This window comes from Sebastes umbrosus, chromosome 23 (genome assembly GCF_015220745.1).
Source record: "Sebastes umbrosus isolate fSebUmb1 chromosome 23, fSebUmb1.pri, whole genome shotgun sequence".
NCBI classification, from domain to species: domain Eukaryota; kingdom Metazoa; phylum Chordata; class Actinopteri; order Perciformes; family Sebastidae; genus Sebastes; species Sebastes umbrosus.
The window spans coordinates 5,138,559-5,210,647 of NC_051291.1; the positions used below are offsets into that span (position 1 = coordinate 5,138,559).

The following is a 72,089-nucleotide window of genomic DNA, read 5'->3' on the forward strand; positions in this document are numbered from 1 at the left end:
GCTGTTTTCCCACACAGATAGTAAGTTATTAACGGTGACCGTATTCCTGGAATTCAACCCCACTGTACAGAACGGTACAGCTAATCCTCATAAAATGAAGATGGAGGGGGCAAAAAACTCAGGGAAAGGAGTGGGTGGGTTGCACATTTGCAGAGGCAAAGAGGGAAGAGGAGTGAGAAGTTTAGTGAAGGGAGAAAGTGGAGAGCATAAAATAGAGAAACGAGGAATCGTGAAACACAGGAAGAAGAAGATGATGGGTGTCTTCATTTAAAACAAAAACTCACAAGCAGGTTGGTTTGGATCATTTTCATGGGATGGTGAGGTCAAGGAGTCATGCATCTGACATTCTGCATCTGAATGTCTTTAACTTTTAATAGCTGCACCCACAATGCTCCAGATTAAGCGTCTGGTTTGTGTACAATGAGTCACGCTTGGGTTGAACACTTTCTGCATTTATGTGTGCTTCTCTGTAACATGTACTACGTGGCAGATGACTGTACTTCTCAAATTAATTAAACAATCGTGTATCAAAACCTTCCCATCTGCCACGTAAATCAATTACTAACAACACAGTGGACTCCTGGGTATGGAGGACGAAACCTGCCAAAATAAATAAATAAATAAAAGACTTGATAGATAAATAAACATGTCATTAAATGTAGCAAAAAATAATATTCAAAATAAATGTAGCCATTAATTGATAAAATGTGGCATAAACTGATATTTCTGTTTTAATTTGTTTCTTTAATTATTTTTCTTTTTACTAATTCCCTTATTTATTTACTCTTCTGATTAATTTTCCCTTTTATTTATTCATGTATTTATTTTATTATTGTGTTATTTTTGCATTTTTTTTTCATTAATTTTATATTCATTGTGAAATGTATTTATTTATGCATTTGTTTATTTATTAATTTCTGCACAATTTTCCCTTTGCATTTCACCCCTTATTTATTCCCCCAAACTTATTTATTTCTGTATTCTTTTCTTTATACATTTTTTTTTTATATTTCTTCCATTTCTACCTTTATTTTTGCAAATGATGGGGCTTTCACTCAACATGTGTCGTCATGGGGTCAAGTAGCGTAGATCAACTATATGCTAGCTACATTTAATGACTTATTTATTTAACGCGTCATTTATTAATTTATTCATTATTTTTTTATTTTGGCAGGCTCTGTCCTCCATACCTGTGAAGTGAAAGCATTTAATTTAACTTCACAGCACGCCAGCTATAGCCATGCATACTGGAGATCTACTTTGTATCGTCAATTGGATCATAGATTAATTGTACAATTCTATGTGGGGATAGAGTGAGGGTTGAATGTACAGATGTGCTGACAGCACAGAGGTTAAGGGAGGATACCGCAGGTTATCATCCTGAGGTCAAAGCCTACGGGTGTTGTGTAACCAGATTTACAACAACACCGTGTGGTGGAATGTGACTCGCATCCTGATCCGGTGATGCTGCGAAGTCTCTCTGTGTCTTTCTGTCTTGCAAACGCATCAATAACACGCTCATCCATACAAACAAGTCTATGTAACCTTTGTTACACAACATACATTCTCATCTATCTTAATGAAAGTTGCTGGTGTCCAGAACATGAGACCCAGATGAGCAGCATGTCCTCAAAAATTCTCGAGTTCAAGGTTAATGACCTTGATGACCATTACCCTGAGCAGTTTGCACACCACGTCTTTCATTTATGAACAGAATAATAAAGGTGTTGGCATTGTTGATGTGCTTAACTGCATATATTACATTTTACAATCACATTTTAAACTGTAAATCTCAGTCAAAATGACAATAAAACTATTTATAAATGTAGTAAAATGCTGAATTTAGGGCTGTCAATCGATTTAAAATATGATATATCTGTTCAAAATGTACATTAATTGGATATTTGTCAAGTATTTAATACTCTTATCAACATGGGAGTGGACAAATATGTTTGCTTTATGCAAATGTATGTATATATTTATTATTGGAAATCAATTAACAACACAAAACAATGACAGATATTGTCCAGAAACCCTCACAGGTACTGCATTTAGCATGAAAAAATATGCTCAAATCATAACATGGCAAACTGCAGCCCAACAGACAACAACAGCTGTCAGTGTGCTGACTTAACTATGACTCGTAGGTACCCATAGAACCCATTTTCATTCACATATCTTGAGGTCAGAGGTCAAGGGACCCCCTTTGAAAATGGCCATGCCAGTTTTGCCTCGCCAAAATTTAGCGTAAGTTTGGAGCGTTATTTAGCCTCCTTCTCGACAAGCTAGTATGACATGGTTGGTACTGATGGATTCTTTAGGTTTAGTTTCATATGATGCCAGTATCTAGCTTTAAAACCGAGCCCGCTACAACCTAAAATTCGCAAATTGCGTCGATGTGTTAAAGAAATTAGTGGCGAATTTGCGTTATTACGCATTACCTTTGACAGCCCTAGCTGAATTTGCTTCTGGAAAAACACAAAGTCTACATAAAGAAATTTTCAAGTAAAGTACTAATACTTCTGCTTATACATTACCGGACATAATCATCTCTAGAAACAAACCAAAATCCCCAGAAAGAAGAGTTGTAGTGAGAATAAAAAGATCCAGTGACCACATGTTGGTAGCAGAAATGTACAAATATTCTTAATATCAATTTTGGGTAAATTATTGCCTGAAATCTAAACAAAAACAACAGGATATTAAAACACCTTAGCTTCACTGCACACTTGCACTACTCTTCTCAGTTGGTTTCTTATCACCATTCTTATAATTCATTCGCCATAATCGAGTTGTTTCAGTGCCAATACCTAACCATGATCTAACCTGTTAATAACTTGAAAATCCAGTTGATTTAAACCCATTTTCAAGGCTCTCTTGGTCCTCCATACATTACAGTGTTTTGACCAGCTTGAGTTCGGAGCCCAGGTTATCTATCTGGATAGAAAAAGGTTACCTAACTCATTTCCCCCACCTCTTGTTTTGATCGTCTGGGAACATTGCAAGCTGGTGTTATATGTCAGAAGTAGATGCTACTGAGACAGGAACAAGAGACTTCTATTTTATTTCTATTGGCCCAATATCATCTTATCATTATGCCAGAAATATGGCTTTGGTTGTTACATCCCGAGACGCCAGTGTGGACAGAGACAACATACTGTACACCCTGGTTGGTTTGAATAGTGTATGAATATAGAACGTACATTCAAAATGGGACTTATATAATAGTACGCCAATACCATCGGTGCATTTCTTCTGTTTGATATCTTGCTTTGAATCAATCCTGGGTTTCTTGTAAAGTGCAACCTCTTCAAAATAAAAGCAACAAACTTTTTTCATTTCACATTTTTATTGTTCATCATAATGAAACAGCATCACTGATACAAAAAAAACAAAAACATCCCCTTTGTTTGGGTAAAATTACAAATCTGAATGTTCGGCCTGATCCACAGGAAGCAAGAGACACTGCGAACAGCAGACACCTTGAGCCAGTGCTTCTAGGTCCATAGAAAAATAGGGCAGGTGGTTCTGTACAACTCCTTAAAACACTGTCAAAATAAAGCTGGGGACTTGTTTGCTTTTACAGATCCATGAGATCTCATCTATAGGCCCAGCACAATATACAACAGCATTGTACAGCTTGGCTCAATCATGCAAAAGAGGTGAGATTTGTTCAAAAGTGAGAAGAAATATCCATCAGACCGAATACCTGAGATACTAAAGGGGATAGAGGTGTGGTGTTGGGAGCATGAATCTGTTCACAACCGATGATTAGAATAAGCCACTGACGGTAATAAAGTTACAGCTAAACATTCGTGAAGAAGTTAACAGCGGGTGAGCCAGATTTTCAAACTGAAAAACAATCCATTATTGAACATTCATAGCGGTTACTGAAGGCGTGGACCCTTCGGTCACGAAGCTTGCCGTGGAAAGCTTCAGTTCAAGTAACGTCATGGATATAAAACCTCAACCAAAGGTAAGGGTTGAAAAGGTTTTTTTCTATGACAGCAGTGATATACATCATTAGACACAGTAAGGTATGAACTATACTGTGTACGATTGTCCAGAGAGAGCTTCAGAAATGGCAAACAAGCAAGTGTTTTGTTATCCTGCGGAAGAGGTATACAGCTACGTGTTAGCATAGGTGTACAGTTACACGTTCGCATAGGTATACAGTTTTACGTTAGCATAGGTATACGGCTACACCAAGCCCCCAGGAAGAGCGCCGGGCTTTGAAGCAAACTTTCGTTGTGGCCAAACGGTGGTACTACAACTTCTGTGTCCGTCACGTGATGCCATTGGGCCCAGAAAGACTTTTTCCGATTGACTTGGATTGGGAAAGAGACGTCCGTAAATAATTTGTTTGAGGTAAATCAACTTCCCAGTACGAACATTTGAAAAGCCCATATTTAAACCATTGGGTCCAGAATTGGATGGACCGTGGACTGGGAGGCGGGGGTTAAAGGAAACGCTACTGCACCAATATGGGCCCAATGGATGCGGAAGATTGCCGGATGATCCGATACTTTATCACCCGGGACGCTCCACTGAGCAACTCTCATAGGAATGAACGTGAAGCCCGTCTCCAACGCTGTATCCAGTTCTCTTTATACACCCATGGACTACACGGATATGGCTACATGTCAGCATACATGCTATGCCATGTGATAAATAGCAGAAAAGCCACGAGCTCTTTTAACAAATTATTATGGCGTTCTTGTCCCGTAAGAACCTTCCTGTAGTGTCATGAAATATTTCAGATAATCTTTATCTTGCTTCTGTTACAGCAGCTGTTTTTCGAAACACATTCAACGGCAATACTGCTTATTTGTGGCTATAATTTCAAACCCAGTGTTGGTCAGCAGGAGCTGATATACAGAAACTTATTGCCTTGTTTCTGAGGCTTCTTGGAAGACCATGTTATGAAGCAGGCAATTGATTAATGATATATGACGAGTTAACATTTAAACATGAAAATGGATATATAGTGACCAAATTTTCTACAAATATACAAGCTTCAAATAAAGGAAAAAAAAACTACTGTCATACAGCAAGAAAAAAAAAAAGATCTAATACACGTTATATATATTTATATATATACTAAAACACTGGATTGCAGAGGACTTGTAAGGCCGAATCCCCCAACAACCCACTCACAGACAACGAGTGTCAGTGTACCATAAAATAAAGATTATTTACAGAGCATATACAATTGTCCAAAAAGACCATGTTTGTAATCCAAAAACATGCACATAATACACTATTTCATTTGAAATATCAATTTGTTTCTTGTACTTAGATCCGCAAAGGATCTATAAATGTTGTCCACTTTGGCTGGTGACACACGTAACGGCTTCGGAGAAGAGGCGACATGAGGTTTTGGTGTTGTGGTAAATGATTCTACCAAAGGCACCAGTAAAAGCCAATTTCAGAACAATCAAAAAGGCACACTTTTTTTTTAAAAGACTAATCCTGTTAAGTGTATGTAGGCTACAATGACACTTACATTTTGTAACTACCTGAAAAACAATCCTCTAAGATTAATAATTTATTTAACATTGGTGTTGCCAACAAAACAGATGAGGGGACCCATGTACTTAGCTACAAAACTCGCTATATGAATTTTCTGGGACAGTAAAACTAAACGTTAATGTTGTTTTTGTATCAACTGTTATCTACAAGACAGACAATTTTACGATTTTAGTGTGAAATTGAATACATTTTGAGCTTGGTTTCCGTCCTTGCACTTTAAAAATGGGTCACGTCCTCTGCATGTTAATGTGTCAATATTTAAGTTAGCTCCTCTGTCTCAACATGCGTCATGATGTGCGTACTATTGCGCATTATTTAAAGGGACTGTTTGTAACTTTTTAAGCGTATAAATGTAGCGGGTCGGCACACATGCGCGTTCGCATATGCGCGCTCGCGTGTGGCCGGAGCCTCGTCTCCGCTGCCTGCTCTCCTTCACTCAGACAGCGCGCGCGTCCTCGCTGTCTCGCTCCACCTCTAGACGTGAACGCGCGCTTACTTCACACTGCAGAAGAGTTAGTTTAGCTTTGAGAATATCTAGTGAATGTAGAGTGGACGTTTGTGCAGAAATAAATGCTGCAGCTCCTCCAGACCAACAGAGGTTTTCCGTGTCTTGTGAAGTGACGGGGCTCCTCAACGAGTTACGTTATCGTCTCGTTACCGACCGGGTGCCGGTGTCTTCGGCTGCGGTCGGGAGGCGATAACGTAACTCGTTGAGGAGCCCCGCTGCTGAAGCCTGCGCTGAGCAGGAAAAGCCAACACTAGGATCAGCATTGAATCATGGAGACCTTCGTCTGGTCAGCTAACATTACTGCCAAGCAGCTGAAATATAGAGTGATATTGTGCTTTTAGCTGACGTGTGTCGCCTCACTGTTTTGAGCGATGCTCGTTCATGTCTATGTAGAGCGAGCAAGCGCGAGCTGGACGCTGACTTTCGTTGATTTCAAGGCCACAGGTGTCGCTGTTAAGCAGCATTTCTGAATCTTACAAATAGTCCCTTTAAACATTTCTGTGAAAAAAAAAAAGCTTATTCAATTTGTTGCAGAGATTGATACCAATCTCATTCTGTATGTTAAAGACAAAGCTAGCACCTGAAGACTGTAAGCAAGTGGTATCAAGTAACATTAGCTTGCGTGGTATCAATCTTATCATCTAAGTCACAGCAGGAAATCGAATTTTCCAAAAATGTCAAATAGCACATAATCACGTTAAAAATAAAAAATAAGGCCGTTCCGTACATTACAAATTGGAGAGAATATGGATTTTCTGTCAGCATGATGTGATAGTAGCCTATGGCACGAGATGAAAATATTTAACTAAAATCTTGGCATGTTGAATTTTACAAATGTTTGGCTCTTTTGGTTGAATTTAATTCACTTTTTAATTGTCCAATAGCATTTTTTGTAAGCTGCATATTATAAATAGTTGTTCATACATACTTTTTTTGCCGATTATTTATAAAAAATAACAACCTATGGTTTTATTTACACCTATATGACGTGCCAAATAAATTATTTAGCAGGTGTATATTATATACTGCATGTCGGAAATGATCGCTTAGCAGAATTGAAAAGAGCCGTATGAGTGAGTAAAGTTTTTTTTCAGTAGACACACTTAAATATGTACATTAATACCTTGCATGTTCAGATCCCTCTGTGACAGTAATACTGAAAGCATCTCCTCGCTTCCAGGATGAAAACAGCCGGCAAGGAAGATCCTTGAGAGAGTGCATGAACCCGATCGACTTAAAACTGTATGTGCATGTAGACTTTGGCAAAGCTTCTGATTGTTAACATGTAGCAGAGCAGCAAAAATAAAAACAAACTTTTAACAATTATTGATTAACCTTTTTGTTTTGGGCCGAAAAATACAGGTGTAGATGTGTTTCACTATGTCTAGTCAAAGTGATACGTAATGCTAGAAGTGCTCCTTGTTCCACGGAGGACGACGACACACCTCCGCCTCCAAATGTCTCCTTCAAGTGCACAGAGGACTGAGGGGACATGCATTGTCTTTTTCCAACCCTGCAAATCTCAGTTCACAGATCTGCTTCAGGTGAGGGCTGCACAGTAGCCTTTGTGTTTGTTCCGTCTCTTCATGAGCTGGAAATAATAAGGAAGATGACAAGGATTTTCAGGCTGTCTTGGTGGCACATTAAACCAGAGTGTTTCCCCCTCTCCCGGTTTGTGTTTGTGCCACATCCAGAACTTTTACAGCAACGACAAAAAAAATAGAAACCGAGCAAAAAAAGTCTCCCTCCAGTGATATTCTCTGAGGGGAAAAAAACTGAAGATGTCTTAACTCGGTGCAGCACATTATGTCCATATGATTATGATTGATGTTTGTGATTTGATGAAAGGAACCACTGATGAACCCTGTTCCCAGATGTTTGACCAGCTGAGATGGTCGGGGTGGGGGTGGTGGAGGAGGGGGTTTGCTGCACTTGTTAAATGTGAATCTAAGAGGGATCTTAGTGACCATCGCTGGAGCCTGGGGGGTTGTGCACCCAGTCGAGGACGATGAGTGACAAGCTGCCAATCATGAAGACGACTCCCACGACCATGAAGATGAACGCCTGAAGAGAGAGCAAAGAGAGACAGAGGAGGGATTAAATGTGGTCAAATGTGTGATGATGCACAGCGTGCGAGTCACGTTTTTCAAAATGTTATCCTCCCCTCAGGGGATAGAGGGAGAAAAATGATACGGTGAGAAAGACGTTGATGGAGTGTGTGTGTGTTTCTGCACTTACCCCGATTTTCTGCGGGGAGCGGAACGGCACTGATTTTACCAGGCGGATGTAAAAGGCAGCTGGGAGGATAAAGATGAGCATCGTGGCTGCAGAGGAACCTGCAATGAAAGAGATGGATTCAGCGAATTGTAGTTTTAAGACAGTTGCTATTTGAAATATTAGATATAGATGATAATAATAAGCGATTTTCGGAGCGATTAATTCGCATGTCAATACATTTTTACGAACTGTTCGAACACGGGACGCAAATATTACGTGGTGAAAAAGTGGCATACTTTTTTCAGATCAAGGTCAATTTGCTGAGCTTTCGCACCGTGATTTAAGGCATCAACCAATCACGTAGTGCGAAACGCGCTGAATTGCACGGAGGCTCCGTAGTAGAACCAAGACGGCATAATAAAGTTTGCCCTCTCGGTTGACAAAGGTAGCGCAGACCAAATCCATTCCTTTTTTCTTTCACCTTTCACAATAAAAGCCCGAGACATATCATATTCGCAGGCAAATATTATTTGTCCCGCGCCCCTGGTGTGTAAAGGCCTTAAAGAGGAACCTATTATGCTTGTTTCCAGCTGATTGGTCACTAAACTCTTTGGACTCCTCTCCAACTTCGCTCTAACTAACTTTATTTGAGGGCCAAACTAGCCGTTATGCAAATGTGTTACTTGTTGACATCACCGTGTTACGGCAGATGCGTTCAGGCAGTTCAGGAGCAGTTGGAACTTTTACAGACCTTTTACATGCACTAAAAACTGTATAACCCAACTGAAGGAAAAGGGAAAAGCACAAAAGCATAATTGGTACTCTTTAAGAGCAAACAAAGTTTAACTAAATCATCCCTTTTGTCATTAGCAATTTCCCTTTTACATTTTCTGATTTGAATTTGAATATTTAGCTTTGAGATGTTTGTTCAACTTGACGCCAGGGGGACATGTCTACATATCTGTACTTTTCAGTGTTTGAAAATGTGAGATCCAGTGGTCATAAACGGCTCACGTGACCGCACAGCTGACTCGACCCGACACTTTAAGCTTCTCTACTTCCAACGTCTTTACTTAATAAAAACGACCTCTGAACTGAAGGTGCTAATCGGGCCCCGACTGCCTAACTCCCTGTTTCATTAACTCCTATTTGTCCATGTTGTGGGTTCTTCATGTTCCTCGTTCTTATTGTCTGTGAACCAAATCTCCCTCACCATTATTGCAACAGTTTAATTTGAGAAACGGAACTCACCGATGAAGCCGAAGATGTCCCTGATGGTGGGGACGAAGATGACCAGCATGTTGTTGAAGGCCAGGACGGCGGCGGCAATCAGCATGTGGCGAGTCCAGCTGAACTCTCGACCGCTGAACAGCAGTGTGTTGATGGAGGAGCGTATCTGGGAAAAAACACAAAGAATTGATATTTAAGTCTTTGGCTTGATCATTAAAGGGGAACTACGCCCATTTTCAAAATTCATACATCGTTATTCCTATCGTCTAAGACAGTCCAAAAATATTAGCAAACATGAACAACTCTCTCCCGAATTCAAAAACTAGAGTGCTAAAACTCAAACTTGTGATGTCATCGGGTATAAAGTTTGGAACCGCTCCATAGACAATGAATGGGGAACGTTCTGAGTATATGTGTACATTTTCTGAAAAGAAAACAAAGCTTGAGACTGGTTTCTGGCTTTGAGAGAGAGAGTAGCTCATGTTCACAAATATTGATTGAACTTTACGAGGCCATGGAAATAACATATTGGAATTCCTAATTTAGGTGGTTTCCCCTTTAATATCATGACAAAGTTGTATAAACAACTGACTGAGAATGCAGGAATGTGTAACAATCACAGCATTAACTTGTAATTTAATTTAATTTAGTATTAAAGTCCAGCAAATCCAGCATTGTTACTCTTCTACGTCTCCAGCAAAGAAACAAATCATTAACAACAACAACAGTCTGGATGTCTGCTGGCCTGTGCTCGAGGCTGATTCCCAAACTTGGCCACTGACTGAAGTGTGTCAAGTGCTACGAGGCGAAGTGTGTGTGCACTTGAGAGACTGAGTGTGTGTGTGTGTGAGGGAAACAAGAGAGAGCCGGGAGATCCCAGCTAAGACGCCCGGTGCTGCTGAGCCACAGGCAGCCTGTTCAAGCCTCCAGTGGGTGAGAGGTCGCGGGTGTCAGGTGAAACCTGAGGCACCGTGAGCTCGAAGGCCGCAGAGGGGAAGGTTGCAAAGGGGCGGGGCTTAGCAGCGCCCATTCAAAAAGGCAAGGGATTATCTCCCGCAGTGTAATGGAGGCACGGGATTGCATCAGCCGGGAGTGAAAGGAGGGCGGGTTTGCCTGCAGGGTGGGGAAGGGGAGGTGTGTCTTTACCAGAAGCAGCTATTGTCACTCTTAGTTGACTTTTTTTTTCCTTTCTGCCAGCTTGTCTTCCTTCCTCTTTTACTCACTAGTCCCCACATCAAGGCAGATGAGGGCCACCAGTCGCCATGACAACACGTTTAATTACAGCTCTGGTCAGACGTGGTGAATGAAATATGAGATGCAAAATGGGGGAAAGTAACTTCTTTACTTAGTTTACCTGAAAAGGACGAAAGCATGTGCATTCTTTTTCCTTTTTTAAAGAGCACACCACATGCCTTCTTTGTATCCGGACTTAAGTACAAGATTTATATCCAGTTAGCATGGCACAGTGGAAAAAAAAAAAATCACATTAAGTGGATTTTCTGCACTGTCAGATTGAACCAAACGACCTCAATCATGACTGTCAGGAGGCACTGAGATGGCGCCTGCGCTTCGCGGTTCCACTGCCAAACAAATGTCCCCACTTCCAAGCCAAAACTCATTTTCTTGTGGGAGATATTGACAATAATTTAACTGCATCCCACCTAAAATTCAAGCAATGCTCCTTCCTCCCACCAGCTGTTGCGTAATCAGCGCCGGCTCGGAAAACTAGAGCCTGGACGCGGCATTTCTCTCCGAGGCTCCAAACTATTCAGCACCCGACTGTTACCTGGGGGCAAAGCCTTTGGAGCGCACCGTGTGATATTTGCTTCTTTTGCTCGTTTGTAGGAAGCCGGATTTACCCGGTCACAACTGGGTTCAGCCAGTTAGCAACAAAACTGGGACTTAGTTATAAGCTAGTTCTGCAAAAGAAGTATATAAAAAACAAAAGTTTTCTCTGTTTAAGTCAAGATTTCCTATGTGGAAGTGCAAGTATATTCAAAGCAGACACTGTATGAAAGCGGTTAAACACAACAGATGCTGGGTGTGAACTGAAACTACATGGGAAAGCACCATGTCAAGTAAAAATATCAACAAGGAAAACAACATCTAAGTGTTTTAACCATATTGAAACTGAAGAATTACTTGAAACTAGACAACTAAAGCCTGAAAAATTGAGATACTGTACTTTACTGCAACCAAAACACACTCCAGAGCAAGGCCAAACATGATGCCGTGAATGTAGACATGAGCTCTCTAGTGGCGACACTGACTCTCTGCAGCAGTCCAGTTCAACTCATGGCCAAAATAACCACACCTAGGATAGTAAGAACCACACAGACATAGTCACTTTTCCACTTCCCCTTTGTACATTAATAATCACAACTTTTTGGGTTGCCAGGTTGTGAAATACCTCGGACTTCTCCTTTTATTTTCCTCTTTTAGCTCTTTGATTCATCAGAGGACCACGTCAATGACTGTTTGACCTGTTTGACCTCGTGGTAAAAAGCTGCAGTGCATCCGGACCACAACAATTTATTAACTGCATACTTAGAAAGTGTTATTAATGACTTTGTTAACATTTTTAACTGCAGAATTAAATCTTTATTGATGAGGACAACAACAGAAAAAACTGGATTTTTCACAATCTGGCAACCCCCAAAAATTGTTCCTATCAATGGCTATAAACTGGCATTTTTGTTCTCATTGTGCCGTTATGAATGGCTTTATTAAGCGTTAATAAAGCCGAGTTACCACCTACGCACCGTTTATTAAGGGCGATTAACTAGAAAGAGGGACCGAAATGTCAAAAGGAGCGTTTAACTGTGTCCTTGGAAGACAAAAGAAAACAGTTACAGTTTTTTTTGGGCTCGGCACAGGAAGATGTGCGTGTGTTTTGCACGCTGATAAAATGTTGCATTGTCCAAATGTCAGTCACGAATTTAAGCTAACTACGGGCGTTTAATAGGGGTGTAAGAAAATATCGAAAATATTGAATATCGCAATTTTATGTTTTGTGATACTGTATCGATTTTTTATTAATAGTTTACATGCAAAGATTAACTTTGGCAACTGAAATGATGCTGGATGTTACAGGGATTGTGATAAATGCAAATGCAGATCCCACAGTGCAGTTCTGATTGTATTAAAAAAGTAAAATGTTATGCATATGGCGGTGTGTTCTTGACACTATGACCGTTTTCTTGAAATTAAATTTAAAAATCTCAATACATCGCCTTGCTTACAGTATCGTAACCCCTGTATCATGATACTTGTAATTATTACTAGCTAACGAACGAGCTAAACCTTTACTGCAGTATTTGAAATGGTGATGTTATTACTGCACTATTGTTCTATGAAAGAAAAGAATGCATTTTTTAAATTTAAGACACATAAAAATCAGTGTAGACAAGTCAAAGTGTCCACTGACCAGACAGAAAATCGTTGGCTAACTGCTAATATTCAAGACTAAAACAAACAAATGAACCATTATAGGAGAAACCAACTGCTTACATATGAGACTTTAAAGGCAAGTACTCTGGATGGAAATTTTACTACGTGATGTTTTAGACGTAAAGGTGACGGCGGTGGTGCTGTTAATCAGCTCGTGTGCAGCCGTCTCCCATGGTTTCAATCTCCAGCTGGAGCCTGAGAACTGGGGCATGTTTGACTCCAACATAAAGCCCTTTCATTATGTACTGGATCCTAGCAAAGCCCTGTGTGATCTGGCCTCTGTTAGCATCTATCCTTCACGTGACTGCACACACACACACACACATTCTGTCCTCTCTCATATAGAAACTTCGCCACCGGAGCCAAGGACAGTGGCAGACAAAGCTATAACGTTAATCTCTAAGCTGAAGGTCGGCGGCGTTTCCCCGCAAAATGAAGGTCAGGAGGATTCGGAGGCGAGATTCTCAAATGTCAAATGGAAACTTGGCAGAGTGGGCGACGCGACCGAGTAGTTCTTTTGATCTGATGTCGCACACCAAGTTTCTGCAATCTTTCGACCATGTTACAGCAACACAGTTTAATTTACTGCAAGAATAATGATCAAACTCTCTACAAACTCTGTACAAATGCACATTTCTAATCAGACATTCGTGCATGAATCAACTTTTTTCCACTTCACAGCATTAGCTAAGGTTTAGTCACATTACTGTTTCTCAGCAACTGGTGTTAAAATAAAAACTGACTTATCTAAACAAGGATATGACTCACACCTTTTCTTGGGAATCCACGCAGTTAAACTAAAATTGAACCCAGTTTTTAACACAACAAATTTGACATTTTTAAAAGCTTCATAGCAGATTTAAGGCCAAAGAGCACAAGTGTTTCTGTTGTAAGTGTCTGCAGTGGGATATGAACCCCTAACCCCCGGCTGCGTTTCTGCCTTTCTCTTTTTCACTAAGCTACAAGTCACCACAGCTGCTTTGTGGCATCCTGTTTCAGTCTTGTGTTTCTCCGTCCTTCAAAACAAACGTTTATCTCCTCTGTTATCTCAGTCCTCCTCCCCTTCCTCTCACTTTCCCAGCATCGCTCTTCTCTATTTCAATTACATTTATTCATTGTGTGATTGCCGTTCCACGTCAGAGAGTTGGAGTCGGATAAAACACTGTCGAAGCTTTCCACGTTCTCACACATGAATAATATGTTTGCGCTAAAAAAAGGATCAAAGGGACATATATAATTGTACGTTTGCAGTTAACCAGACTAACTATAAGTTTGTCTTTTTATTTCTGAGAAAGTATTGTCTTGAAAGAAATTGCTTTCCTTAGACTAGGAAGATACAGATATTAGTAATCTGTTTTGAAATTGATATTATGATGTTATCCTTTTTTTTTTTAAATATTTCATACCATATTACTTTTAAATTCTGAAAGGTGTGGCCTATTTCAAACTGTCAAAGACACCCCACATTCACCCTGGCGCTGTTGGTGCCCCGTGTGAAACCAGAAGGCAACATTGACTTATTTGTAACTTCCGTACTTAAGTTACGCCATTTCTGGGGTTATTTTAACCCTAACCACGATCTATTCTTAAACCTAACTACGTAGTTCTGTTGCCTGAACCTAACCAAGTTGATCTTTTCTTAAACCTAACCAAGTAGTTCTGTTGCCTAAACCTAACCAAGTCAATCTTTTCCTAAACCTAACCAAGTAGTTCCGTTGCCTAAACATAACCAAGTTGATCTTTTCTTAAACCTAACCAAGTAGTTCTGTTGCCTTAACCTAACCAAGTTGATCTTTTCCTAAGCATAACTACATAGTTTTGTTACCTAAACCTAACCAAGTCAATCTTTACCTAAACCTAATCAAGTAGTTTTGTTGCCTAAACCTAACAAAGTCAATCCTTTCCTAAACCTAACCATGTAGTTCTGTTGCCTAAACCTAACCAAGTTGATCTTTTCCTAATCCTAATCAAGTAGTTTTGTTGCCTAAACCTAACAAAGTCAATCCTTTCCTAAACCTAATTAAGTAGTATCCTTTGAAGACGGAAGTTTATTTTGAAAAAACTGTATACAAGTAACGAGCGTAAATTGACACGTGCGTCACGTGTTGCTGCACATTCATAGGAAACGAGAAATAACTTTTCGTTAGATATCATACGAACCGTTGTATAAAAGTATACGTTGCCTATTTACACAAACTGTCATAACTCTTGAACACACTGTGAAATTGTACCAAGTTTACATACATGTGATATATGGAAACTGGTTAAATTCTGTATAATTTGATAAGACTTCCACTTATGGATGGCACTGCAGCAACATTAAAGCAAAATTAAAGGGGTGGCCCTTTAATTTTTATGGAACAATTCATCCTAATATTCCCAGATGTGATTTCGGTAAACTATCATGGTCACCATCAGACAATAATTACATTGTTCCTCATTAGATTTCCAACAATTCTATCATTACCGCAATGCATTTGGAGGCTTGTGCCGCCCAGGCGATGGTTTGTGTTTCTGTCTCCCCTCCCCTGCCAGCTCACCCCCCCGCATCTCGCTGGCTCCGCCCTCTCTATCTCCCTGAAGGTAGCGGGCAGGGTGAGGGTTTTTCCACTGTCCACTCTGAGCTGGTAAACTTCCACTGCAGAGAGAGAGAGGGGGGATCCTCTATCGCATTCCCCTGGTCATAAAAAAAACAGCAGTGTCTGCTGCGGGGTGGGGTTGTGGGGGGGTGTGTGTGTGTGTGTCTGTGTGTATGTTAGTCTGAGGGATGTGTGGGAGGACGGGAGTGTGAGAACGCAAGCATCAGCTAAATAACTAAAATGTAACCGAATGTGGAGAGTGGATATGAAGGAGCACAGATAAGTGTGCATGTTTATATTCTGTAACTATGTATGAATGTGTGTGTGTGTGTGTGTGTGTGTGTGTGTGTGTGTCGAGGCATAACATGCAGTCATTGCTGCATCATTTTCTGTCAGCACTTTCCTGCGACCAAATATCCCCAACTTTGCCGCCCCCTGGTGGCCACCGTCTGTACCTGCAGCTACTTTCAGAAATGATTCACAAATTAGCAGCTGTGCGTCTTGACACAAAACCAAGTGGGTGAGTGTGTGTGTGTGTGTGTGCGTGGAAGCTAAAACGGGGGCATGACACTTCCTGTGGCCAGCAGCCATTTTTGTTCCCCTCATGTCAGACAAGGGTCTAGTTAAAATTAGCCCATGAACATATATGGTGCGGAAAGGAAGAAGGAGTGTGTATGTGTAAATGAGACGATACGTTTTGGTAGCAGGTAACCTTTGACCCTTAGTTTAAAAAGAAAATTGAGGACACAAAAAATAAGAGAGGCTTTATTACTGAGATCTAAAAATGTGTGTAGAAATAAGTGCGTCGGTACGATTAAAAAGGTGGGGCCGCTTTACGACTTAAGCCTCTGGGATCTGAGATGACGACAGAAGAAGAGTGCCAAACCGAACAGCGTGTTCTTTTTTTTTATCGAACTGCCAGGAAAAAAAAACAGCTGCGTCCAGAAAACGACAAAAAAAAAAAGAGCTACTCTGCAGCAAACACAGAACACAGTCTGTAAGCAGAATGACACCAAGTGGCAGTGATTTTCTACTCAATGAGTGGCTTTACAAGTAGCTGGTTTGGCGTCGGGTGGAACGCACATTTAATTACCAGGGTGGTGTATGTTTGTGTGTGTTGTCTGCAGAGCGTGTTTGCGCGCTCTGACGTGAATCGAATTATATCAGTTGCTCAATTTAATGATGCAGAGAGAGGAAAGTACAGCAATGCTGCAATGAACTTCAGTGTAAAAGCCCTAGAACAGCCCTAGTTTGTTATTGGCGACAGAAAAAGACCATGTTTGCGTGTGATGTACTTACAGGGAACAGCACGATGGGGACAGTCAGAGTGACGGCGGTGAGGACAGCCAGACGCACCAGCAGCAACATGGTGTCAAACTTGTACACCTTGGTGAAGGTGTGGAGCAACTCTGCCTCCACGTTTTCTGTTGACAAAATTAACAATTTGTGAACAAAAAAAGTGACAGAAGCGATGGAAAAGCAAATATTTTTTTGCACTGTAAGGGACATCTCTTCCCTTCCAACTAAAGTAAGCAGAATTATTTCTCTTATTGTCTCGAATAAGGGAATCATATCAGTTAAAGAGGACCTGTTATGCAAATTTTCAGGTTCGTACTTGTATTTGGGTTTCTGCTTGAACTTGTTTACATGCTTTATTGTAAAAAAAAAGCTTTACTTTTCTCATACCGGCTGTGCTGCAGCACCTATTTTCACCCTGCGTGCCAAACTAGCTGTTATGCAAATCTATTACTTGGTGACATCACCACGTAAAAAACTATAAAACACACTAAAGGAAAGGGGAAAAGCATAATAGGTCTTCTTTAACTATCTGTCTGTTTGTGTCTTCACGCAGAAAAACAAAACCTGTTTTTTTTTTAAGATGACTGTTACTGATTTCGTGTATCGTTGCTCTTACCATAAAAGGTGAGGTAGCCAAACAGCGCCGACAGCATGTACATGATGAGCATAGTCAAGATGGACAGGTTGGAGACGTTCTGCATCTTTTTCCGGCTGCGACTGTAGAAACAACACACACACATTTAGAGAGGTCACATCACGTTTTACTTGCAGTAAAAAAATCTTGGACAAATACACGCAGATTGAGTGAAGTGACCCTTAAAATGCTTCCCTGCTTGATGTAAAGGGAAAAAAGCGCACTTACTCTCTCAGCTCACTGTAGATAGGCAGGACCTCAGGATGGCAGACGAAGGCGAAGGCCAGGATGGGAAGAGTGTATGCCGTCTGAGGACAAACAATGCACAGAAAGATTTTTTATCACTGCTGTTAAAGTTCACGTGATAATAACGTAACTTGTGATTTTTAGGCTGTAGAGGGAAGATGCTTGTATCATATGAAACTAGAAAACCTAAGGAATCCATTGGTACCAACCACGTCATAGTAGCTTGTCTCGAAGGAGGCTAAATAATGCTCCAAACTTATGCTAAATTTTGGCATGGCCATTTTCAAAGGTTGTCCCTTGACCTCTGACCTCCAGATATGTGAATGTAAATGTGTTCTATGGGAACCCACGAGTATCCCCTTTACAGACATGCCCACTTTATGATAATCACATGCAGTTTGGGGGCAAGTTATAGTCAAGTCAGCACACTGACACACTGACAGCTGTTGTTGCCTGTAGGGCTGCAGTTTGCCATGTTATGATTTGAGCATATGTTTTATGCTAAATGCAGTACCTGTGAGGGTTTCTGGACAATATCTGTCATTGTTTTGTGTTGATAATTGATTTCCAATACTAAATATATACATACATTTGCATAAAGCAGCATAATTGCCCGCTCCCATGTTGATAAGAGTATTGAATACTTGACAAATCTCCCTTTAATAGATTGATTAACAGCCCTAATTTTTATGCGATGTCATTCAGAAGTATGGCAGAAATGTCTAACAGGGGATAGAGCTGTATTTCCAAGGCTAAGGGAAAAAGGACCAAAGCAAAGATGAAACTTTCCCTTTAAACCCTTAAATACTCCTTTACCCTGCACCTTAATTCCTCAAACTGCAACTGGCATGTGATTAAAAGCCCAAAATAGCCCAAAAGAAGCCGGTAGTCATCTCGTCAAAGAAGGTATAATGACTGCTTCTTACCCTTCTAAACAATGTGAAAATCGCAACCTTTAGCGCAACCAACCCCATGTGAACATATTGCCATGAGTCAAATGCTTATCCTGATTTATGATCAGACATAAAGCCCCAAACACACACACACACATACAAATGCCAAAACACACCCTTAAAACCCAACTTTTACCTAACATGTCTTGGCGGATACTTGGCATTCTGCTTCTGTTGGATTTGTGAACTGTTGGATGCATTCCTGAGTGAATGCCCAACCGTCTTACATTGTTTTATAAAAGATTATTCACGTGGATGAATATTGTGTCTGTGATCTCTTCGTTTAATAGTTTACCTTAGAAATGGGATACTTTATCCTGGCTTTTTTTTTTGTAAGTCTTACAATCACTGATTCTGTTTAACTGAACCAATGGAGATGCCATTGTGGCTTTCAGTAAATGACACACCTTCACGATAAATACTATGGCATTTCAAAAGTCACACCCTCTAAACCTTTGCCAATGACATAAAGCGATCTTGGACATGACACTGTAAGTTAGGCAAATGTTTGGGCCGCCAACCAACCAACTCCATCGTACCTGCGAGTTGAAGACAAAGTATTTGGGCGTGCACATCTCCTCGTCGTCGGGATGGGGCTCGACGTGGACGCCGGTGGAGTGGTGAGCGTCGTGGATGCCGGGCACCGCCGGGGAAACGTCGGCCCGGGAGAAATCCATGTGCGCCGAGCTGTTCAGCGGCGGGTACAGCCCCGGCATGACCGAGGCGTTCATGCTGAGGTTGGACGAGTGGTGGTAGAAGAAAGGAAGAGGGCAGGGCAGCTGGGTCTTCTTGTAGATCACCTGGGAACAAAGAACAAGATGAAGTCGGGTCACGTTCTCCCAAATGGTGTACGGAAAACATAAATGAAACAACAAATAGAGCAAATTCACTCCACAAGAGTTGGTATTGGGGGCAGTAGTTTATTTTCCAATAGACGTGTGCTTGCTCTATAAACTGTCATATCACAGACTTACAAATTAGGTATAAAAAAGAAATGAAGCTTAAAGTGAAAGTTCAGACAGGAAGACACTCTCTCATTCACAACCTTTCTCTCTCTCTCACTGTCTCCTACTCTATCAGCTGACTGGTTCACTCTTAGATAACCAAACAGATTCTACCACGCTCTCCATGAGCCAATCATATCGTTGCAATCAAGTTTTATAACTGTTCTCCTCCCAGCTGCTGTCAGTTTTCAATTCAGCATGACTCGAGGCAACCCGCCTCCACCCGATCACCTCCAGGCTTCATCGGATTCTGTGCCCAGGCCTGCCACACATTCCTTCATTAGATCTTCAGCTACTCCCTTCACCACCACCACCGGTGTCTAGACTCCAGGGGGGAATATATCCTAATCTCATCAAGGAATCACTACCCCCTTTTGATATACTACGTCACGATGGAGTCTTTGATCTATTCTGCTATTATGTATCATGTAATACATTTATTGTTCATTCTATATGGGGTCTCTCCTGATTGAAATAAAACAACACTGGGAAATATGAGCGAACCTGACCCATTTCATGCCTAAGGACATTTTGAGAAATTACAGCCCGAACCGGTCTGAGCCAGGCCGATTAGGGCAGAGAATCAGAGCTCTACTTTGTGCACATGGGACTACCGTTTTTGTAGATATATTTTGTTATATTTTAGGGAAAAAAAACAGAAGTCCCAGGTGCCCAAAGACTAAATATAGCATAAAAAAATGTCTGTATCACAGAAATTACAAGGAGCACAATCAAGTATTTGGTATCTATGAACAAGTTGAATATCAAAGTTGTACTGCCCAAGGTATGTCCAATCAGAACAAATTATGTGTTTCCTTATCATACTAAATCTAGTCTTTGGGGCACAAATGGGATGCCCTTCTCTATGCCTGAATCCCACATTCACATTTCACGGCTTTTGGAAAGCTTTTAGACAGCTGAACTTACCACCCCGAGGAAGAAGACCATGCAGGAAAGAGAGAAGCCGCTGGTGTAGCCCAGGTAGCCTAAAAAGAGGAGAAGACATCAGTGAGACAAACAGTACCCAGATACTGATGTGATGCTAATATGGTACAGTTTGATATTCTTACTCTACGCCTCTTGATTATCTGTTCTGGGTCTTTTTTTAAACATCAATTCATTCCGGTGTCTATTCTCAGATATGGGTCACATCTCTGTTTTAGGTTGTGACCCACATCCTAAAATAACATCTGTCTGACATGAGCAGCAGTTCAGCTTTGAGCTATAGTATGAATGAAGCCTTTATGGTCCGGATGACACCCATAAATATAACGCCTGCGGACACCAAAATCTTAACGACTGTCATTTATTCCATTTAATTCAAGCATGTGGCTTTGATACTATTTGCTTCTGTTTCAATCACATATAATCTGTACAGTAGGCTCAGTGTGCCGCCTCCTTGGAGCTGAGCCAGTTGAGGAGGATCTGACTCTTGCATTCATAAATTACATCTGAGTGGCGGAGCTGACTGCAGGCCTAATAGCAGTGTTGCATTACAGTAACTCCTAATTGTCAGAGCTGACTAAGGGCCCCTCTAGTGTCGCATTACTTCTGGTTTTGGCGTAGGTGGTTACAAGACAGCTGCAAGGACTTAAAGGAAAAAATTGGCTTCAGACTGCAGGAAGTGACATAGATCCTGCACGCGCTGACATAGTTTAACGATATACACTTTCAGTGGCGGAGTCCTTACCCAGGTTTTTAAGAAGAGACAAAGGCAGAATGATTCCGATCGACACGAACACCACCAGGTAGTTCCCGTTCATGTACCATTCACTGCAAAAACACAGCACAAAGGGTTAAAATGAGGTCAGAGCCGATACTGTATACACTGTACACACAACGTTTATCTCTACAAGCACACACACTCACCCAGTGATTTCCTCTAAACCCAAGAATGCTCGGATGACTTCGGGTAGCTCATACTTCACGATAAAGAGGTAGCTGGACATGGCTGCAGGACATGACGGAGAAGATTTGACACTTGAAACATGCACATATAGTTGTATTAAAGAGGACCTATTGTGCTATTTTTCAGGTTCATACTTGTACTTTGGGTTTCTACAAGAACATGTTTACGGGATTTAATGTTAAAAAAAATGCTTTTATTTTCTCATACCGGCTGGGCTTTAGCACCTCTTTAAACCCTCCGTCTGAAACGCTCTGTTTAAGCTCCTCCCCTCCCGAAAAAGCTCAGTCTGCTCTGATTGGTCAGCTGGCCCACGCTGTCCAAACTCTTCAGACTCCGCTATAACTAGCTTTGTTTGAGTGCGTGCCAAACGAGCCGCCAGGCAGGTTTGCTTTACTTGGTGACATCACCATGTTACGGAAGAAAAGGCGGGCCTTCAAGCGAGGCGTTTCAGGCAGTTCAGGAGCAGTGTTTCTGTGGGGGAGAGTAACTCCCTTTGGGCTTTGGGCTTTGTAATTTTGCAGACCTTTTACATGCACAAAAAAAATATATAACACACTAAAGGAAAGGGGAAATAAGCACAATAGGTCCTCTTTAAATTACAGTAAACCGTTGTATTTTCAAATCAAGCTGAGATGCACACAAATTCACTGCCTACCTCCAATATTCTGCATTATTATGGATCCAAACGCTGCCATTTTTCCAGGCCAACCAAATGCCCTCTCTCCCAGCTTCTCGTAGATGAGGGATCCTGCCACAACAGACAAGTTTGAATTATTAGCCACGGAGAACACTTCAGGCATCACAACAAACACAGAGACAGTACTGGATAAAAAGCATCAGGTGTCACCTTGGTTGCTCTCACTTTGCTTTGAATTCACCACATCTAAAGCGCAACTGCTTTCAATGACCACAAGGGGGGTGCATCAGCACAGAAATATGGATTTGTCAATATTCTTTTAGAGCAGAGGTTTCTTACTTCTTTTTTTTTGGGCTTGTAACCCCTTTAATAAAAAGCAATATGTCTTTGTGACCCCTTGTCATAGATTGCACGTCTATAAGTTGGGAGCAGTTCATGGAAACTAGTCATGGAGCATCCCACTAGATAGCACTCTGAAGACCACCAGTGGACCCCGTCCCAATAAAGGTACTGAACATTAACAGTATTTCACTAAAAAAGTAGCAAAGAAAAACAGTCTGAACTAAAATTTTGATTTTATGAGGTCACAGTTGACCACCAAATTATAATCAGTTGATCCTCCAGTCCAAGAGGACGTTCCTGCCAAATTTGAAGATATCCCCTCGAGGCATTCCTGAGATACCTCGTTCTCGGGAATGTGGGGCGTATGCGAGGTCAGTGACCTTGATCTTATGCGGAGACATAAAAAATAAACACGATTTTGTGAAGCATAGTTTGTTTCCTACTCAGGTGATCGGCTCACGACCCCCCTTAGATTCACCTTGCGACCCCAGGTTGGGACCCCACAAGAGGAATCTGTATAAGTTAAATACCAACCTCCTTCTTTAGCTGTCATAAGGAGCAGATGCACAGAATACAGGGAGAGGATGGCCACGCCGATGAGGAGGATTCTGCACAGAGAGGGAAAGCAAAGGTCGTTACAAGAAACCCAAAGTCAGCTTTATTTTGATTCCTTTAATCTAGAGACTGAGGAAAAGAAAGAAAGAAGAGAAAGTGAACAACACGGAGAGTGTTTTTGTGCTGCTGGTGTTTTCGAGGAATTATATGTGTTACATCTACTGCCAGAAGATGGCAGGAGTTCATTATTATTCCCTTTCTGCTATCATTTTTCAGCAGCTCTTGCAATATTTCTCTCCTCCGTTGACACTAAGCTTCAGCTCATGAGGTGGCCACGCAGTAGGGGCATGGATAACGGACAGAGGAGGGAGGGGGTTGCGTGCGTGCGTGTAATTTATAGGTATAGGGTGATAGCGGGGTGTCGGATGTTGGAAGGCACCCATGAATGCTGATGATGCATATGCACTTGGAAGACAAAACTGGGTGAAAGATGGCAGAGTAACTAAGGGCACGGGGTGCAGGAGGTCAAACATTTCTGTTTGTCAGAGCTGCTCTATAATCCAGGTGATAATGTGATTTATATTTTTGTCCACTGGTCAACACATAAACATGTATCTGATGTATATTTTTGCCCGGAACACAATTGTGTCATAGTGCCAACAAATCATTAAAGCACAAGGAACAGGCTGTCTTGTTTTCACTCATCACACTGCACACGTGGCTTGATGTGTACCATTCTTTCCTACCCAGTAAACTTAGCCAAACCACATTATCTGTCTGCAGGAGAGCTTTAAAAGCCTTGTACTTCTCCATGCTGACTGTTAGGTGAAATTGCCCTATAATTAAACTTGAAAGAAGTATGAGGATGGTTGTGTAACTGAAACCAGTGTTAGTCAACTACGCCTGTAGATTATTTCAGGGCTTTTATTCAGGATTTTAAGGAGACAGTGTCAACAATTTTGAGGTGTAATGAACGGGGTTTTAAATAAATGATCTAATGTGTGTCAAAACTTTGGAGAGTGCCGTCGTTCTCTTTGTTCTGCCACGACAGCAGCACTTACGTAAAGAGCACGATGCCGGTGTTTGCCATGGCGAAGGACAGGCCCAGGATGCCGCTGCCCATGATGGCGTTGCTCAAGTTGAAGACCGACATCCCGAAGGAGGTGTGGCCGGGATGCTGCTCAGAGAGAAAAAGAAATAATGAGGAGAGATCTGTGTGAGGAAAACAGACGAGCAGTGCTGTCTCAGATAATTTACGAAGCAATTCAAATGGCAAACATTTGGCAATGTTGCATCAAATGCATCAAACCGCACGAAACTTTATAGTAAATACTTTGTAACCCACAAGCTGTAATTCAAGGAAAAACACACCCTTGCGTTCTCCTACACTGTTGGATACCAGTTCTTTAGTTTCCAGTAGTTATTACGTTTTATTGACTGGACCCATTCTCCCTCAACTTCTACTACGACTAGTAGCTGCCAACATTTCCCAGAATGCCTTTCTTCTCTTCTCTTAACAGTGACTAACAAGCTCCGTCATGTCGCATGGCTGCTTAAATAAACAGACTCGTAACTGCAGGAAAATGCTTACATATTCTTCGTGGTACTCCTCATATTTCTTCTTCTTCATCAACCCATTCGACAGGAACTTCTGGCTTTCTCCGTCTTCGTTGTCATCCATAAACTGGCTGCAAGGAACAAAAAAAACCCAAATACAAATTAACACATGCATACACAATAGACAGTTTACTTTATATTATATCAACTTTTATGTTACATTTGGTGACGCAACATGTGAAAATCCTGGCATCAGCTGTAGTCTTTGTGTTGCGTTCAAGAGCAAATAGAAGATGTGCCAGAACGGTTTTGATGAGATGCCTTCTGTCAATGATGGTTATCTAAGCTGGGTGTGTCAGGACGCCTAATTAACTTAGAGAGTGTGAAAATTGAAACCTTGCCAACTCACACCACCTCGTTGTCGATTAACACTGTCAATCTGAACAGCCGCCTTAAAGTCACACTGCTCTAATAACTTAATTAAAGCTTGGGTAGGTAATAGTGGAGAAACTAGCAAGACTAGATTTAAAAAATTTGCCAACCACAAAAACTGAGCGCAGTGTTGCCAACTCTTTTTACCATGAAAGTAGTGAGCAGCACTAGCTCCAAAAGTCCTTAAATCTAGCAGGAAAGTCACCAAGTCGCACCCAAAATGTTGGGAGGGCATAAATCGACAGACCTAGAATGTTTAACAAAGTCACAAAGCTAAATGTCAAATGACATTTGGTGGTGCTTGCTCATTTGGGGAAGGAAGTAAAAAACATCCATATCGCGGCTGCTGACCTGTCGATGGTGGCCTTCTCTGCGTCGATAGGCTCCGTGAAACGGTCGTCCAGGCTGTCGTTGCTGTCATCGTCGGCCTCTGTGGAGACTTTCCTTAGCTCCATACGATCCACGGATCCCGGCATAGTTGTGCACAGCAGGGCGAGAGGCGGGGAAGGTCCGTTTTTCTAAGGTCTCAGGGTTTACAGTTCACAAGGCGGTGATGTGCTTCTTCCTCAACCTCGGCTAGACGTTGTTAGACCTAAGAAAAAAAAGAAAACAGGACCTTGACTAACACGGTTTTGAAGATGTCTGTTCACATCTCCAACAGTAGCTACATGCCTAAGTCTTAAAAAAGTTACAAGTTCACCGCAGGAATGCCCACTTCCAGCTGATTACAGGCCATGCAGACGCATGTATTGTCTGGCTTTATCGGCCTGAGCGGGGCCTTTCTGGCCTTGGACGAAGAACACTTCAGTGTAAAATGGGGCCCTCTCCTCTACCCTGCAAATCAGTCCAACTCACTTCCTGGAACTGAGGGACTGTTTGTTATTTTACCTTGAAGAGGAAAGTTGGGACATGATGCAACCGTGGCGCTTCATATACAGCCTCACCAACACGAGCTGGGCTGAAGTCCTATTTCCATTTTACACCAGCTTGATTTATGACGTTAATATTTTGTTTATACTGACTGTTAGTAAGATACGATATGTAATAAAATACAAATCTTTCAGAAAATATTACAACTTTGACGTATGTAGAGATTGCCAGGTGGAGTTAAGTCAACAAACTCTGAAACCAGGTCAAGGATGCAAAGAGTTCAAGAGGCCGTCTGACCACCACCATCAACAGACCGCTTGTTCATGTATGAGCTGCTTTACTCAGCCTCACCCACTACCATTAAAGAAAAAAAAAAAAGCCAGCCGCACAGGGGAACACACATTTTCCATCCGGAGCATTCATCATTGAGTTATGTAAGGGGAGCAAAGACAGTGAACAAAGCCTTTATGATTACAAGCGCTACTAAGAGCCAAATTATTTACTGTCGCTCACACAAAGAGGTCTTTGATCGGGTGGAGGGAAAGATCTCCGAGTGCTACTCGATGACAAACAACCCAACATAAACCATGGCAACAAGTACGCAACCACAACAACGAAGGTGTCACACGAGAAAAGTGTCCGAAATTGTCTTTTGTTTTAAAGCATTTACAGCAGCAATTAAATACCAGAGCACAATTTTAAGTTTTAGTGCAAATATCTGGCTCTTTAGCGGCTGAATGCTCCACTGTGTTCACCAGCTAAACGCTAACTGGGGCTGCAACCTGTTAGTCGACTAATTGGTCGCTTTTTCTTTAGATTTCTTTAGACGATAATTCATTATTTATGCTTATTTCAGGCTGAATGACGTATTTCCAAGAAACTTACGAGACATCTCTAGTAAACAATATTTAAAGAGGTGCTTTTGTGTGATTCTTTGCGGAGAAACAGTTTTCAGATCTGTCGATTAAACCGTACAAGTGTTAGTCGACTAAGAATTTCTTTGGACACCCCTATAGCTAACGTTGTCTATCTGCCATTTGGCGTCGAGAGGGTAGCACCCAGTAGGGCTGGGCAATATATCAATATAATATTGATATCGTAGACAAGGTATCGTACTAGATTTTGGATATTGAAATATCGTGATATGGCATAAATTTAGTTTTTTCCTGGTTTTAAAGGCTGTATTACGGTAAAGTGATATCATTTTCTGAACTTACCAGACTGTTCTAGTTGTTCTATTTTCTTTGCCTTTTACTTAGTCATTATATCCACATTACTGATCATTATTTATAAAAAAAAACAATGGTCAACCCTACAATATCGTCGCAATATCGATACCGAGGTATTTGGTAAAAAATATCGAGATATTTGATTTTCTCCATATCACCTAGACCTAGCACACAGTTTTCGCGATGAGAACAGCGGTCTGCTGTGGCCGAAAATGACGCTATGAAAGTGGTGAAAGTGACTGACGAACAGTTAAGTTGATGGGTGGAAAACCAAAACAAACGGTGAAAGAAGCAGCAAAAGTAAAAGTATATATTTTACTATTACATTATTATTATTGAATACAAGCAAAATGTTAATATTGTAGCTGTTCGAATGGGACAACTTTTGGTTGTTAAATCTTCATCTTTAACAATACATCACATTTTTTAAACTGACAATTGTTTTTTTTGTAAAATCTCGATCTACAAAGTGTGAAATAATAAGTACAATATCCTCCTCAGAAATGTAGTGAGGTTTGACTATAAAGTACTATAAAAAGGGAAATAAGAAAGGTACACATCACTACTTTAAAACAAAAGCAGTTGGTAAAAACTGCCAATGAATGCTTGTTAAGCAACAGCTTCTTTTGAAGGAAGTGGTTCAGCAGCAGGATATTTGCATCACAATGTTTACAGTCAACATGCCACCATGCGTTACAGCTTTCCATTGCGCAACAAGGTGAACGACAACAATGTCCGGGGTGTGAAAACCTCTCCACCTTGACCCCACCTGGTTTTCTTTTAAATTAAGTTTCAGTCACTTAAACGCTGTTGTTCCCCCCTTGTGATCATCGGAAGTAGACCGCTTTATAAAAACTCCGATATCTTTGAGCCAACAGAGATTAAGCGGCTACATTACCGTTAACAACCACATCACACAGGCCAGCACGTCTAATCTCTCGCTGTCGACTCTCTGCTGCGTGGCGAGAGAGAAACGGAGAGCGGGTTTTCACTTTTCATTGCCAGGAGGATTAACCTGTCTGACTTGGTTAACTTCACACGGTCCGGAGTTTAATGCTGCGGTTGTTACAACCATAACACTACAGAAGCACACACGTTTGGCAGCGTGCCACGTTATCAGATCTGTAGAGCTGAAACTGGCTGCAGTTCACGCCTACAAATTAGCATGATGTGTGTTAAATGAATCTTAAGAGACCACTTGTTGCTGGAAACTTGTTTTTCTGCTCTTAATCCTCCCAAAACAGAAGACATACATTTACAATTGGCCACACAGCTGTAGAAGAAAACTGCTGAGTCTATTTGCATACTGGATACAAAATCACAACAGGCTAATGAAACAGCAAGGAACAAACAGACACTGCGGAGACAAGAGATAAACCGCTAACAATGCATGCAGACAAATGCAAGTCTGACCACTTCTGCAAGTGGCCCGAGCGTTCGGATCCCACTGTGCCCTCAGGGTGCCCTGGGATGCCTTCACACTTGGCGTTTACAGCTGTTTATTTTAATGCTAAGTGTGGTGCCAGGCCACACACACAGTGGAGATTCTGCAGCCTTTTTCACAATGTATTTCTTCATTTGTCTCACAGTAAAACTGTCATAGATACGATCAGCAGTGACTTATGAAATTAGAAGACAGGAAAACACAAGCAAATCAACAGAACCCATCTGTTATTGCACTTCCTGTTGTTAGCAGTTTCAACAAGTAATCTAAATGGACAGTAAGCACAAACAACTGAGCTTTGCTCTGAGTCAACGCATTTAGGGGCAAAAGATCACACAAATTCAGTTTGAATTAGAGATCGACAGTCTTGCAGGTATGTTTTATAGCTTCATTTGATTTGCACAATATCCTGTAGCTTCTGTGTGGTAAGATCAAATATTCGTTGACAACAGAAAAACAAAAAAAGACCAAAAAAACAATCACAGATTTGCTCTCAATTTCCAAACTTTTGCGTAGTTTCAAAATAAAAGCACTTTGAAACATGCTTTAAGAAGAACTATTAGATGATTCTTTTATGCAAGTCATGCCTTCCCTCTAAAAACACTCCCTACTATCTCATACATCCTCGAAACCACACATACTCTTGCATCAGCCACCACCTGAAAAAAAAATTCCTTCCAGTATGCACTCTGCAGAAACGCCTGTCTACTTCGCTTGTAACAGTGAGAGCCAATGTGCGTCTGTCGAACACACCCTGCGACAGCTAGAAGAGGAAAAAAAAAGCTTTTGCTCCAAAAAAAAAAAATAGTTTGGAGAAGAATTTCCAATCTTTTCCTGACAACAAGCATATTGCTATTTTTGTAAATCAGTGTCTGAAGGTTGGTAATTTTCATGCACAGTATGAACCACATTTTTTCAAGCAAAGCAGGCATACTCACTCAATCAAAAGTTCCTTTAAGAGGTTCCTGGATTGCTCCTTTATTTTCTTTTTTCGTATAAATTTAATCTCGAGATAGATGACAGACAAGTGAATGGGCAAGGAGCTGCAGCTCTTTTGTATCTCAGGTGAGAAAGCAGGCTTTTAAAAGGGAGAAGGGAGGGCCTGTATCGACCAATGAGGACAGACAGAGTTCACTCAGGCCCCTCCTTCTTTGAGCACCCTCATAACTCCCCCAATACACACACAAACACACATGGCATGTCTGCCTCAATAGAAATGAACAAGACGGCCAATGACAGAGACATAACTTGGGACACCACCTAGGAAAAAAGTATTAACACTTATTATTTACACTTTCACATTTAAAAGGAAAACTTATAAATAGATAGAACAGGCATCTACACTGTAACACCGCCAGAACGTTTGCCACCATCAGACTGAAGACACCGGAGTGCACCGACGCTGTTAAATACCCAGTCGTTTCAAGATGTCATCACATGACATTGCCACATGACCATGACCATCCAGTTTTACACTGGTGCAAAACCATACAGGCCAAACTCGTGGACTTGACGAGAGGCCAAGGTCACAGAGAGCTGCTGGCTGACTGTGGGTGGACTGGCAAACTGATTACAAACACACATGTTTAATTAGGTCACTTTAGGGGACGTTACATTTACTTACATTCATTTCCTGGAGACTTACCCAAACCCTAACCACTACTTGCCTAACCTTAACCAAACCACAACTATAACTAAAGACTCAAAAATCAGCTTTTTAGCAACCTTTCGTCCCCAATTTGATAAGCTGTCCCCACTTAACTGTTCTTTACTCTGTGTCCCCAAATGTAGCCTAAGTTAGACACATACACACACACACACCTAACACGCTTAAAACAAACTGATTCTGTCGTCACTGCACTGTCTCCTCTGTACCGACAAAGACACACACAAATGTTTGCACACGCACACAGATGCCCAGGAGTGCTGTGGGCAACTGTCAGTGATCTCTAGGTAGGCTGTGCCGCCGGCTGACCAATCAGAGGACAGCGTTGGGGATGTCGCCATGCCCAAGGTCATGTTCATGTCAGGGATGAGGTTTTTATCTCTGTCCACTTTGTAATGCTGTCCAAAAGGAGGAACGTACACACACACGCACACACGCAAACGTGAGGCACGTGAGGCACAAACTGCAACACGGCAGCTTAGAAACTTCTACTGAGTTAAAATTTCCAAAATCCAAATTTAATGTATCATATATTGACCGCATACCTCAACATCAAGGTTGATCCATGTTCACCCCACCAGGCTGGTCCAACTTGGACATTTTTATTAAGGTCTCCTACTCTTTCGGTTTTCTTCTGACTCTTTCCAGTAAATGTTGATCCATGTTGACCCAGCGATCTCGTATTTTGGAAAAAAAATTTGTCATCTTACTGACAGTGCCCGCCTACTCTGGGAGCTTTCCAGAACATTTTGACTGCTTTGTTAAGCTCACTTGATGCTAAGCTCAATTTTTCCAAAGTATACTTTCGATGTTGTGAGGAAGTGTCAACCTTTTTGGTTTGGTTTTGACACAGTGTTTGGTAAAGCGATTGCTCAAATAGGAGATGAGGTAACACTATGAGGTAACACGTTGCACTTATTCCGTGCGCAGCTGTTAAGTACTGAATCACGCCAGGTTTGACCTCTGTGTGCGTTTGTTTTAACTTGACAACGTAAGACCTCGTAAAAAATCCTGCCATTGAAAATGTTCAAATTAACAATGAAACACTGTAAAGATAATCGTTCTCCTCTTTGGCATATCAACGTGTAACTAGAAGTCTGAATGTGGTGACTTCTGTAGCAGGTGAACAACACAGACTTTTGACATCAGATGGTCAACATAAGGCCAAGGGGCATGTTTCTGTCATGGATCAAGGGGTCATTAACCTCCGATTTTGCGACCAAAACATGGCTAACGTGACACTATGGACTATAACTTGAACCCTCTGGTTGTTTTAATGGACGAACCTCTCCAAGACACACACACATCCAAAAACCACAACAGCCTGTATCTTTGTTGTGCAGCCAATTCCCTCGACAACTCTCTCAGTGATCATTAAGAGCTGGAATTTGAAGGCCTCTAAATTAAGCCTATACCCCATGTGACTGACTGCAAATACCGCACACATTCAGCTGGCGAATCATTTGCCAGATGACATCCAATATCGGCTCAAATATACAATAAAACACAAATTTACATTGAAATATCTAAAAAAAGGGTAAGACATGGTGAAAGGTAAAAGCATGTGTTTATTCAAAAACACTATTATAAATCATATGACCTCTTTGAAACTAAGGCGGCCTCTTGAAGAATTTCACAGGTCCGAGGCAACAGATATTTCTGTCCCCTGCGTGTAAAATCTATCAGCACTTCGCACTTGTTTGCAAGTAGGCGACTGCTATGTTATGTAACGTACATCATATGACACTTAGTCATTATTATTTCTAGAAATGTGTCGAATGCTTGTTAAAGAGAAGCATCGGGACTTTCGCGTTAACACCCTCCGAGTTCATTTTAGAAAAACAACAACAAATTCATGACATCTTTTAACTTTATTCAAACTAAATAGGTCATTTAAGAAGTTTTCACATGTCGCAGGAGCTGCAAAGGGCAAACCACAGTCCTCCACTGGAAGCCACAAAGCGAATGCAATAAAGCAGTTTGGAAGTGGAAATATAGTTGTTAAAGGGAAAAGTTGGATTCATTCTTGACATAACCAGCCTGTTTCTTTAACTGCTTCACTCGTTTATTAAAAAAAATACTTTGTGAAATGACCGCAACTTAATTGCCGGATTGGCTCGAGCTGTATGAGCATCACTAGCAAACTAAACTCAGTCAGAATCACTGACAACATGCTGCTCTGCCCTGAGAGGAAGATGATCATAGGTCAATGGGATGTGTTGCTAAAAATCACAGACTTTCTCTTCGATGTTCAGGACGTGCTGAACCATAAATCCCTGCTTCCCTCTCTCAAAAAGAGTCAAAAGAGTTAAAGGAATAGTTCGGCATTTTGGGAAATACCATATTTCACTTTTTTTGCAGAGAGTTAGATGAAAAGATTGATACCACTCTCATATCTGTACGCCAAATATGACGCTACATCTATGTCCAAACGTAACAAAATCCACCTACCAGCACATCTAAAGCTCACTAATTAACATGTTACATCTCGATTGTTTAATCCATACAAATACCAAAGTGTTAAAGCAGTGAGCTCCAGGAGTCACTGTGAAGTTGCCAGTCAACCTGCGTAGGCTATACGGCAGTTTTTTTACGAGTTGTGACGTTTTTGTTGACATCATAAATGGAAGAGGCCATGGAGGTTAACTTTTTTGGTGGATGATAAGTTCATATATTGTTATTTTAGTCGTATAATATGTCTGAGGAAAATGTTGATATTCCCAATGAGTGGAATCGATCTTCTCGTCTAATTCTCGGCAAGACAGAGAATAAGCACATTTCCCCAAATGCCGAACTATTACTTTAATTGATAAAGTGCGCTAGTCCCTCCGCCAAAATCACTACTGTCGCATCGTCATCTCTGTAATATGAGTGATAACTTATAATACAGCTGCAAAAGGTTGCAATGCTCTCAGGGTGTGAGCCTGTTGAGGCGATGGCTGTCATGTAAGTGGTTCAACCGCAACAAACCAATCACAGCTACTACTGAAGCATCTCATGTACAATGGGACAGATTTACAGCTGCTGGTTTTGTGAAGTGTAGTAACTTAAGAGGCTACTGTGCTCAGTAATAATACGTAACACTTGAGTCCTTGGGCGACAAATGGTGGAGCTACAGAAATACAACCACATCATACAGAACTGAGAGCCACACACATCTGGGTTGAACTATGCACACTCTCCACCCTCCAGATGATCCAACGTCAGTGCTTCCACTTGGGAGGAATTTATCATCTGTGGCACGTTGAGACAACTCCCTCCCCCTTGTTTTTATCACACATTTCATGTGTTGGAAGCATGTGAATCATGAAGGTCCACAATTAACATGTGTTTCCAAGAAATGAAGAGGTCAAAGCTATAAAACATATCTTGTAGATTTCCATTTTGAATCACTATGTTTTGTTTAACACTACATTTAACCTCGATATTTTTAGGAGATGCCAATGGTCATACAGTGCCCGACTGTCTGGTAAAGTCTGATATTTATTAGTATTGGCTAATATTCAGCTGCATATTTCTGATTCTCCAGCAGAACACTTGACGCCAAAGCCTGCACAAATACGCACAAAACTACAGGAACGATCAGTGGATGGACAAAGTCAGGGATTCATTATCTGGGGACAATGAATCACTACGCCAAATTAAAATTTCAATCAACAGTCGCAGAGATATTTTAGTCTGGACCGAAGTTGCCATTCCTTGAATAAAACAATAAAAGTCAGATAAAGTGAGCAAATGACCCAAAAGCTGAGCTGAGTGTTTATCTAAGTAACACATAAAAGGAGTTCAACGGTGTAGCACATGCCTTTAGGCTGAGCGTAGACAGCTACAATTTATGGATGTACGATACATGAGAAGAAGTAATAACACTGTAGCACTCCCTCGAGAAATCACAGCTAACGTTTTACTTTCTTTCACCACATTTTAGTTGTCTGACATCTTCACAGTAAGCTTGCACAAACTCCGTATTTCAAGAAGTGTGGTGGTTTTGTACCTCAGGATCTGGGTATCTTATTTGGCCTGGAACAAAAATGGACATGTAACTGTTCTAAGCATGTACTGGCAGCTATACTTGGCATACCTATAACTAACAGGGATGTCACGAAAACTGACACTTTGGTACCAAGTCGGTGCCAATTCTGCTAGTTAACGTTAGCTTACTGACTGCTAACACCTAATATTATCTAGCTCTTGTTCTGCTAATTCAAACATGTGAGGTACCATTGATTTACATTATGAGGCGGTCAGGCTCTATTCAGTAAAAATGAGTATTGGGCGAAAGGTAAATTATAACGTTATCGTGATGTGTTCAAATGTTATCTTGTATCGAATGTAGTTTTTGCAGAGAAACTTTGAATAAATCGAGTTGTTTGAAGAAGTTTTAACAGCAAAATAAATAATAAAATAATAAATAAATAATACAGATAATAGAGAGGTAATTATGACCGTAAGCTTAACTTCCTAACAAAAACCAGTGCGCAAATGGTAAAAAAGGAGTGTAGTTTGAAGTACATGGGATTTACAGTTTTGTTTTTCAGCTTGGTATCGAATTGGTATCAAGAAATGAAGAATTTAACTGGTATTGGTATCGACTAAAATTTCAAAATTTCTAAATCTGCAGAAGTACAGTACAACAGCTAACAAAGCTAATCTTTGTTTCTTATCACTGACTGATCCAATGAGGAAAACTGCAATTAATAGGTTCTGAATACTCAAAAAGTCTTTGAAAAATTCTCAGAAAGCAATCAGAAGATCATTTTCTAACTGATGGAGGCCACTGAAACTTCGAAATTCCAGGATAACTCAAAAAGCAAATGGAAATTTCTATGAAAGATCCAGTAAAACACGGAGCCAAAGACTAAAAAACATATTGACAAAAACTCTGACTTCGGTAAACAGCAGGCCTTTAGTACACACGGTATTGGCCTTTTGTACATGAGCCTTGTGTCCTTGTTTGTGAACCCGTTCTTGCGGCGGACCCTCGCTCTGCTCATCTTATCAGTTAGTATCGATCTGCCTGCTCACGATGAGGGCGGCGTCTTGCTTTGGAACGATGTGAAATTCTTTTCAAGCTCAAGGTTTCAACCTTTAGTTTCTGTTTGACTAAAAGTCAGTCTATTCTCTTTTTCCACCGTGTGTCCAGCAGGAAAACAGCGGATCTCGGTGTAATTTGAGAGCACACAGACGCTGCTTTTGTCTAAATATCTGAGTCACCTGTACCAAGATGTCATTGGCACACCAAACATGTGCGACTCCACATTTACAGGATAAATTTCTTGTTTGAACCATGATGAACGCTGGCCAACTTAAACAGACCATGACAAACACTCAGTACAGAACATTATACATTTCCAAGTTAGTGCAGCGACAGATTGGGTAATACGCAGAACTAATCTGACTGCTTATTTAAAGATGTCAGATGACTGTCATCGTGAGCTGTCCCCACCCTTGTTGACGTGTCTATGTCCTGTAAATAAAGCATACATTAAGCGTCTGCCTTTAAACAGACATTTTTGTGGGTCAGAGAGTTCGCCTCAGCAATTCAACTGTTGGATCTCTACCAGCGGGTCAAATGAAGTGCAGCAGAAGCTGAAAGGCGTCTTTAAACGTTATGTAAGTATGAGAATATATAGGTCAATTTAATTATGCAAAATGGGTCATAAGAATGCACGACAGATTTCATTCAAACTCATGTTCTGTTGCGTCAGTGACCATGAACCTGGCATGCTCTGATTATTCACAGGCCCGTTGTGGGACATTAGTTTTGGCATGCCACCATGTTGGAAGAGTGACAACCCCTCCTTCCTGATCTCTCTGTAGGATTAGGTATCGTTAAGATTCTATCGATTGTAATTTTACTCATCGAGGCTGATTCATGTTACCCCTACCCTGTGATAGATGGTTTGTTACACAGAATCATCTGAGAAGCCGTCTTTGGAAACTGTTTGGAAAAGGGCAGGTCACTTTCAAAAAATACTTGGCAGGTGATTGGACGAACCATCTGTCAATCAAACTAACAAAAGCGAAACTAACTGAAGGCCAAAAACATGTCCTTCAGTGCCGTTCTTTGCTCTTCTTTCAATGAAGAAACCGTCCGTTGTCTGGCGAGCCAAACACAAACGCATTACTGTGACATCGCGAGAATCCAGCTGCCGTGCAAGGTTAGAGTTCATGTTGATTCTTGGCAGATAGACAGACCGGGCGTCAACTCTGGTTCTGAAAAGTGAAGCCAACGCAGAAGTGCCTTAAACTTGCATTCTTTCTAACAGCCAGCAGGGGGCGACTCCTCTGGTTGCAAAAAGAAGTCTATGAGAAAATGAGCCTACTTCTCACTTGATTTATTTCCTCAGTAAACATTGTAAACATGAGTTTATGGTCTCAATTGCTAGTTTCAAGTCTTCTTCAATACAGCATGATGTTCATTTAGTAAATTATGGTCCCATTTAGAGCCAAATAGACCATAAAGCAGGGGATGCTTTAGGGCGTGGCTACCTTGTGATTGACAGGTCGCTACCACGGCGTTGTCCGGTCTGGGAGTTGTCCGTGTTTTCGTCTGAGAACTTTAACCCTTTCACAGTGTGTTTTCAGTTCATGAAAGTTAATTGTAACATTTTGTTCGCCTAAAAATTTCTTATTCGGCTTTCAGTGCTTAGCTCCACCCTCTCATGTCACTTCTGCGACGGTCAAAATGCTGAACTCGTGGCTTCAAAACCTTCGTCCACAAACCAATGAGTGACGGTGACTACGTTCACTTCTTATATACATGTCTATGAGATACACATGTTGAAAACAAAAAACTAGATTACGAGGGATTCTGCGATTCTTTTTGGTTAAAATGTAAATAAAAAGTATAAATATACGCAGGCGTGCAAGTTGAATGTTGGCTGCAACTGGTGTTTATGCACAATATGATAGCTGTTAACCCTGTAAGCCTGTTAATAACAATCACAAGTTGTAAAAAGTTTTATGTAGTGAACTAAGTGCTCAAGCAGCTGTGTCTGCAAACATCCGTCCATGTTTATAGGATCTTCAGCAAGACACTGAACCCCCCCGTAGCTGACCTCTGACCTTGGACCACCACGTGGAGGGTGAGAAAATAAGGGACTTTCCCAAAAGGATCAACAGCGTTTCACGCTTAAAGAAAAGCTTTGACGTACGTGGTTGCTTTGTGAACGTTACATGTACGCTCGACGCACATTCCATGTCACTGACTTATGCAATCCAGCAGGTAAAAATAGACAATGTGTGTGCCACCTTCTCAGATTTCGATTGAATGTGTTGACAGTGTTTTGGAAAGCTGCCAAATGCGTCTCCCCCTTTGTGTGAGTGATATCCACTCCTTTCAAACCGGCTCGGCATCTGGCTCGCGGCTCATTTGCTCAATAGCGCTCCCGAGTTACATCAGCCGGCACCAGCAGCGATTCAAACCCCCAACCACAGCCACCCAGCAGGGTATCTGACCTACATGTGTCATTCAGGTCTCCTACTAGCCAATGAGGAGCGAGAGTCCACGGCCAAGCTCCGCCCCTCAAACCTCTGCTGCCCCTCACCTGCAGCCTTGTAAGGTGACTGAGGGGGTTGGGTGTTTTAACAACAGTGTTTAAGAGTCTACAGGTGCAACATTAAAGGGACACTCCACCTATTTTACGCATGAAGTTCAGTTTACCCGTCATTTAGACTACCACTCCTCCTCCGCCTGTGACAGCAGTTATATAATAGCTCATGTGGCTTTTTTTTTTAGGAAGGAGCTTTTTTAAGTTTGAGAAAATAACCCCGATGATGTCATAGTGATGTCATCAGGGTTACCTCAGCTTGGGTTTGAGACTTTTTGAGTTTATTTACTATTTTTTTTAACAGAAAGCCTGTGCTACAAATGAAAAAAAAGGCATATACCAGTCATGGAGGGGCTAATGAAAGACACTATCGAGGTGCATTATGGGAAATGTAGGAAATGTAGGATTAAAAGGCAGCATATCTCAGCTTTTGCTTCTTCGATTTTGACCATTTCTTTTTTAAATTTGGCTCTTGCATGTCCCCAATCTTTGTCTTGTGACCGTTTAAACTACAAGGATTAATAATGCAATTTTACAGATTACCATTTAAACTTTAATCAACTGAAATACACCTTATTTACTCCACATTTCTTTTTTTTTAAATAGGTAGTGGCAGTCGAGCAATGTGACTATAAGGTTTCTTCAATAACTGACATTTGTGATCTTTGTTGTTTTCTGTTTTTTCAACTCTATTTAAGCACAGTTCTTTAAGAAAAACTGTTTGGCGTGCATGCGTACATGGAGCCTTTACTAAAACACCAATCAAAGCTTTAATGTAACCATAAATCACCATAAAACACACACACTTGCGTATTATTATTACAACTGTAGATACTTAATAATCTACTGTTTGAAATCTCCCTTGGCTCTAGAAGGAGCTTTTTTTTGTCTGAATAAATAAAAGAAAAAAGATGAATGAAAAAAGACACTATCAGGGTGCATTATGGGAAATGTAGGATCCACACTAAGGAATAAAAGGCAGTATATCTCAGCTTTTGATTCTTCGATTTTGACCATTCTTTTTTAAATTTGTTTCTTGCATTATACAGATTACAATTTAAACTTTAATCAACTTGATTACACCGTATTTTTCCCTTTAAAATAGGCGGTGGTAGTCGAGCAATGTGACTTTAAGGATTCTTCAATAACTGACATTTGTGATCTTTCTTGTTTTCTGTTTTTTCAACCCCATAGGCATATTTCTTTAAGGCAAACTGGTGTGTGCCTTAACTCAAACACTAAATCACAGCCTTAACATAACCATAAACCACACCCACTTGGGTATTATTACAACTGTAGAAACTGAAAAATGTACAGTAGGCGGAGCTTCTTTAAGGGAAGGCATTACCAGATCAGTGTTATGTAAGGAAGGTGCATAAGGAACAGAGCGGGGTTGAAAGTGGACGGACACTGTGTGGCAACTGGGTATTTTTAGCAGCCAGAAGGGCTATCATAGAAGCTGAACTCACCACTTAAATATGCCTAAACCGAGATATATTCTCCTGGCTGAACCTCTAGGCTTTGTTTTCAGTTTGCTGTATATGTGGTGCTTGAAACTTAACGTGGCTTAAGAGGATGAACAGACAGTTTAACAGTAAAGAAAGTGACAACAACACATCCAAGCAAAGGCACATTTTGGAAAATCTCCTTTAAGACCTAGATAATACTACTGTGTCTTAATGTCAAATCCATTTCTTTTCTCAGAGTGATTACCAAGCACTTACAGAATCAAACAAAGGAAGACTAAATTAAACAGTAAATGAGATAAGAAAGTGATAATATATAATAAAGAAAACAATCAGTGATAGTGAGAGGAGCTCAGGGAGCTTTTGCTCGCAAGTTTTTGGAGATGAAATCAACTCACAAATACACCAATTTTTGCACAATATTTCCACAGCAGCAGTTTGAGCCTGCAGTCATAACACATGTATTAGCCCTCAGTGAGCCCTGCAGGCCACACTCAGCATGCTCCTGTCTGCTGTTACATAAACCCACCACCTATATAGATTATACCATTACTCATATTTCTCCTCTGTTGATCCCTTTGAAATAACTTTAAGTAGTCTATGTTTAGTCTAAGTCTATGATTTGTGAATTGGGAGCACACACAAAGCAGCCTAAATGATGCAAAAATGCAAAACAACAACAGACTCCTTTGTGTGTTTTCTGTCAGTAGAAGGCAGCACAGAAAGCATGCACAACACAACGTGCAATGCATAGTGTGGTTTCCACTCCATGCATGATCAACTGGTGACTTCTTCAGTGGAAGAAGTGTGTTTTTTAAGCGAAATCAGACGCTAAATGATCACCAAAGTAAATCTCTTGCAAAAATAAAGACGCTTTATTTTGACTTCAGGCAACACCCTGCAGGAAGCTGCTCCACACACCGCTACTGTGTCTCTTAAACGTGTGTTAGTTTGTGAATGCATCAGTAAAAAAATAATGCAAAAAACGTGGCATTAAAAAAGCAGGAAACTCGTGCGTAAAAGAAGCTTTTTCTAATCAAATAAACCACCAGAAATAAATTACGCACCATCCAAAAATGGTCAGAATGAACCAGCAGATTACATGCAAATGTAGATAAAGAATAAAAGTAAGGAATAGGCTGTATATTGTGGGGGTTTTACCTTGTGTTTCAGTGGAGGACAGCTGTAGCAGGCAGTAGCAGAAGGAGGAGGAGGAGAACTAGTGGAGACAAGAGTTGGAGACCCTTCCCATTTAACAAGCAAAGAGACTGAGTGGAAATTTCCATCTGCCATGTGATGATGGCAACTCCTGCAGCGTCGTGTTACACTGAGCTGCGCTGCTGGGGGGCTCCTTATTCTCTCATTCACACTTCTACCTCTCTCTCTCTCTCCAGGGACTCATTTGGCAACATGCTTTTTACGCATGAACTAAAACATGTTATTGACTGAAAATGGCCATATAATAATAATAATAATAATAATAATAATAATAATAATAATGATAAAATTTAAAAAATAATTTATATAGCACTTCTCAATTAAAATGGCCATTTAATAATAATAATAATAATAATAATACATTTGTTTATATAGCACTTCTCAATTAAAATGGCCATTTAATAATAATAATAATAATACATTTATTTATATAGCACTTCTCAATTAAAATGGCCATTTAATAATAATAATAATAATAATAATAATAAAACATTTGTTTATATAGCACTTCTCAATTAAAATGGCCATTTAATAATAATAATAATAATAATAATAATAATAATAATAAATGTATTTATAAAGCACTTCTCAATTAAAATGGCCATTTAATAATAATAATAATAATAATAATACATGTATTTATAAAGCACTTCTCAATTAAAATGGCCATTTAATAATAATAATAATAATAATAATAATAATACATTTATTTATATAGCACTTCTCAATTAAAATGGCCATTTAATAATAATAATAATAATAATAATACATTTATTTATATAGCACTTCTCAAAACAGATGTTACAAAGTTTTTCACAAGACAATAAAAGCAGATAAATAAAGTAAAATATATGGTAACTGCTAAAACAGAACATCACAGAACATATCAATAATAATAGAAGTGGTAAATTGGTAGGACAAGTTCATAAAACAAATATACAGTGTATATATACATAAATGTGTATAAATGTACACATGCGTCCAGAAACGGATGTGTACATACATATATTTATAAGATACTTTCTTGTGGGAATATGTTATATGTTGTATAGTCTTAAATTGTGCAAAACAAATAAACAAATAAACAAAATTCTTCATCTCGTATGCTTTATCTTTTAGATATGATAATCAGTATGCATGAGTATACAGGCTGGAGGGTGTTTGTGCAGTGATTCAGATTAAAAAGGGAAGGTTTATTTAATGATTGTGCCCGTTTACTGACTGGGATCCTTTGTTTACATTCCGGCTGGCCACGTTGTCGCTCCACACTCTGACTCTCTGCCATGATGTGTTGTTAAAGGGAGAGTAGGGAGGAAAAACAGGAGTATTTAGAGCTGGAATTTGTCTTATAAACAGCATGTGTTATGATTGAAAATACTCCAGTATGGTGCTTATAAGTACAATTTTGAGGCACTTTATGAAATGGTGCCCCATTTTAAAATCACTCCACAAAACACACACACTCTTTTAATTCCTGATTATATTTGTTTTAGGGCTGTCAATCCATAAAAAAATTTAATCGCAATTAATCGCATGACTGTTCATAGTTCATCGTGATTAATCGCAAATGAATCGCATATTTTTTATCTGTTCAAAATGTACCTTAAAGGGAGATTTGTCAAATATGTAATACTCTTATCAACATGGGAGTGGACAAATATGCTTGCTTTATGCAAATGTATGTATATATTTATTATTGGAAATAAATTAACAACACAAAACAATGACAGAAACCCTCACAGGTACTGCATTTAGCATAAAACAATATGCTCAAATCATAACATGGCAAACTGCAGCCCAACGGGCAACAACAACTGTCAGTGTGTCAGTGTACTGACTTGACTATGACTTGCCCCAAACTGCATGTGATTATCATAAAGTGGGCATGTCTGTAAAGGGGAGACTCGTGGGTACCCATAAAACCCATTTACATTCACATATCTGGAAGTCAGAGGTCAAGGGACCCCTTTTGAAAATGGCCATGCCAGTTTTTCCTCGCCAAAATTTAGCGTAAGTTTGGGGCGTTATTTAACCTCCTTCACTACAAGCTAGTATGACATGGTTGGTACCGATGGATTCTTTAGGTTTTGTACTTTCATATAATGACAGCATCTTCATTCTAGCTTTAAAACGGAACCCGCTACAACCTCCGAAATGTCGATTGCATTAATGCGTTAAAGAAATTAAAACAAATTTGCGTTAATACGTTATTATCACGTTAACTTTGACAGCCCTAGTTCTAAGTAATTCTATATACTCTCAAATTATGCGCAAAACATCAAACAAACAGAAGAAGAAAGAAAACAAATGCTAGAAGATGAAAGTTTGTCTTCATCTACATCTATCAGGCTTTTTCCAAGTCTAGACTAACTTAGATATTTCATATTTGAATCCCCAACTCAGCCTCCCAACTGTGCATCATCAATGTTTTTTTTTCATGTAACAAAGTGTTGGGTGGTTCCCAGTGAAAAGGACAATAAAAAAACAAAATAAAAATCCTTCTCTACGCCTTTCTTCTTCCTTTGTATCTAATGTTCTGTGCTACTTCCTCCTCCTGTATTTACATGGTGGAAAGAGGAAGCTGATGTCTGCTTGACAACATCCGCCCACAGTTTTCACCTCTCTCTGTGCCAACAGGCGTGTTAGTGACAGACAGGATGTACAACTAGATGATTGACAGTTCTCTGCTCTTCATGTGCAGGGCTCCCAATGTGCTTAACCTAATTTACATCTAGTCATCAATTATTTCTACCCATTTATCCAGTGAAGCATATCCCAGCATGCACTGGGCAAGAGGTACACCCCGGAGAGGTCACCAGTCTGTCACAAGGCATATAGACATACAACCACATTTAAGATCATATCTACACCTAATGGCAGTTTTGCGCCTGGTTATATTTTAAAAATGGTGGTAATTTCCTACATTTCTACACCACCTATAACCTCTTGGATTAACCCTCCACTCATAAGTTTGTTTTTTATGATATCTTGCTATTCTTCTAAGCTATTCCTCATTTTTGTGTGCATTTTCCTACAAATGTCCAGCAACACGTGACGCGTCTGTCAATTTCTGCTCCAGTTTTTTCAAAATTGAGCGACTTGGTTTGGCAACAGAACGACCTAGTTAGCTTAAGGAAAAGATCACGGTTTGGGTTAAATAAGAATAAAATGTGGCGTTGCTTAAGTATGGAAGTTAAGTGCCAAATAAATCAACGTTGATATCTGGTTTCACACGGGACACGAACATAACATTACACGTGTCTCGAGTACGCATTTTAGCCTTTTCTCGTGTCATTTGTACGACGCTTTTTGACAACGTTGGACTCGAACACGGATCTCCTGTTTAAAAGTCCGCCGTTTGTTGGACACACCCACAAAAAGTGGTCTTTCTCGTGTATTATACTATGTCACTGACTCTTATCGTAGCATTTATACATGGATGCGTTTACACTGCAGTCAGTACAGGATACATGGCATAAAAATGACGTGGAAATGGCGTTTTTATTGCACGCTAAACGCCATGCGCATTATCTATACACATTTTTGTGTTGGGCTGGTTTGCAGTTCACTAAACCTGCATGTCTTTGGACTGTGAGACCATTCTTCTCCGTTCAGTTTCCTAAAAGGACAGTATGAAAACTATTGGTGTGGGAAGGAGGGCTGAATCTTATACTTCATTTTATAAAAAAGTCCCTCGTCCCATGTCAATATAGCTTTTTCATACGTCAGCAGACTAATTGGCCTAATCTTTGCAGGTCTTTTAGACCGTGGTGGAAATGCAGACAACCGTGGGCTGAAGGAACCTTTTTTTAGTTCCATGAAAAGTAGTTCCAGGAACTAAATGTCAGCTATTTTAAGCAGTCAGACCCTCATGTGGATTGACAGTCAAAGCATGCATGGTCCAAACATGTGTGATTATTTTTTGGATTATCTGTTTTTGTTAATTGCTGAAAATAGTAAAATAATCATTGATATAGGCTTCTTAAATATAATCACCTGATGGCGAGGACTGTATGAAGTTTATTTTTAAAATAGGCAAAGAGCAGGGTCGCACAACTATAACTTTGCTCCCCCTAATTGAATAACAGGGATGCATTTGCTCCACTTGCTCCGAGTATGAATACAGAACTGTGAAGAGGTTCCAGCTCTGTGGCTGCTGAAATGCAACAATATCCCTCCTGAATTGCAATAAATAGCCTAAAAATAAACATGGATTCGATCAGATGACGTTGCAGCCTGACGTGAAGGAGATCAGATGTCCGACTGCGATCAAATCAATAACATGATGCTGAGTCTCGTGTTGGAAACGTGACCTCCAAGCAGATGGACAGATAGGCAAGCCTGTGTATCATTCAGAAAATGTTCATTTGAAATCAGCTCTTTTGTTTTTCTGTATAAATTTCATTGTGACGTTTGATGGAGCAGACACAATATTTGTATAATACATGGCTGCAAAGTCATAATTTAACTAAGTAGACTACATGAGTCTCATAACAGGAAACCAGGTGTGTTTTGTAGCAGCAGCTGGAGACTCAGAGGGAACTTTTTTTCCTGCTGAGTCAAACAATAATATAATATCAAAAAAAACAAGTGGATCACTGTCAGTAAATGGTTAAATGGAGACAGCTGTGTGTAGCACACGCTTTCTCGCTGCGCCGCCGGTAAGCTCTCAATTTACGCACAGCTGGTTCGGTGTTTTACGACCAAAGTTGTGCGTGGAAACAAAGTGTTTTGATTAGAGCTCGACTAACTGTGAAAGACAACAGATGATGAAGTGTGTGTTCAGATCATTTTGTGGACTGAAGGAAACGTAAAACACATGTATAACTTATTTGGTTATGATGCAGGATGAAGGAGCGACTGCACAAGAAGAAAATTATGCACTCTGTAGACGTTCAATCAGTAATAACTAATAAGCTCCGCATGTGTGTTATTCAAGACAGACATGTTTGATAGTGATGAAAATAAAGTCCTGATGATGAGACAGATGCAGACAATAATAATAGTATGCTCCAGGGATGATGTATTTTTGTAGGCCAACCAGGAAGTTAGCATCGCCCTGGGTTCCCTCGACAAAAAGCCGATGGAATTTTTCCATTGGGTTTTGGATTATTGCAGAAAATTGCAGACAAACGTTTATGATACTTACACGTTTTGTTGATTTTCTATAATTTTAGAAGTGTGAATGTAATCGGCAGATGTAAAAATCTAACGTTTGTACACCGCTTTTTGTGTGTCATTTGTTCGCCACGCAAACGTCCGCAGAAAACCACTAACTTAGGGTAAGGGAAAACGTCATGGTTGGGCTTAAAATACGTATATAAACTAAATAAAACACGTACGCAAAGAACGTAACACAACAACGGAAAACACGTCACAAACGTCAATAAAAAACACGTGACTGTCACGTGACAAGCCTCACTGACGTAACTTACAAAACAAAACACCGGTCAACGACGGTGTCGAACACGGGTCTCCTGGTTAAAAGTCCTCCCCACCCGCCCACCATAAGTGGTCTTTCTCGTTTTTTATACTACGTCACTAACTTTTACCGTAGCTTTTATATGTGGAGATTACAGTCAGTACAGGATACATGGCGTACAAATGACACGCTGAAATCAGGAAGGGCGTACTTATTGCACGTTAAACGCCTTGCGCATTACACACCTTTTCGTGCAAAAGGGCTGAGAAAACATTTAAATCTCTTCAGCTTGTGTCAACCACAGACCTAATTTTCAAGCATCTAACTAGAAACCCATTCAAAAACCCATTGACTTCCAGACGAGGGAACCATAAATGGTAAAATGCTAAACTCATTTCCGGATTTAGGACTCATTCCTGCAGCACTCTATTGCACAGTCCCTAATCATCCTCACAAGGACCCACTTAAGAGTCACCAGTGTCTAAAAATAACTGAACTCTGGCTTCACGTGGATTGTCTTCTGTATTATCTAATTGCATTGTACAATACAAAATGAGTGCTGACTGTTCGCTAAGTCCCACCCCCCTCAGTTACTGTTGCTACATCTGTCAAGCTTTACTGCAGGTTACAGCATAACACAGGCAGATTTACCGCTCAGCCTGATCTCCCTAAAAAAAGGAGAAAAATATCGATAATAAAATGATTTAAATACAAACGTAGTTGGCTGCATCACATCCAAATGTTTTCACAACTTTGGTATGTTTGTGCCAAAACTGTCCTGACGAATTTATCTGGCCCGTGACTGTCACAAGACTGTGGAAACCAATGTGACATCAGAACTTAGCACGCACTTCCACATCACATGTGAGAAAACGGCAAAAAGGAAACGTAGTGTGGTGCTACTTTTCACCTGTAGATGAAAATACAGCAAGATGCAGTATTTGTGCCTCACACAGCAACACAAGTTACCTTCAAACATTTAAAAACAACACATATATTTCTGTAAAATACTGGACTATTTTTTTTTTTACACTTAGTGGTACAAACATTTTCATTTAATTGTACTCATATTTTCTTTTGTAATAATTTGTTTCAATGGCCAGTATGTGTCATGTTATTTGCTTATTTTTTCTAAAAATAACCATTATTTTGAGAAATCACAAAGCCATTTAAGAAATGATCAGTATCGGTATTGTTAAAATTGTAACAAAAAGTATCGGTATCGTTAAAATTGTAACAAAAAGAATCGGTATCATTAAAATTGTAACAAAAAGTATCGGTATCATTAAAATTGTAACAAAAAGTATCTGTATCGTTAAAATTGTAACAAAAAGTATCGGTATCTTTAAAATTGTAACAAAAAGTATCAGTTTCATTAAAATTGTAACAAAAAGTATCGGTATCTTTAAAATTGTAACAAAAAGTATCGGTATCGTTAGAATTGTAACAAAAAGTATCAGTTTCATTAAAATTGTAACAAAAAGTATCGGTATCGTTAAAATTGTAACAAAAAGTATCGGTATCTTTAAAATTGTAGCAAAAAGTATCGGTATCGTTAAAATTGTAACAAAAAGTATCGGTATCATTAAAATTGTAACAAAAAGTATCAGTTTCATTAAAATTGTAACAAAAAATATCGGTATCATTAAAATTGTAACAAAACGTATTGGTATTGTATCATATTTCAAAAGTGTGGTATCGCCCATCCTATTGGACAATCACAGTTCAGGGGCGGGGTTTAGTGAGTGTGGTCAATTGTATGAAAATGCATATGTCCTTTTGAATTAGATTAGAGATATATTACATTCAAACTGGTGCGATGCAGAAAAATATATTTTTATAGTATTAGATCCAACTTCATTGTCCTTGCACACAAGTATTGAGACAACAAGATGCAGTAAAGCTGTGTCAGGTGTAAGGACTGGTATAATGGTATAGACTACTATGATTTTCTACCATAGTATATATACCATAGTATTTTAAGAAGTAGTTACCATGGGCTGCAAAAACAGTCATCACCTGTGTGTGTTTCTAAAGATCACTGGATGATTTCCTGATGACCAGTTTAGTGTTCTGCACACCTGGCTGTGATTCTGTGTTTCAGGAAGCTAATTAACTAACACCACCTGTTCAATCAGTGGCACCTGATCAATCTACAAAAAGCCTCTCCTCCACCTCCCCCATTTTCTCTCAGCCAGCAAACTCTGTTTACTCTTTATTCTCTTTTATTTACATCATAAACTAAGAAGAAAGTTTCTTCCTTCATGTTGCTTCCCTTGAGCCAGGTGTTTACAAGACAAAATGCCAAAACCTATTAAAGAAAGTTGCAGCACCAGCGTGCCCCATTATCACCCTTTAGCCAAATCAACACAATGCATAAATACCCATGTTTGAGGGAGTGCTGCCAATCTCATGCTTTCCCTCATGAGTTATCTCATGTTCTGAATCACAGCACAGAAACTCAGTAAAGCGTCTCACATGAGAGTAGGCCTCTTTCAGCTGATAATGATTACTACAACACTGAGACATCAGCTTTAGCTGCAGGCAAGCACTTTGAGAGCATTTAAGTTCACCAGAAGGAGAATTTGTCACTAATTACTACCACTCACACTGATTACATGACAGCTGCTGGTCTGTCTACCTGACACTGAGATACTGAGCTCCATGTCCGAACTGTGCAAAAACCTAGCTCAACATACCAGGTGACCCGGTTAGCTGATATAGAAACGGCGGGTAAATACATAAATATAGTGGTACCACACAATTATTAGTTGCTCAGCTTCATTGGTTTTTATTGTCAGATACAGTATAACGTGCCCATTTGTTTGTACCAAGCGGCAACCTCCGGTACTGAAAAATGAAGCCAACATGGAAAATGTTTGCATGTTTTGTTCAGCAAGATAATCTTCACAAATGGACGCCACTTCTATGATTTTTGAAGCGTGAATGCAATCTCCAGAAGCTAACGTTAGGCTATAAACGAACTACACCCCGGTCGCATGAACGCGAGTAAACACAACGAGGCTGTAAAGGCGAACGAGTCGGTGTGATGATAACACGTAAAATCTCCAAATTCACGAGTGGGATATTTACTGATGTATTTTATATCGAAGAACAAAACGTTAAAATCTCTTCAGCTTGTGTTAACCACAGACCTTATTTCAGGCATCTAAGTAAAAACCCATTGACTTGCAGACGAGGGAACTGGGAGTGCTAATTGCTAACTCATTTCCAGGATTTAGGACTCATTTTTGCACAACTCTATTCATTGCACCCGGAGGTCGGATGACAGATTAATAAAACGCGTATGAAAAATACGTACTTGGCGTGCAAAGACCTTAACTAACGATCATATGGCATCATCCATGTCATTGAGCCTGCATGTAAAAGCAGAAAGTACTGTACCTGGAACTGACACAACTAAGTGGAACGGAGCCAGGCTTTAAGTTTACATCTTTACTGAGTGTATTTTACTGTTTACCTTTATCCTGAAATGACCTGAAGACAGTAAGATAAGTAACCTGAGAAGTCTTCATGTGCTCGAACGTGAGCTTCTTAGAGAGTCGGTCACGACACTTTAACCTCAATAAAGATAATGGAATCAGTGACAGTTCTTTTACTGAAATTACATTTGACCTACATGATTAAAGAAGCGACGGAGGTGCTTCCGGCCATGTGAAGGTGAACTTTAACCCTCCTTTCTTTTATTGTTTGTCACTTTGCTTCCATGTTATGAACTTTCTGTATAAGTCTGTAACGCCTGTATCTCTGCCCAGCAGCTGCTGGTCTGTCCCCAGATAATTGAGGGGTTAAATTTGGTCAACGACATGCGACTGAACCCGAAGGCAGCCGCCCTGTCCGCTCTGTCCAAACACTGTTGAACTTGATGGCTCTGACTCGAGCGTAATACTGACAAATAGAGCTTACATAAACTGCAGACTGGAACATACCTGTTAACTCCCATTGAGCAAACCCGTCAAACAAAAGCTCTCGTTATGTAATCGGCTCACAAATGACACAAATATACTGAGCAGATTGTCCGAATGATCACTGGGAGACTTTACTGCACTGGGAATTGAACCTCTCAGCCTGGCAGTGCCTTGCTCGTGGTCAGAAATCAGCCGATGTTTCCTGGATAACAACCACGTCTGTGCTCAGATGTGTTTTTGTTAAATCCAACATCTGTCTGCTTGATTCAGAGTATGTGGAAGTCTCATCTGTTGGAGGGAGAGAACACAGACCGTGACAAACACCCCTCACCTCTAGCAAGTTGGATGTTTATCCAGATGGGTGTTATTTTGACCTCGAGAGCAAAGGCAGTCTAAGAATAGCCTCAAGTTTCTTATGCGTCATTTCCGCAGCATGGTCCGACTCGACTGACTTTTTAGTAACAGTACTTTTCTCTATTTCGTTTCCTATTGCAGAGGGTACCCGTGTGAAACTGCCGTGACCTTAAACACGACACTCGCCGGATCCTTTCATCTACAACCAAACAACCATCTGCACTTCGCCAAATGACCGATCCTAAGACCCTGTCCCCCTTAGTTACTGTTGTGAAGTTGGACAAGTTTGACAAAAAGAAATGCTGGTGCCGTTTTTGCCGGGTGCCGCAGCGTGTATGATTTATTAGATTTCTTTCTTTCTGGGCGCCAGGCAATATAGCTTCAAGAAGTCGACAGCGAGGACTACAGTATACCATGGAAGGATTTATTCAAGATGATAAACTTTACTTGGTTAACTTTTCCCGTTGGGATGCTAGATGTCGTGTATATCAAAATTAAGGCTGTCAAAGTTGTTAATTCGTTTCCACTAATTTCTTTAACGCATTGAGGCAATTGATATTTCGAAGGTTGTAACTGGCTCAGTCTTAAAGCTAGAGTGAAGATACTGGTATCATATGAAACTAGAAAACCTAAACCTAAGGAATCCATTGGTACCAACCACGTCATACTAGCTCGTCACGAGAGGAGGCTAAGTAACGCTCCAAACTTGCGCAAAACTTTGGCGAGGAAAAACTGGCATGGCCATTTTCAAAAGGGGTTACTTGACCTCTGACCTCCAGATATGTGAATGTAAATGGGTTCTATGGGTACCCACAAGTCTACCCTTTACAGACATGCCCACTTTATGATAATCACATGCAGTTTGGGGGCAAGTCATAGTCAAGTCAGCACACTGACACACTGACAGCTGTTGTTGCCTGTTGGGCTGCAGTTTGCAATTGTTATGATTTGAGCATATTTTCTTATGCTAAATGCAGTACCTGTGAGGGTTTCTGGACAATATTTGTCATTGTTTTGTGTTGTCAATTTATTTCCAATAATAAATATGTGCATAAAGCAGCATATTTGTCCACTCCCATGTTGATAAGAGTACGTTGATGTGAAGGGAAAGTTGCTCTTGATCCCTTTATCTTAAAAAAGTGACTGCTTCGAGGATGTTAAAAGTTTATTGTGTCTGCATTTCTGAAAGAAACTGAACTCTTCAGTGCCACGACGAGCAGTCAGCGTTCCTGCTCATGAATCCTCTGAGGCCCTCCCTTGTGCCCCTCATGCCAGGGCGACAACACAATAGTTCAAGGCCGCGCCATCATTTCCCGATTCTTCCGCTCCTCTGCTTCAGCTATTAATTTCGGAGGCGTGTTACATAAGCTCTTATGCAATGTGTTTTTCCCCCGACGTCTATTTTTCTGCCCCCTGCTCGCTAATGGGTCTGGGGGCAGGTTTTTTTTTGGTGGCTGAGGCTGCTGTTGACATTCACATGCACATTCATGAAAGGAGCCCCCCGCTCCTCCCATGCTGTCGGGGTCCGGCCGCAACAAGCCCAAACAGGCCAACGGTCGGCTGGGTCGGAGGGACCCACCGCCACGACGCGCACGTGTTCCTAAAAAGTTGGGGGAAAACAAGGGGCACACGTGCAGTTTGTCAATTACTGCACAGCTTGGCTCGTCCTGATCGTCAATATAATCTGCTTTGTTATAAACGGAGCTATTTTTCTTTTGAAACACAGCAGAGAAAAGAGTGATTCAACAGGCCATCTGGTGTGACATACTTCTAATCTGGTTTCACACTGTCTGTTTTAGCCTGAGGTATCTGTTAAGAGGAAGCTATTGTTCAAACAAACATCTACAGTAATCCAAAAGGGAAATTAAAGGACATACTTAGTGTTTATTACATTCATTAAATCCTTTAATTCATTAGTTGTAACATAGGGGAGACCGGGGGCAATTGTAACCTCAAATCTCCAATCAGAAACGAGACAGAAACATGAAACTCACTATGCACACGGTCTGTGATGATCCCTCTCAGCCCGTCAAACGGGTGTCTCATACTTTTTCAAGTTTTTCTGATACTGATATTTCCAGTCTCAAATACCTACACACAACCCTTTACTTTCTATGTTTTAGCCATCTGCAATAGCCATTAGAGTTCACCATCTGTAATATAACATATATATATACCTAACCATTCCTATATTTAAATACTATCTGCTCGGACCTTGCAATTTAACCCTCTGACAAGTTCCAACAAGCAGACCTCTCTCTTCCAGTCCCTAAAATAGCCATCAGCTATCTTTGTCCCCATGTGACCGACAAAGGTTAGCTACCTTCACTGGTCCTCTGCAGCCAGAGGACAACCAATGTCTTGACATTGTCAAAAAGATTTCAAAAGCTTCCAAAACAAATAAGGCAGTTAGCCTGATTTGAGAGTGACTTGACTTGACTTGCTAGCAAACAATTGCTTATTTACACATCCAGCAAGCGGATCTGAGAAGGTCTGAGAAGTGAAGCCAATGCTGAAGTGCCTTAAACTTGCATTCTTTCTAACAGCCAGCAGGGGGCGACTCCTCTGGTTGCAAAAAGAAGTCTGATTGTATAGAAGTCTATGAGAAAATGAGCCTACTTCTCACTTGATTTATTACCTCAGTAAACATTGTAAACATGAGTTTACGGTCTCAATCGCTAGTTTCAAGTCTTCTTCAATACAGCATGATGTTCATTTAGTCAAATAGCCCGATAAAGCAGGGGATGCTCTCTGAAAGTTGTCTGTGTTTTCGTCTTAGAGCTTTAACCCTTTCAGAAACGGTGTGTTTTCAATTCATGAAAGTTAATTATAACCTTTTTGGTTGCTATTCGGTCGCACTTAGCTACACCTTTTCGCGTCACTTTTGGTTGCAAAAAACCAAGATGGCGACGAGATGGTTTCATCTCGCCAGCACCGTTGGGGAGGTGGAGCGTGAGTGTGTGCGATAGGACCCGAAAGATGGTGACGAGAGGTTAACGTAATGCTGCCGTAAAGTGGTATCGGTACCGTTGTAACAGAGCCGTTTTGCGAGTACGAGTACATGAGCACAGTATCGGACCCGATACTGGTATCGGTATCCGTGCATCCCTAATGACAACGTCCACTTCTATACACTTAGGTGGCATTATAAGCAAACAACGCAACGACTTTCATTTGATTCTGAACCAAATGATGCTAAATCCTGATGGTACATGCAAGTACGTGACATCACGTTTTTTCTTTCCATTTTAAACCAGTGAGAAGCAAAGACACAAATACAGACATCTCCGTGAAATATCCAAAACGGTTTTAACTTTAAAAGTTGTGCGTTCATGTCTCATCCATTCACTAAGAATAAAAAGGTGATTGAGAAAAAAGGTGTTTCGGGCCCTTTAATGTCTCAGAGTTCCTGGACGCTGTCTTTTCACTGTCACATTTCAGTATTCCTCCCTGTCTTGTTTTATTTCTGCTGTGTCATGATGAGTTGTTCCCTCGTGAGAATGTTTGCACAAATAGGGATTTGTCTGACAGAACGTCATGCGCCGGTTGTTTTCACAAATTGAGTTGCGCTAATTCTACACACAAGAGCTGCAGCTCAAGAGGGTGAGATGCTACCGTACGAGCGGAGTGGGTGGCGGTGATGGTGGTGGTGGTTGGTGGGCCAGAGCGCTGTACTTTTCCATCAGACAGCTGAACAAATCTAAAGGGCCTCTGGAAGTTTCTAAGCGGCCGTGCCCTTATCGAGGGGAATCTTTTTTCCTCCTCCTACTTCTCCTTGGGCTTTTGTCCGGACGGTTGAATGAAGGGTGTGAGGAGTGCGGGGGGGTTGGCGGCACCAAAAGAAGTTCCCTCTTTAGAGAATGTTATTGTTTCCGGAGCTGCAGATGACACACTTCTTAGCGACCGAGGGAGGAACTGCTGAGCGTGAGGCCAACGCTTTGTCTAAACGCCTGCCACCTGCACGGGCCCCACCACCTTCCTGTCAACATTATATTTTTGGATTTGACCCTCTAACCTTATAAACCAACCACAAAAAAATAAAATACAATAAAATAAACGGAGAAAGAATCGGTGGCTCTAAAAAGGACAGCAGAGTTAATAAACTGTTTGGTATTTCATTCAAGGGCAGGCCTCATGTTCTCTACCTGGAATGTCCCCAACCCCCACTAAGCTACACCTTTCCCCAGTGGTTGCTGGGTAAAGGTTGAAAGAAGGGAGTGTGTGTGTGTGTGTGGGTTGAAGGGGGTTGTCTTTGCATTCAAACAGTGATGATAGCATGATGTATGACGTGCACAGGCCTTTTCACCTCCCACAGTTGTCAAGCACACGTGTGTCAACATGGCGGCAAAGGAAAACGATCCCTGACAGGGAGGGCCACACACATGTTGACACACACCTATACATACACAATGCAAAAGTAGAACATGTGTCATGCAGAAAAAAAAAAAGTCATCTGTGGATTTATATGAAAATGCATATGCTCGAAACTAAAAAAGATATATGTCAAGATTTGTCAAGACTGTAATGAGCCGTTTCTTTTTCCATGGACACAAACGGCGTTTACTCTCAAGTGTTATTGCCACCTGGGCAATGTAGCAGAGCTGCTGTAATATGATTCTGTGACTGGAAATACGATTATAACAAGACCAGGTTGGATCGTGCTGTCCTTTTAAGAGCTCTTATTGTACGTCTCCGGTTTCGTTGCCGACCAGCCGTAAATTAAATGGTCAATTACACTTCTAATAATCTTCTGGGACGCCTTTCATTTATGTGATGTAAAAATAAATGTTCTACTTTTTGCATTTCAAATGGTTTCCCTCTTAGCATTTGCGAATTATTTTGGTCAGTTTCATCTTATGCTGTGCATAAATATGAAGCCCAGAAACTTTTTAAAAGATTAAAGGTGCAGTGTGTAGGAGTTGGCGGCATCTAGCGGGGAGGTTGCGGATTGAAACCAACCGAAACTTCTCCCGTGTGCCAAGCGTTTAGGAACTAAACTACGGTGGCTGACGTGAAAACGCAAAAAACGTGAATGTCTCTATTATATAGAAACATGGCCGTCGGCTCCGTGAAGAGGACCCGCTCCATATGTAGATATAAACGGCTCATTCTAAGCTAACGAAAACCTTCTTATTTTCAGGTGATTATACACTTAAGAAAACATACTTATTAATAATATATTCCATTCCTGCCAATAGATCCCCCAAAATGCTACACACTGACCCTTTAAGTGAATACATCAATAATTAACACAGTTGGTTAAATAATAGAAATAGAGTGTAAAAATAAATATATTGCATTATACTTTTCCTTTAACCCTTTAAAACTCTGGCAGGTCCAGTCGCTATTCTGTCTTTCAGACCGAGAGCATTCAGAGGATGGATGGCTTTCCTAGGTAGATTGACAATAAGGGAGTTTCTGAGCAGTTTACACAACAGAAGCGCTCGCGATCCAATCGCGGACAAATGCAATTCTTGCAGAAATCTCCAAATGTCAAAAGTTTTTGATACCAAATCACAGCATGGCTTTTTCTATGGTGTTCCTCAAGGTCTTGGTGTCTTAATGTGGTATTTTGGAGGGATTATTGATCATTTTTATTAATTTTCGAGTGGTTCAAAAATGGTTAAATTTAGCACCAAATCTGTGTAACAAATGGTATCACCCCAAAAATTGCTGCAACAACTTATGAGACATAAGCGAGCATGGGAATTACCATCACATACTTCTATTATAATGTTCTTATACACTTTCACAATGTATTTCAATGAATTAATATCTGATATCTGACGAGAACAACTTGACACAGTGCTGAGCTGCATCTCAAATTCATCGCCGGGTCTCCAGCTTTCAGACAACAAATCCCACACGTGAACAAAATATCAAGGATAACATTCAAGGATACAAGGAAAACAAATCCAAGATAGCGGTCCTCCGTGAAGACGAGAAACATTCACTCGAAGATATTATGAAATAGAAAAAAACTCAGACATAAAGCTACTGCATCTCAACAGTGAGCGTACTGTATGTTCCCACATGGATCCATATCATACAGTACTGTATATGGCAGCCAAATAAAACCAACTGACTAACATACCAACAATGCACCATGACTTGCACGCAGGCATTCTTTTAAGTGCTCATCTCTGTATCACGTCTGTCATCACCTCACATACCGTAGTCATACAATCTGCGGGACACTCGTGTCATTTGATAATCTCCAGATATGAAATGCTGGACCTGTTCCAGCTTCTACTTTTCTCTCTCTCAGGCACCTCCTTCGAGCTGTCAGATAAATATCCATGGCTTCCAGCTATCTGTCAGACAGTACTTCTAATCAAATTGATCATCACATTCTTGGTGATGCTGAAAGAAGGTAAGCAAGCACCAAAGTACAAGGACACACTGCCAAAAATAAACACATTTTAGGTAATCCGGTTTTTGCACAACAGCAGTCGGTAAACATGCCATGTGCATGTTACAGCATTTCTGGTTTTTGGAGCTTCAACTGATTTCAAACATTTTCTGCCGGCATCATAAGGAATCCATTGATCCAACCATGTCATACTAGCTTGTCGGCGAAGGAGGTTAAATAACGCTCCAAAGTTAAGCTAAATTTTGGCGAGGAAAAACTGGCATGGCCATTTTCAAAGGGGTCCCTTGACCTCTGACCTCAAGATATGTGAATGAAAATGGGTTCTATGGGTACCCACGAGTCTCCCCTTTACAGACATGCCCACTTTATGATAATGACATGCAGTTTGGGGCAAGTCATAGTCAAGTCAGCACACTGACACACTGACAGCTGTTGAGTTTGCCATGTTATGATTTGAGCATATTTTTTTTTTATGCTAAATGCAGTACCTGTGAGGGTTTCTGGACAATATTTGTCATTGTTTTGTGTTGTTAGTTGATTTACAATAATAAATATATACATACATTTGCATAAAGCAGCATATTTGCACACTCCCGTGTTGATAAGAGTATTACATATTTGACAAATCTTCCTTTAAGGTACATTTTGAACAGATAAAAAGTGTGCAATTAATTTGCGATTAACTATAGGCAATCGTGTGATTAATCTTGATTAAATATTTTTGACCGATTGACAGCCCCAATATATACATATATTTATTATTTCTCTATACATACCACTTTCATGTTTATATCTCTATATATATTTTAGTACTTATCATTACTACAAACTACATCCTGTTTACATTCAGTTTTCCCATCTGAAATACTGTTTTCAACAAAATTACACATTTAAATTCTATTTTATATCAACTTATGTTTATGTTTATTTCAACAACACTATTTTATGCCTTAGATTATCATTTTTCTTTTACATTTACTTGTTTTTTATATACATGTTTTATGAGAATTGCTGAAGGAACCTGAGAACAAAGATTTTCATTGCCAATGACTGCTTTTGCTGGAATTGGACAAATGAAGAACCTTGAACCTTCATTGGACAGGAAGAGGATGAAAAATTATGATCTGAACAGCAACTCAAGCTGTCAGACAAGTGTAGAAGTAAATCATTCCTTCTAATCCAAAAAATGGAAATACTCAAGTAAAGTACAAGTTCCTGGAATTTGCATTACATGGTAGAAATACCTCATGTATCCACCAGAGAGAGCTGTTCCTCTACAATTACAACAGTAGTGGCAGAGTGCAGTGTAGATATTGACCAGCTGCTTGTCCCACAGGTTATATGTCTATAGAGGTTTAACTTCTACCGACAAAATAAAAAGAACTTAATTACAAATTCTGTCAATATTGAGTAAATTAGTCCACACTATTTGTCTGTTGTTGCATGTTTTGGGGCTTTTAAAGTTTCACTTAGATCAGGGGTCAGCAACCTTTATTATCAAAAGAGCCATTTTAGGCAAAAAAAACCCCAAAACAAATCTGTATGGAGCCTCAAAACATTTGAGCATTGTGATGAAGGTAACACAGTTTATAGTCTAAGTATATAGTATATAAGTCTAATGCAGTGAGGGACAAATTGCAAATGCACTACGGAGTATTAGGGCCACATGGAGGGGGAAAAAAATCGAGGTTTCCAGAATAAAGTCATAATATTACGAGAATAAAGTCAGAATATTACGAGAATAAAGTCATAATATTATGAGAATAAATTCAGAATTTAATGAGAATAAAGTCATACTATTTCAAGATAAAAAGTCTTTATATTAAGAAAATAAAGTCATAACTTTATGAGGAAAAAAGTCGTAATATTACAAAAATAAAGTCATAACTTTAAGAAAAAAAAAGAAAATAACACGTAAAATTACTAATTTATAATATTATGACTTTATTCTCATAATATTATGACTTTTTTTCTTGTAAACCTATGAATTTCAATGATAAATAAAAATGAAAATGTAAACAAAAAACAGTTATTCATTTCCATGTTTATAAATCCACAGGGAGCCACTGGAGAGGAGCTGAAGACTAGCAGGTTGCAGACCCCTGACTTAGAGGATGGGTCTTCTTCTGTATATTTAGAAATAAATATGCATCCAGTGAGATTAAAAAGGATTTCAAATCCAATCCTATACTGCATGAAGCCAAAATACATCCCATCACAGCTGCAGAATGAAAAAAATCGTTGTTTTAAAATGAGACCAATGACTCAAGATGAAATGTGTTCTTCTAATTGGCGCCTGACTGGAGGATCAGAGCTGTACATTATTCCCTGGGAAATACACATCAAATAGAGAGTAAAGACCCGACGTTGTTAGCGGCCATCACAAAGACCTAAATCTGTCAAATGTATTAAAATACAGCCGCAAGAGGAAGATACTTTTATATCCAAAGAAATGAGTAGCACTAATGGAAAGACAAGTCATTTTTATTTCGGTTCGTCGTGTTCTTCAAATTGCTTTTCTTACACTTCATTGACCTAATTAATCAGAGGATTTGTTCATTTCATTGCAGTATTCTGGGGACATTTTATATTATCCCATCCAAAAAAAATTAGGATGGAAGTACTGACGGCCCATAAAAGAAAAGCTATACTAATAAATCCTCAAGAAAACATTTTACTTGCTATTTGGGACTTTTTAAACTTTGAAACACTAGTTAGAATGACATTTATGTGACGTTTACGCCAGCTTTGAATCTTTTCATGTGTCGTACTAAACAGTACGACACCACCAACATAATTAAATACCTAATGATACCTTAGTCATAGTAGTATGGGATTGACTCATGACATGATTAGAACTTAAAAGTGTTGTTAATTATGTTCGATGCTTAAAGCTGCTAGCTGGTATTTTTAGCAGCGAACGCTTAAATATCTTCTTCAAAATTCAGATTTGGAGCCTGTAAACCGCAACATACATCAGACATCACGAGACAAAAAATTTAGATTTATTTTCATACATGACTATATTTATTAAAATATAAATAAACAATTGGTCCCTGATATTGTTGGCTTAAAAGTGTTTAGTCACTTTCACTACAATTTACACTTTTATTCATAACAAATAAGTGCAGCCAGGCTGATGAACATTTTTATTATTGTTATTTGTATTTTTTAGAGGGTCACCAGTGCCCCCCAGAAGGTGGCGCCCTAGGCAACTGCCTATATGGCCTATGCCTTGAAGCTGAAGTAGGCGAGATTGGAGAAAATATGATTTAAAAAAAAAAGTTATTTTTTATAAAACGGTCGCTATATCGTGACAGTAGTACATGAAACAGGTAACCTGAAAAGAATCATGTGCCTCTGTGTCCTCCGGTGCTCCTAACGGCATCTGTAAGATTTCACAGACCGGAGTAAAACAAGCAGTAAGAGCTGATCTGAGGTCTGCTGTCCATCTGCCGCCTATGAGAGCCAGCTGTCAATCACTCGCGAACTCCGACCAAACGGTCAAACTAGGCAGCGCTGATTAAATATGAATCAATATTATGTTACGTTAATGCCTATTTCTCTCCTCAAATGTTTTCAGGATCATCTTGTAGTGCACGGTTTAGCTGTTAAATGAGATAGTTTGTGACGCCGCCGTCAATGTGAAATCTCTTGAAGGAACGCCAAGTTCTGATCACATGACCGGAGCACAGCCAATAGGAACGCTCTCTCTGAAATGACCTGTGATTGGTCAAAGTCTCCTGTCACGGGCTAGATTTTTTAAACCCTATAAACAGAGCCATGAGGAGGTGCAGAAGTCTAGTTATCTCTCAGAACACTTGAATTACAATATGCTGAAAGGTTATTATGGAATTTTTGCCCAATGATGCCAAAAATATTCTGCCTACTGCATCTTTAAGCCGGCCCTGCCTGTCTTCTATTGTTAATATTTAGTGAAATCCAGCTGTGCTCTCATATGAAACCAGAGGGGAAAGTAGTTCATAAGAATGTGTTGATATGGGCAACAAAGTGTCACTCAGTCTTTCATGTGACGTGTGTCTGTGTTTGCTGTTGACAGAGGCTCAAACAGTAAATAACACTGCGGGTGGGTGTTGGGTTGAATTTTTAACACACTGGTTTTAGGTTACGCTCTGATGATGCAGCCCCTTGAAACTAGAAAGGGCCGAAGGTCACATGAACTTGCTATGGTTGCCATGCCGCTGCAGGTTTCTGTGGTTAATGGTTGATAGTGTTTTGATGAGTGAAACATACAACATGATGATTTTAAATTGAATTAGATGATTAAATCATATCAGTTACTGATAAATAAAACTCAGTGCTGCAGTGAAGTTGTTATTTCTTCACAAGGGTCCTGCAAGGTGCTACATTATTTAAAAGCCACACTTTGTATTACACACACACTCACAAAGAGGAGGTGGTAGGCAGCTTTAGAACAGGGGAGAGATGTATCGAGGTCGTAACACTTGTTTCTAGTGCAAAACAGGAGTGTTTGGTGTATGAACACAGACATAACCTAGAAGGTCTCTATAGGCACTGCAGCCGCGAGTGCTAATGTGAACAAGTTGAAACATGCAAGGGGTGTTACATCATCCATGGAAATGTAAAAAAATAAAAAGTAATATTGCGGATGATTAAAATTCACAACAGAAAATCTGTGAAGAAGAATGAATGAAGATTTTGATGTTGAAGCTCCTCATTTTTTAACTTATATATTTGCTTAAAGGTGCAGTATGTAGGCTTTTAGTGGCGAGGTTGCAGATTGCAACCAACAGACACTTCTCCTGTGTGCCAAGCGTTTAGGAGAACTACGGTGGCCGATATGAAAACGTGAATGGCCCTATCTATAGAGCCAGTATTTGGCTAATTTCAGCTAAAGGCTAAGGCTGGCCACATCCTATTTTATTTTGTTATTGTCAACAAATACCATGAAAAGACTAAAACCAACAATCAGGCTATCAATATTGTCAAATTTCCAAAGCCTGTCTGTGGCACTCAGAACCAAACCCATTGGTTTCTGTTGAAGATGCAAGTCTTTAAAAACAGGTCACAAATATAAACTTTAATATTTTAAAAGAGGGCTCCGTAATTTACTGAAACAACTGGGCGCTGTAGTTTTTATTAAATGTTACTCTAACGGACGTAAATAGTGCATTTGTTGGGGACTATTTTCAGCGGTGGATTAATACACATTTAATGCAATAGTGAGTATTTCCAGCAGCAATATGATGACTGATTTGCTTTTAATAGTGCAACCACGGCACAGAGGAATAAAGCACAAGTATTATAGGTAAAATGTTTTGTTATTGGGTCTTTAATTACCACTAAGCTTCATGTCTGCAACAGCTACTAAAAGGCCACAACATACACTGAGTGCCTTCAGTTTATATTTTACAGGGGCACTCGATTTTATATGCGTAAGTGACTACTTTTACATGCACAAAATGTGCCGGCCTTTGCCCTTATTCTGAAAAAGACAATATTCCTACAAAGCATATTCCTATTTATATGCAGCTGTGCATACTTCGATTATTGAAAACCGGTGGCGGACTTGTTCAACCGTTCAAACGCAGCCTCCCTCTTTCATTCCATCAACCACCTTTTTGAAAAGCCTGAACAACATCGGCATATCATCACGTCTTAATCAGGAAAATGCTCCATTTGGAATCAGGCCTAATTCAGAATATCCGATCAGAATATGCCATTTACATGACCCGTCGAAATATTGTCATATTAGGAATAATAGTGAAATATTAGTGTGCATGTAAACGTAGTCATTTGTTCAAGAAAATTCCTCAAATTTGACTTCAAGACTAGAAATGTACAACAAAACCTACATTACAAAGATGTAACTCGGAGTTTGACAGGTGTAGGCATTTACCCAGAAGGGAGCGTCTAATGAAAACCTCCGTTCTGCAGCATAATAGGAAGTGTAGGACTAAATTCTTTCCATTAAAACCACTCTCACAGCTGTCACAGCTTCCAGTGTTTGAAGTGTCTTCATTAACTGAAGAGAAGCTCTGTGTGGACGGGATCGGCCACTTAGAACAAAGTATGCGGTGCAACTTTTCCTCCCTCATGCTTTCATCTTCTAATTATTATGATCTGGGTCAGCACTGCACAATTAGAACCCAGATCATTGTTTTTAAAAGTCTTACATTAAACGGAAGGGCAATGTTCCCTTATTAGAAGTTATTGAAGACACTGATTATATCCCTCTAAGGTTTAGCTGTGCAGTTTGCATGATTTCATGTCGGCTTTCAAAAGGAAATGTCATGATGACACAAGCCGATCTGCTTAATGGTTTCGTGAGTGTTTTCACTCAGACGATAAATGGATAGATTTCCCTCTCCATCAGCGGGCTTATTCATTCTCACCTGGTGTTTAAAACCACAATTCAGGTTTGGGATACCTGGTTATTAAAGTTCAAGTGCTGCAAATGGAGACAGTTAATGCTGGGAGATGCACACTTGATCTGTTGCCGTGAACATTAATGACAGAATTGGATTTATTTTTTAAAAGCAACTGCTCTAAATGCAGCACTTATACATATTCTCAAATACTGTGTGTGTTGATAGTATGGAAAATAAAATCAAGTACCATTAATTTTTCTTAACCTGACCTTTGCAGTGAACGCTGTATTATCTGCATGGGAAACCTCAAAGCTGTGAATGTCTTGTTATGTGAAAATTACGGCTTAGCTTCACATTAACAGACAGATACTAGATTGGAATTGATCTTCTCATCTAACTCTTGGCAAGAAAGCGAATATCTGCATTTCCCAAAACATTTTTTTTAAATGGAAAAACTACCTTTAAGAACCAGTGTGTAGGATTTCACCCGATTCTACTATTATCAGGCAATTAAATAGATGTTATTGTTATAAGCATCATAGATGTGGGTCATTAGGGGGCCTACTATGCCTACTACATTGTAAAAGTGAAAGCAAAACTTAAAACCAACACGTTCTAACACGTAAAACTGAATGAAACGTCATGTTTTGAACACAAACAAAATGGCATGTTTAAGTTTAGGCAACAAAACCCCCTCTAAAAAAATCACGAACATTTAGGGGAAAACATCGTGTTTTTAAAATAACTACTTTTCAAAAGTGAAAGTGAAACTTTCACACGGGATGAGAATCCCATCGCCTGAGTGAAAACCGTGTTTTGACGATGTTAAGTTTGAGGTGATTATAGACTCATGAACACATCGTTATGAATATTATATTGTATTTCTGCTCATAGATATCCCTAAATCCTACACGCTGTTCATTTAAGAGAACTGCAATTTCAGATTTATGACACTACCTGTAACTTTCAAAACCTCTGAAACTGTAAACCTACTTTCTCTACAGTTCAGGATGTTTCAGTGACTTTTGCTCAATGCATGCTGGGATGACAGGATGGACTCTTCACAACCCTGAAATGTAAGTGGTTATAATAGAGCCAGCTATGGATGGACAGATAGATGGGTTGTTGAACTCATCTAAAAACCATCCAGACCAGTGCTCTACAACCCTTGTCCTCAGCCAGCACTCAGAACCCTGCTGGCGTTCGTTTCTAACCACGCAATCAGTGACTATATTTTACACCTGGGATGCGAAATAGATGCAATTACTTGCGTCTAACTGCCAGGTATGACCGGCAGGCACCAGTGGATGCTGAGCTGCGGCAGTTAAAGCTAACCATCTGAGCAAGGTGAAGGACAGAAATGCAATTTACAGAATGCACAGACATCACTGTCCTTGCGTGTCATCCATTACCACATTCCTGTATCGAGAATCTGAACTAAAGAAGGAATTAGAAACATGCATTTGTCCGTGCATCCCTTGCAACATCAACGACATGGCTGTGTGATCCTGGAAGATGGACAAACTGGCAAAACCCCAGGAGGACTTCCCCTTTGATGGTCGGCACCATGGAAACATACAGCGATTTGTCTGTCACGGTGTCCCGGGTGGAAAGCTCATAATTACGTGTGCATTGTGATTAGGCCTAAAGTCAGGATTATAAAACAACAGGCCACGCTTTAATTCAGCAAATGCAATTGGACTTCCGAAATGAGAATCCAATTGATTTTTTTGGTCCCCTTTTGTTGTCGTCAGGTGTTGAATTGGCCGTGTGTGTGAGGAGATCGAACAAGAAAGAAAGGAAAAAAAAAAAACAGCCGACGGAGCTTCAAGCTCGCAGCTTACAACCTTGACGAACTGATTAGGTGGAAGAATACTTTCATGTGGTATGAAAGACACCATCTGCTATTTGCAAACTGACATGCAGTTGCAAACAGCTCCATGAAAAAAAAAAAGCATTTTAGAAAATAAATCTTCATGTCATCGTAATAGGGAGCAAATGTGGACACATTAAGTGAATAAATAAGGCAGCAGGCTCAATTTAGCGTATTCCAACACTACACGGATAAACACCATGTTGAATACGAGGGGGGATTATGTAAACCCTTTGCACAGCTTAACGCCATCTAAAATATTCTGCCTCAACAAGCAAATCATAAAATGCTGCTCTTCTTTTAATGTAAAAAAAAAAGAAGCAAAATTTCCACAATTTTTTTCCCGGCACATGATTTAGTGTCGCATAGACCTTTTAACGGCAACCCTGCAGCGCCGAAGCTGTGAAATGAGAAAGACATTTTTTAAGGTCACAGATGTTTAATTGCAATGATGTTATCTCTAATTAAACCAAATCGTCCTTGCCGAGCTGTGGTGCGCGGACAGGCTCTGCAATCTCTGCAGGGGTTTATGAGCCTTCAGCTCGCAAGAATAATAACCAAACCTTGTGAAATTGACATAAACATGTATGAACACTTCCAGGACCAATTAAAGGGGTCAAACAATCCCCAAAGATACCACTCAAACACCATCTCCTGGATTTAAAGCTTATAATAAGAAAAGGCAACATGATATCTTAGGATTCCTCCATGGTGAATTATATCATCCAATATCTCTCTCTCACAAAAAAAAACCCTTCCAGTCTCCCAATTTAACCGAATCAGACAGATCTGTGGCTCTAATTAGGAGCCTGAATAGCGCTCCGTCCTCCTCCATCACCCGAACATTTCCTTAGCTCTGTCCCCTCTGGAAATTAACCACAGCTTCACGCGTAAAACTGTCTCATTCAACCATCCCCACACGGGAAGAAAGCGCAACATTAAAGGTGTGTGTTCTACCGCTTAATGTCATGTGTGACCTATGTGAGATGTCTTCAGGCTAAATAAACCACAGCCAGTTTATTCCACATCTGCATTTATGACACAGGACACAGAGTAAAGCACATACTATACACACAAAACACATTGATTGTATAGTGGGTTTAGATCAGCCTGTTCGCACGAAAAGGCAAATAAATGCCACGATAACGCACGCAATAAATACGCCTTTCTTGATTTCCGCCTGTCTTTTGTACGTCATGTGGCCTGTACTGATTGCATTGTAAACACATCCGCGTATAAATGCTACGGTAAGAGTTAGTGACGTAGTATAAAAAGTGAGAAAGACCACTAATGTTGGGTGGGTCCAATAAACACTGGACTTATAACCGGGAGACCCGCGTTCGAGACCGTTGTTGACCGGCGTTTTGTTTTTTTGTAAGTTACATTAATGACGTTTGTTACATGGTTTCCGTATTTTATTCCGTACGTGTTTTACTTAGTTGGGGTAAGGGAAAACATCACGTAGGGCTTAAAATAAGTAAGTAAACTAAGTGGTTTTCTTGCCTAAACCTAACCGCAAATGCTATGCTAAACTGATGGTGCATTGTTATAACTATTTATGTGATTTTATTTTGTTTAGATTTCAAGTTCTGGGTGTTAATTATTTTGTGTGTGTGTGTTGTGTCTTGTGAAGAGACGGGGCTCCGCAGAGAGAAACGTTATCATCTCCGACCTGCGGGCGCAGTCTGGAGGCGATAACGTTTCTCTTCCTGCTTCAGCCCCGGCACCGACCCGCTCTTCCTGCTTCAGCCCAGGAAGGCTGAAGCAGGAAAAGCCAACACTAGGATCAGCAGTGATTCATGGAGAAACCTCCGTCAGGTCAGCTAACATTACTGCCAAGCAGGTGAAATATAGAGTGATATTGTGGTTTTAGCTGACGTGTGTCGCCTCACTGTTTTGAGCGATGCTCGTTCATGTCTATGTAGAGCGAGCACAAGCGCGAACCCGACGCTGACTTTGTTGATTTAACGGCCACAGGTGTCGCTGTTAACAAGCAATTCTGAAAGTTACAAATAGTCCCTTTAATATGACTCTATCTGCTTTTATACTGATTCAACAGCTACATAAACATTTTCACAGGAGGAACTCATCAGAGAGGAAGAATAACTAAATAAACTGCTCTTGGTTTCATAAAATACTCAGAAACATTGTAGTTAGTGGTGCTGATGCTGCACCCTCTCCCTCCTCTCTCTCTCTCCCTCCTCTCCCTCTCCTCCTCTCTCTCTCTCTCCTGGTGGTGATGTGTGTTCATGCTCCTCCTACAGCAGCTTGCAACCTGACCTGCAGGTGAGCAGTTCAGCTGTTTCCTCCTCCTCTCTCTCTCCTCTCTCTCTCTGTCCGGGTGGATCTGTAGCGGACTCTGTCGGGACTCACGGTCTGTCCTGCATCTGGTCCGTGGTGGATAAGAAGGCAGATGATCTGATGATGTGAACAAGCAGCAGTGTGGGCGTAAAGGTGAGCTGTCGGCTGGTTTTCTACTCTGTTACTGTTTGTTCAACACTAGTCAAGTAAAATGTGTTATCTCTCTTCTTCTCAGCCAGATCATGTGTTGGAATAGAGCAGTAATAATAAAAAATAGTTCATCTTTCATCCACAACCACTTTCATGCATGTCATTCTATAACACAGTGTTTGACTTTTAATTACTATTTGTGCTATTTTTCTTCTAATGTTCTCACTTCTGTAACACAGTCACAAGAGCTGCAAGTAATTCTTCTCAGTGGGGCTTCATTTGCTAATTAGTTTCTTGATTAATCGATTGATTGCTTGGGCTACAAAGGCAAGGCAAGGTTATTTATATAGCACATTTCATACTCAAAGGCAATTCAAAGTGCTTTACATATATAAAAGCAAGATAAAAGAGCACAAAGTGCATAAAGAATATAAAAGTATAAGTTTAAAAGAAAAAAAAATGAAAAGGATAATAAAAACAATTAAAAGACAGTAAAGTGCAGCATTTGATCAATTAAGAAAAGCGTCTGAGAACAGTTTTTGGTCTTGAGTCTAGATTTAAAAGTGGCTCCTGTTGGTGCATCTTTGATCTCATCTGGAAGTTTGTTCCACAGATGAGCAGCTAAAAGCAGCCTCACCATGTTTCCTTCTGACCTTGGGTACTTCTAATAGATGTTTTCCTAGTGACCTTAGAGGTCTAGTAGGTGTGTACTGCTGAAGCATGTCTGAGAGGTAATTTGGACCTACACCCTTTAGACAAAGAGTCGGAAAATAGTAAAAAAAAAAATGCCCAATGTGATCTCTTCCAAATTTTCATTAACCTTCATTTAACCAGGTTTAGACCCATTGAGATTAAAAAGCTCACACACATTAAAAAAACAATGGATCAGCTCCAACGTGCCATACCGCAAAAGTGCAGGGAAGCCATATAATCCTATTTCGATCAAAACAAGTACAGTTATCAATAGAGTCCATTTCTATAGATTTCACCATGCCTTTTAAATTCATTTAGAGTGACTAGGTCCTGGAGTTTGAGTTCATTTTGCAGGCTATTCCATGCAAATTGTGCAGAAAACATAAAGGTCTTCTTTCCCAACTCAGTCCGAACTCTGGTCATAAGTGTCCTGAGATCGTAACCCATAATTGCCATGTTTTCTGGTTATGAAGACAGATAAATAACAGGGAAGTGTACCCAGAATGGCCTTATAGATAAAAACATACCAATGGCTAAGCCGACGTATTGACAGAGCAGGACAATATACAGTTATGAGTGACGGCTCTACAGTTTGTAACAAACCTTACAGCGCCGTGATATACAGTATCCAACATATGGACACAATGGACTGATGCATTCCTGTAAAGCAGATCACCGTAGTCAAGAACAGGCAAGGACGTCGCTTCAACCAGTTTTCCTCTGACAGTATAAAGTCCTCACTTTATAAATGCTGCAGCCACAGAATGATTGGTATTATGATTGGTAAAATTAATGACTGAAATGATTACAGTTTTTCTCAAATCGCTTTGGCTCAATTCTTGAAGGAGAATTTTTTTTTTTCAAAACAATAAACTCTGAACAATTAGTTTGTTGTGCACAACAGATTGCATGTGTTCAGAGAGCCAGTACAATAGTCTGCAATTTTTATTTTTATGTTACAATTGTACAACAGTTACTAACAGTTATTGTGTGCAGATGATGCAGATTATTGTATTTAATGTGGATTCAAATGTATTTTTAGAGTTACATGCATGTAATGCCTTTAACTGTATTACATGTTCTCATATAGCACTGTGCTCTGTTTATTTTTTAACTCTTGATATTGTGTTTTACTTCATGTGACTGTGACATTTTTTTTTTTTAGTAGCATCGCAAGTATATTATTTCTTTAAAACTAATCTAAAAAAATAAGGAGATTCATTTCCTGTCTTTGTGTTTCCTCTCTCTGTGTGTCTCTCTTCAGTTCGCTATCAGAAGCTTGTAAACCTGACATGTGTACACCCAGTGAGACAGTAACCTGAGATCCGGCCCTGAGGGGAGCACCAGGATGCGTGCCATCGCCTCGCAGCTTTTAGGCAAGACCGGCGTCGGAGGCGGCCGTTGGAGCCCCGCTGCTGCAGCCTTGCTGCTCGCCCTGTGTCTTGGCTTCCCTCCCTCTGTGGCCACTTGCCCACCGTGCTGCCTTTGTGCCAGTGATATAATTTCCTGCAGCGGGTGCAATCTGTCCGCGCTGCCCTCTGATCTCCCGAGCTATGCCACGCGGTTGGACCTGAGCCACAATGCCCTCGCTGTCCTGCCCGTGGACTGGATCGCCCAACCGTTTGAGAGGCTCACCACGCTGGTTCTCGGCCGTAACTCCATAACCCGAATTGAGGTGAACGCCTTCGCCGTGACGCCGCATCTCCTCCAGCTGGACCTCTCTTCCAACCGACTAACGGCGCTGAACTCGTCCGTCTTCGCGGGGTTGAAGGAACTGAAAGAGCTGCTGCTGTTTGGCAACCAGATCGTCCAGATTAACCCGGGGGCCTTCAACGATCTTCACAGCCTGCAGAGGATCTACCTTTCTGGGAACAGGCTGACGGTTCTCCCCCTCGGGCTTTATTGGGAACCCGGAGGGCCTCGTAATCTGACCTTTCTCGATCTGTCATACAACAGGCTCTCTGAGGTGCCTGTCCAGATCCTGCTGTCTCTCTCCCGACAAGGTGGAATTTATTTGCAGGAAAACCCTTTGGGCTGTGACTGCGCTTTACTTGCCTTGCTGGAGTACTGGATGTGGAAACAATATCGCCCCTTGGTGGACTTCAGAGGTGAATACCCATGTAGAGGCGATTCAGGACAAGTGTCTGAATGTGGCCACCAGGTAGTTTCAGGTATGCCCCTTGAGGCACAGACTTACCAAGTAGAGCCTGGTCAATGGCTAAGCGTGCCATGTCCAGGGTTGGCCTCTCCAGCTCAGGAGGGGCTTGGGGTGTTCTGGGTTACCCCAAAGACTGTGGTGAATTCATCAACCAATGATCCGAGTGCCCACATAATAGTTTTCCCCAATGGCACCCTTGTAATCCGGGGAGCCCTGATGGAGGATTCTGGTATGTATGGGTGCGTGGCACCCCGTGGACGCCGCTATGACCCCAAAGAGTCTCCGGAGGTCAATTTGGTGGTCGGAAACTTAAGCACCGCCCCCGCCAGCGGCTTGGCACACGGCGGCAGCGGTGCCGAGCATTTCAACACGGCGTTCACCACCCTGGCTTCCTGCGTGGTCAGCATCATACTGGTGCTGCTCTACCTCTACCTCACCCCCTGCCGATGCCGGGATAAGCGGGGCGGGGGATCGCGAGGGTGCGGCGGACGAGCCTTCGTCCTCTGTTCGGACCCCAGAGAGGTAGAGTCAGGACAGCGGCGGTCAAACGGAAAGAGGGTGGCTTTCTTAGAGCCTCAGGCGGAGGACTCTGAAATTGGTGGTCCAAAAACGCCAGGGATGAATTTGGGTCAAATCACCACTGAGGGAATTCTCAAAAATGGAAGTAGGACAGTGGGACAGACCCTCACAGACTCTGCTCACATGGCATAGCACGGACAAATGACCTTTTGCACATTCTCGTATCCGTACAGTCTGAACCCATGTGTTTTGTTTTCACTGTCTCGTTTCAGTACACGATGAGAAAATCCATTTGATGTGAAGTAGTGTACTGTGATTTCTCGTGAAGTAGTTATGCACTGTAGGGTTTGGGTGTTTGGTCTGAAGCAGAATATGCAGTCCTTTTGTAGGCAACATTTCAATTATGTCTCGACTAAGTGGTTTCTGTTTTTTACATTAAGAGTTCATATGGAAATATCACCGTTACCGCGGGAAATTGTTATTGCAAAGATCACAAAGATTACATAAACGTGGGCTGTGTTTTAAATTGGGCTGAGTGGAATGTTCACACCTGATTTGATAAGCTGCTCGAGGCATCGGTGATCATTACTCAGTATGTGCTTTGTGAATGCTGCCACCACGGTGACCCTTGTTATTTTTAAACACCTGTCTCGTACTGTGGTTCATTTTCACAACATGCCGCTAATATGTGTGAAATTATGTGAACTTTGATGTTTTGCAGCGCACACTGTTTCTGCTACACACACCCTCTTTGAGTTACATAAATCAAATTTAACCCTGTGAAAGTTCATTTATCAAAAGCAAAGAAACACTACAAAGACAGTAGGTAGTAGTTTTGTAGGTTTCCGTCTAAAAGCAGACTTGTGTTTAGTCAGACAAAAATGCATTTGATGAACTCAAATGTGGTTCTCTTAAAGGGGTCATTCACTCAAATTACAAAAATAATGTTTTTTCCCTTACCCATAAAATATCTAGCCATGCAGAGTTTTAGTTTTATTTGCTTAGCTTTTGAGATATCAGTCTGAGATTTCTGTCTCCACCCCAATACGATGGAAGAGAATGAGATTTTGTTTGTGTTGTTCATAGCACTGAAAATTACATTTAAAGATGCATTAATCAACTTAAAATCAATCAAATGACTTTGTATGATATGAAAAGGTCACTCAAACTGACAAACAAACTAAGAATTATAACACACCTCTACATTTCTCCTCAGCTCTCCGTAGCATTTTAGCATCTTTCAGCCCATTGTTTTGGTTTTACGGGCTCACAAATTTAATGTTTTGGCAAAAAGCACTAATAAACCACTGTATGCTGTCTGCTCACAGAGTTAGCAACTAACTTGTGAAGAAAGTCAATCTAGTTAAACCCAAATGGCAGAGCATTTAGTGGCTAAAGAGCCAAATATTTCCCAGAGGAGTTGGTGGAGACCAA

At 40.4% G+C, this 72,089-nt stretch overlaps 2 protein-coding genes across 3 annotated transcripts; one reads left to right on the plus strand and one right to left on the minus strand.

Moving 5' to 3' along the window:
* Nucleotides 1–6,775: 6,775 nt before the first annotated feature.
* slc38a4 (solute carrier family 38 member 4) lies at nt 6,776–40,625 on the minus strand. 2 transcript variants are annotated; one of them, XM_037760363.1, is made up of 16 exons: nt 40,474–40,625; nt 25,436–25,676; nt 24,687–24,783; nt 24,157–24,272; nt 23,075–23,148; nt 22,217–22,309; nt 21,522–21,603; nt 21,343–21,425; nt 20,580–20,638; nt 19,188–19,448; nt 17,678–17,757; nt 17,432–17,532; nt 16,816–16,940; nt 9,509–9,653; nt 8,279–8,376; nt 6,776–8,104 (listed from the first exon to the last, which is right to left on the minus strand). In XM_037760363.1, exons 2-16 carry the CDS (start codon nt 25,558–25,560, stop codon nt 8,000–8,002), a joined length of 1,644 nt encoding a protein of 547 aa, XP_037616291.1. In that variant the 5' UTR covers nt 25,561–25,676; nt 40,474–40,625; the 3' UTR covers nt 6,776–7,999. The 2 variants fall into 2 exon arrangements, with proteins under 2 accessions (XP_037616291.1, XP_037616290.1); XM_037760362.1 differs by lacking the exon at nt 40,474–40,625 and adding an exon at nt 29,566–29,961.
* Nucleotides 40,626–67,115: 26,490 nt separating this feature from the next.
* On the plus strand, nt 67,116–71,472 carry LOC119482447 (amphoterin-induced protein 2-like). The gene is made up of 2 exons (XM_037759944.1): nt 67,116–67,288; nt 69,243–71,472. The coding sequence occupies exon 2, from the start codon at nt 69,327–69,329 to the stop codon at nt 70,845–70,847; it is 1,521 nt and encodes a 506-aa protein (XP_037615872.1). The 5' UTR covers nt 67,116–67,288; nt 69,243–69,326; the 3' UTR covers nt 70,848–71,472.
* The last annotated feature ends 617 nt before the right edge of the window (nt 71,473–72,089 follow it).

What these genes read in the sequence shown, in the direction of transcription:
- LOC119482447 (XM_037759944.1), top strand. Translation starts at nt 69,327, where the DNA reads ATGCGTGCCATCGCCTCGCAGCTTTTAGGCAAGACCGGCGTCGGAGGC.
- slc38a4 (XM_037760363.1), bottom strand. Translation starts at nt 25,560, where the DNA reads ATGCCGGGATCCGTGGATCGTATGGAGCTAAGGAAAGTCTCCACAGAG. An exon ending in ACTTTGTCTTCAACTCGCAG is followed by an intron (nt 17,758 to 19,187) that starts GTACGATGGAGT and finishes GTTTGTCCTCAG; the next exon opens with ACGGCATACACTCTTCCCAT. An exon ending in GGACATCTTCGGCTTCATCG is followed by an intron (nt 8,377 to 9,508) that starts GTGAGTTCCGTT and finishes CTTTCATTGCAG; the next exon opens with GTTCCTCTGCAGCCACGATG.